We start from the raw sequence: 72,089 nt of genomic DNA on the forward strand, positions 1-72,089 counted from the left end.
TAACATCGTATCACAGGCAAATATATATCCATTGTGGACAAAATAGTCTCCATGCAATTAGTCAGCAGCAATCCCCTGTATTCATTTGTAGTATTAAACCAGTATATATTACTTCAGTCATACAGGGTTCAAAGTCAGGATACAGCGTGTACACTTACAAAACTCAACCAATGCTCTACAGTAGCATACATTTTGAGCATTGCTACAGGAAGGTGGCTTTGGTTTTTGGTTTTTTTTTTCCCTAACCTTTTAAGAAGCCAACCCTTTGATAGTGTAAATGCAGCGTACACTGAAGATACCACTGAACCAAGATGAGAGCTCATTATGCAGCTGACAGGAATGGGAAGAAGAAAAAATCAAAAGCGAATTTAATGGCTGTATGTACTGTGCTCCTCCAGTCTTGCTCTATTTTCACATGCCTCCCTGCAGGTAAGAGTTTAGACATGCAATTCAAGCAAGTGATTGCTTTCAGTTCAAAGACAGGCCATTTACTGCCAAGACGGCCCTCCAGAATTGTGCTGAATTCAATTATACTCCCTTGCCTCAAGTTCAACAACACTTTTTTAAACTCACTGCTTGCCTTCAGCACAATATCTTTGGTTATATCATCCTCCTCTATAGACTTGGTTCCATTTTTGCTACTGAAAGGCATGCCCACAGTTATTTCAAATTTGTACCGATCAAACATTTTCATGTGGCAGTTATGCTTTGTCAAATACTTGAGACGACACAATTCTTCCTCCTCTAGTGTAACATTTTTGGGGTCACAGAGAGGGTACGTTTCACCATACAAGCATCTCATCCAATCACCAATAAAAAGTGGAAGCATATTTATTGCAGATTCTGCACTATTGTCTATTTCTGTCACACGCACATACTTGAACCGCCCAGTCCATGTCACTCTGTGACCTTCCAGGTGACTACATAGAATCTGAGTGCGGGCCATGTTTGTCTCCTTCCACGACCGGGGTCCACAGAGGAAAGAATACTGATTCCACGTCAAGGTGGAGTTGTAAACTTTCATTCCCTCTGATCGATACACATAGAACCAACAGAACAACACTACAGCTGTAATCCACACTAGAATGAGTTTCACAATTGAGCTACGAGTGAGGGATTTAAACATTTCCACTACAGAGAAGTTAACTTTTGTCCACCAGCGGAAGAGCAAAGGAACAGTACACAAAATGAGAGTCACTAAAATTTTCATGAGCTCCAGAGACACAAACCACTTAATGAAATGGATAAGACACATCAGTGCAATGCCTACACCTAGCACTGGGAGTGCAAAGAGAAAGAGAAAATAACCGATTGACGCACGAACGAGCCCAATGCCAGAGGACTCCCGCAGAATGACCACGGAGAGTTCACACCACATAAAGCAGACCAGATATGGGACCAGGTAGCAGTAGGTGCCTTTAAAATTCCGTAGTTGTGCCATTCTAAAGAAAAGGTAGAACAAGTACAAAAACAGAAGGCATGGGATGCTCACGTTTATCACAAAGAAATGGCCTACAGGAACAGTAAAGAATGTTTTACCCAAAAATTGCAAGTAGCCAAAATTCCCAGGTAATACCTGCAATAGGGATAAGCAACCTGCTGCTATCTCAGTCATTAATGCTCTTCGTGTGTAAGGTTCTGCACAAGTGCTTAAACTCATGTAACTTGTCACTGTGAAGAAAACTGAGATGGTAGCTAATTCTGAGCATGGTATGCAGTCTTTGCTTGCTATAGGGAAGGAAAAAATGACAAAGAATACTGAGAGTAAAAAATAGATATATGGCTCTAAGTGATTCCATCCAAAGTTCACCTCAGCTTGCTCAACATCTAGGTTTGGTTCAAAACGAAGCAGTAAGTCAGTCAACGTGCGGAAGTTTTCCCAAGCTTTACTGTCCTGAAAAACTTTCAGTGTGCAAATCACCATAGAAATGAAGGACAAATAGAATATGACTAATGGAATAATGAAGGCAAAAAACTCAATTGTCAGGTTACTGATGATGAAGAAAAATATGAGAGCATTGATATGGTGTGTTGGAACAATGGTAGACAGCCAATGCATTCCTGCCTTTGATGCAATATCTATCAGGTATTCCTTAATTTCCATAATGGCATGAAGTGGATATTTTACAACCTGGAAAGACAGAAAGAAGCATTTTATTTATGGGCAGTCAGTTGTCTAACATCAGCTGACATGAAAAGATTCATATTTCAGATGAAAGTTGAAATTAGATTACTTTGAGATTATTAGCTTTATTTTGATTAATTCAGTCAGATGAAGCTCAGAGGCGATTTTGATTTCTTGAAAGATGTATTTCATTACCTTTGACACACATAATTAAATGGCTTCCTAGTCAAATATTCTGCTCTGCTAACTTCATACTGAAGATAAACTACACGGCTCCAGTTTTGTACTCTTAGCTTATCACCTGAGCTGTGAGTAGTGTAGCTTTAAAGCACTTAACTTTGCCATTGTTCTGCAAGGATCATGCTATATATTGTGATACACATATATACTACAGGAAGTGGTGCATATGATTCATATGCACTTACAGGAAGTCTTTACAGCTGTGGTTTATCTTTAAAACAATTCTTCCCAAGCAGCTAAAGATACAGCTATCAAAGTATCATTTGGAAGCAGCATAAATATTTTTAACTATAATTACTACACGTTTAGGGATTCTTTTAACTCCAGAACAGTAACTGTACAGGATCTTAAAACTACCTATCTGATGTGGTATTTTCCAACACAGTCACCAGAGAACAGAAGAATTGCTGAATTGAATCCTCTCCCTGTGACCAACCACACACTTTACATAGGATCAATAAAAAGGTACACGATTTTTCAAACACATACTCAAATACTGCACCTGCCTGTTAGATGCTACAAACAATCCTCCTTCCTCCATATAAAGATAGTTTTTATGTCTTCTCAGAACTCAGGCTTTTAGATTAATTAGTTCAAGGGAAAGACAAAGAATGTTTCAGCAAAGATCTGTGCGCTGTGACTAACTGGGGCAACCCACAACGACTTCGGCATAAGTTTATTTATTAGCAAAGGTGTCCCATATTCTTCTTTGTAAATGTATCTCTTTCAGAGTATTAGTTATTCAAAATACTGGAAAGACATACCCCTCATCCTTCTTTTTTTCCACCCTACCATATGATAATGGACAACAAAATGACAACAATTACAACAAAACCTCTCACATCAGCAGCTAGAACCCCCCTACCTGGCTTGAAATTTATACCAGTATGAATGCAGGCACTTCAATTTCCCTTTTTACTTTCAATACCTAGTGAAGTATCAGTGTAGAAACTAACAGCAAGTTCTGCTGTTCTTGAATTCCTTCATAATAGAACCTTTTCACACCTCAAGGCTATGGGTGTTTTTTCTGCCTGCTTGCTCCTGTTTAAATAGGTATGATATGAAGCATATCATGACATCTGTAATAAAAATACGACATTTATGATAGGGACAGTCAAATTCTTGCTGAGATGTAATGAAGGCAGATTGCCCTCTTCTAGGGAAAATAACTACTCCCTTCTCTTAAATTTATGACTCTCATGTATGAAACTGCAAACATATATATGAATTCAAGTCCAAAAAGAAATTACAGCAGCAATTTTTGTGCTGACTTATATAGACTAAACATCAGCTCTGAGAGTCAAGTGCAAGTCAATTCTGTCTTGACCGAAATGCCTAAGTTAAGAGCCCTTCAACATAACCTATTCAGTATTGTCTTTTTACCTTCAGTCGCAGGGGTAGCTCTTCAGGAGTCTTCCCTGCCAATTCATCATCTTCCTCTTCGTGCACGATCAGGTTAGATGGGATGATTCCCTTTGCATACTTCTTGGTAATTTCAACAAAGTCATCCAAAGCAATAAATTTTTTAGCTATAAGATAAAACACAGACATTGAATAAATATCATCACTACAACACCTTATGGATTATGTGCTGCCACTTGTTCTGACATCCGTGCTTGTGCCAGCAACATACGACTACTCTAAATCTTATCAGATCAGCAGGTAAGTTTATTATAACACTAAGCAGGAGAACAGAGTGTGTGAACGTATCTTATCTGCAAGTATTGCAAGAAAAAAAAAGACTACTGGATTAGGTCAAACAGTTCTAAGTCATATTATATCTTTTGCAACTGCTTGAGAGCCATCTTTAACCAAAAGCCACACTGAAAGCAAAGAATTGTACAGGAACAGTAATGAATTATCTGTATGTTATTAACTGAAAAACTGACTTCTAATTTGGCATTTAACATATTGTCATTTTTCTGAGTTTAGAAATTGCAGATATATAATTATGGTAAATGCCCAATTATTCACATCTACAAGACTTAAAGGAGATTATTTACAGTGTATTAATTTACTCTGCTGTGTGTCTATACAAATGGCCTTCCCCAAACTGTATCAACAATATCACCTGTGATCTAAACCAAACAGTCAGTAACAAAATGCTTCACTTAGTTGTGCACAGAGGCAAATGTACCACTCTGCCCTGAAGATCCTTATCCACTCTTGTGAGCAGAAGGGAGGCAAGAGGTTACTTCTGAAAACTGTAGGGATGCTGCAAGACAGAAAACGATTTATACACTGCTCCAAACTGCACAGCCAGTTCCTTACATTAGCATGGATTAGCTCATTTCTATAGTAGACAAGTTTGATGTCATTTGTAAAGAAGGATAATTAGCAGCAACTTTGTTCCATACATTAAAGCAAATGACATTGCTGTATATATGAAAGACTTTTGAACGACAAAAATCTGTAACACAACTCCTACACAGTAAATTTAGCTAGTCAGCTGATACACAGGTGTGAAAACTGGCCTGCTTAGTACTAGTTTGAGATTTTAAAGATACAGGAAACTGAACTGCTGCACTAAATTTAGAATCAGAGGAATAGTGGGTTTGAACCCTTTAATAAATTATTTTAAATGCTACATTTATAGAACTTACATAGGAATATATCAGTATTTAGTATTGAAAACACTGTAGATACAGAACAAAATAAAGCATTTGTGGTGAGATACTTGCTACAGGAAAAGGGGTGTTAGAAAGTTCAACAGAAAAACAGCAGCTTGCAATCTATCTATCCTTTGCTTTAATCTTACAACATGAATGTTGCCTTTTGCTTGGACTTTTATTCCCTCCACCATTGCATGAACCTGCATGTTCCACAAAATACCATCTGGCATGCCTTCAAACAACCAAGAAAGGATTTATTCTTGCTAACTATTCTTATAATTCCCAGACTGAAAGGCAATAGCACTTGCACCTGAAATCAGTGAGACATCTTAGCTATCTTGGTGCAGTCAGATCAAGCCTAATGCCAAACCTGTCATCTAAATTTATTGTCTTATCGGGACAATATACAGTGGTAAGATAGTATTTTGGTGTGGAATCAGCATGCAGACAAGGTCAGAACCTCACAAAAATTCCTCAACAGCACTTTTACAGGACCATGGGACATCCTGAGAAGGAAGGAGTTTTAACTTACTATGTACAGACAATCTATCAAGTGTAATGACAAGTATACTCACAGGCACGGAACAACTGTCCACTGACAATGTCAGATCTAATGTTCTGTTTATACCTCCGCTAAGGATAGCCCAGATCAGATATCTGCAAGCATGTATGTGGCTCAAAAATTATCTCCAAATATTGGCAATATATTAAAACTGCAGGAAGAATCTCCTGCTAGCAAGATGACTGGAGAAGCTCAGTGGATCAGAGAAGTAAATGCTGTCTTGTTCATCCATGAAAAGATAAAAGCTCTCCAGAGAAGAGGTAACAGCTTAACTCCTACTTTAAGTGTTTGATGAAAACTTTTCGGTTTTAAATGTTATTAGTATTTTGTCATCCAAGCGTCTCTAAAATTGATATAAAAAGCGTATGCTATAGACCCTACTTTATTATTCAGAGATTTTTTTTTCTTCAATTTGGTTCTTACAAATTCCCCTGTCTCCCCCATTCGCCATAGAAATAAGAAAAATATGCACATCAATTTCTGCCTACACTTACCTGTAGGTTCATTTACTCTCCCATTATTTTACTTGCCACTTAAACCTTCAAAAAAAAAAAAAAAAAAAAAAAAGAAATTGCTAGGTCCTTTCCTGACACTCTCTGAATTACTGAAGAATCCAGAACAAAATGACCTGCTTTGTGCTCGCTCTATCCAGCATGTCCTGTTCAGTTAAGGGATGGAAAGAACATTAGTGTTGTCCACTAAGGACCAATGTAACATAGCTCCAATGAACTCATGATACAGTGACTGGACAATGAAACACAACGGTCTCACCCTTGAAGGACTATTTCTAGCTTTCCGGAAAGTGGCAAACAAGTCACAAGAACAGCTGACCTCCTCTCGCAGAAGTTTTGACAGGACCAGAAGCACAGTCTCCAAAATACTATTTCTCCCATCACCTCCTTCCTTACTTATATAAACCTGTCCATGTGTCTCCTCCTGTTTTACTTTCATGAAAGTTAATGTAAAACTGAAATACACCATTCTTCTTAGGAATGTTATTTCCATAAGTCACCTGCATAGTGAACACAATCCTTGAAGGTGAACGCCAAACTGACCTAATCTAATGAAATGTACATCTGATCTTTCAAGGAATTTAAACTTGCAGACCCCCAGATTCGGTTCACTGATCCACATACAATGCTTTAATTACATGTATTCTCAACTATAGAGGTACTATTAAGTAATATGCTTTGCAATATTTAAAAGTGCTCTTCAAAAACTGATCCAGATTGCACACGAACTATTTCATATGACCTCTGCATTTCAAGGAAGTGAGATTTTCCAAACAATGATTAATCAAACCTTATGTTATATACCATAATTATATGTCTGCAACTTCTTGAAAAAACACATATCCTGCATTGTTTAGAATTCATTTTCTTCATATAAGAACTTGACTTTTCTCCTGAAGTCCCAGCAGCATATCAGCATTTTTTAGGTAAGCAAGGCTTACCTAAAGAGGAGAACTCTATTTCAACTCCAACCCCCACCACAACATACCTTGCAAAACTCACAGATTTGGGTCTACAAGTCTGACTGTGTGTGTTGAGTGGTTTAATTCTCTCCACTACATGAACTATCTGCTCCTATGTTATGAAAGAAATATCTTGGTGCATTGCATCTTTCCTACATAATTTCTTAAACAAATATGAAAATATGAAAAGACAAACATTAATTATAAAGGAATGGCAAACAGAACCAAGGCAAATAGAATGAGGGATCTGTCTGCATTAAATGGTTGCATAATTAGTTTCCATCTTGTAATCAGAAAGGTTACTACAGTTTAAAAGAAAAATGAAAGTGCAAAGAGTTGGGTTTTTTTTGCTGAACAGACTTGTATACAGTGCTGAAAGGTCAAGAAAATAAAAATAACAACTGACATGCAAACTCCTCTTAGAATACTAATCACTGACAAGTTGACTGTAATGGTGATGTCTTCTGTAACATCACATACAGATCAGGTATTTACCATGCACATATAATAAATTGACACTGTTGGTTTACATCAATCCAAACTTCCTATACATTCCTACTCTGGCAGCACAAAATTGCTTAGCAAAACAAAATAGAAACCAAAACCACATGCAAAGACTGAAAGCAGCAGCATGCACTCACATTCACAGCTCACTAACCGCTCCAGCATTCTTCTCTGCTTCTGCACCGACTTTGGGAGTGGGCCAGGTTGCTTCTCACCATCTGGTTCAATAACAGAAGTCAATGGAAAATCAAAGCAGTCAATTAAAGTGATCAAAAAATAACTGGAATGTTCTTCAAACTGTGGTATCTGGAGAATGTTATTTTCTCAAAGTCAGGAAAAAGACAAATGTACATATAAACAGGTAAGGAGTGGCTATATAGCTTTATATACCCCTATTACTGTATTGGAAAAGGGAATAGCATTGATATAGTTAAGATATACTGCTGTAAGAGCAGAGTGAGACAGGTATCTTGAAGACTGGGTTTGTAAATTGAAATTATCTAGTAAGATATTATCAGGATGACTGTTAAGAGATAAATAAGTAAATAATCAAACCGAGTAAAGGCATTAAAATTACTTTTCAAGGACAGCACATGCCAAATGAAGATATTTTTAACACTTGGTCACTTTAATGGGTACTTAATTGAATCACAGCTACAGCAAGAGTTGGCAGGCCTCTGTGAACTAACTATTGGTCCAGAGAGCACAGTTAGTAAGCCAGTTACAAGTTGTTAATGTTACTTTTTCTTAAGTAGCTCATACATTTACTGTTACCTCATATCTGATTTTTTATAAGGCCCTTTAAGTTTTTAGCTGTATTCTGCCTGACAGTCTGTATTGGAGCAATACCACAAATCAGTTCATTCATTGTCAACAAACCTTCATTGTCAACTTGCCCAACATTTTCCAGTAGTTCAGAAACTTCTAATTGCTTCTTCTTTTTTGGGTTTAATTTCCAATACATGACTAAGGCTGCTTTCCTCACAGCTCTCTCCAAGTCAGTCTCAGAAGATAACTTTTTCACTTCTTGCTCATTCTCAGAAGTAATACCTCAAGAAAAGAAAAACACATTACATACTATTATCCCACACCCTTGCAGGAATGACAGATTTGCCCACAATTTATTTTTCCCAGTTTAGACTAGAACTTTTCAAATTTCATCCATATCTTGACCACCTCAGTAAACTGCACAAATGCTCTTTGTGCCCATTGCTTATTTAAATCTAATCACATCGCTTAAGTTTAAAATGTACTCCAAAGACTGTGCAAGACATGCATTATCCTTATGCCTTGCTTCAACTTTTGAAGTACAGCTATTCAAGCAAAAAGGTAGTGTGGATATGCATGGTTGACATGTAACAAGCAGCAACAGCTTAATGAAAGTTGTTTTGTTGAGTTTTCTGGTTTGGTTCCTCCCTCCTCCTCCCCCCCAGAAATAAGAGTTCAGATAGTTCACGGTTAAGAGACCATTCCAAGCATGGGAAGTAGCATAAAGAAAGATATGAACCTTTAAGTGGGAGAAAACAGTGAAAAAGACCAGTTTGGAGAGGGGTTGGACAGGGGCAAAGAATGAAACAACAGCAGATATGTAGGTGGTGTGTGGTTATATATGACCTTCATGGTCAAAGAAAAACAAGCTTCAGTGAAAGGTGGGAAGGGGAAGAACAAGCATGAATTCCGTGAAGGAATTCCAGCAAATAATCAATATACATGGTTTTATGAGTAGCATCAGTAATTAATGCTTTTTAAACCAACTATTTGAACAGACTGTCAACAACTACTCACATAATTTTACCATGAACATTCCCATCTTATTTTAACTCCTCTTTTCAGTGTTACAATAAATATAGTATTACTTCAGATAAAGTGGGAAGCACAGGCAAGAAGTCTCAGATAATCCATACCTCTTCTGTCTGCCAGGCATCTACGCAACAGTTTGACAGCTTCTCTTCGACCCTGCTTAGCAGCAAGGATGAACCAGTCAACTGCACTGCAATTGTTAAGTTCTTCATCTTCCTCTTCTGCTAATCTTAAGAAGTGTTTCCCCATCTACAATAAGTAGGAAACAGAATTCCTTCAGTTACTGAAATATACTCTACTCTCTGTCTCTCTCCTCCTGTTTCCTGGAACTCGGCTAGAATAAATTCTCTCTAAACAAAAGGTCAAAACATTTGCTCCTCCCATTGAAAGATTAATAATTCACATGATTCCCACATAGATTAAACAGACTGGTATAATCAAAAAGATCTTTTCCTTCCAGTAGAGGTTAGGTCTCCAGCCTTTTAGCTCTTTCATACACTGAAGTGACTGCTTCAACAACTTCTACATAGATAGGCATTGGGTAGATATCATAGTGATCACATTCACTGCACATACAGTGAAGCTACTCAAAAACTTATAGAAATAAGAAAAAAAGTTGGATTAAGTAATCCAAAAGTCAGAACAAAACACTGATTACAAAGTCATGCCAGAGCTCAACAGGCAGCACACGGATACAGTGGCAAACCAAGAAGAGATCATGAGATGAAAAAACAAAAAAAAGAACAACAAAAAGGAAATTTCAGCAATTGAGTAATTTATCACCTTTATCACCCAGCTGCAGATATGACTTCAACTATTTATTTCACAAAGAAACTGCCTGAACAAGTTACACGATAAATAACATCCTCTGACAAGAACAGCTTTCTTGAACATGTTTATATTGGTAACTATCGAGACTGAGCAAAGCTTTAAGGACTTTAAGCAGGACTTAATGATGCAGCTTTTAAGTTCTTAAGGATCTCTTGGACATAGAAACTCATCAGTTAGCAGATTTTGGAATTAGTTGCATTGCATAAGGCTACTGCACAAACAAAAGGATAACATAACACCTGTTTTATGACAGATGCAGGTTTATGTTTGTTTTGGTTTTAGTATTTTTTGGGACATTCTGAGGGTTTTGGGAGGTTGTTTCTTAAGTTCAGCATGAAGATTTTCTCATTAAAATTATTCTCTCAGAACCCACCCACAAAATCCGAGCACACAGAAAATATTTTCCCTTTATTTGGATTATAAAGTTATAAAAAGATTATAAAGTTATATAAAGCTTTTGTGTATGTTAAAAGTTTTGGTAGGGAAAGAAAAAACAAACCATCTCCAAGCCCAACAGCAAACATAAAGGCTTTCCATGAAATACTACTGGAAGGTCTATCAGCGCTCTCAATAACAGAGAGCAACAGTTACTTCTCACTGTCACAGCAAAGCCCCTACAGGGAACCACCTGAAGAGAGCTGCAAAGTTCCCTGCAGCAATCAAAGGAGGAAGAACTGATGGGAAAAGGTGTTAACCTCAGATTTATCATTTAAGCAGTCTGGGACAGTCTCTTTCATTTGAGCTAAAACCAAAATGTAGTCATAGCTGATAATGGGCTAACACAGATCTTCATACTGTACTTATTCAAAGGCTGGTCTCACCTGTGTGCCTGAGGTGATTATCTCTAGCAGTTCCCTTATAGAGATCCTCCAGTTAAAGACACAGAGCTGCCTTTTCTCCGTTACAGAATTCCATCTGTGGGTGTCTCATGTACATAACTGCTATACAGTTATTTCTCAATAAACTAACTATATAAAGCTAGGTAATACAGGTTGACAGCCACTCAGAGTGTATGTATCTCCATAGTCACTGCATGGTAATTTCTCAATAAACTCATAGTAATAACTATAAGCCAGTGAACAGAGTGATTTCCTGTGTTTGACTTTGTAATTATTATTGAACAGCACAACAGTACCATCTCAGCTTCTCATTTGTACTCCTACAAAGGTAAGATATAAAAATAGATGCTTCTAATTGATTCTAGAAGTATGTATACAATGAAAGAGAAGAACCATATTTCTTTAGGGTTTTTAAAACTAAAAGTTAATACCCTCTCCACAAGGGAAATGACATTTGATTGCATAGAAAAGAAATGACTGTATTTGGGATTCCTTTTCAGGCAGTCAATTCATCCTGAGTGCATACTGAAGCAGAACAGTATGCTGGATCTCTTATGACAAGAATCCTATTATTGTGTGGGAATAGAAAGTGTATGCAGCAAAAGATCTAAAGGAAGTGAGTGAAGGTGGAATGAATTGAGAAGGAAAAAAACTCCCACTATTTATATACAAACATATGCATACATAACTGACTTAAACAGCTCCATAAATATTCTTTCAGGATTAGCTTCCAGTTAAGAAAATTTGTTATGTAATCTTTCCTTAGTGTGGATGAGTAGATCCAAAATGTGGATTTTACGTCAGTCATCCCTTCAAGGCTAAAGCCTCATTCTCAGAAAAGCCACCGGCTGTTTCAAAGGGAAGAATTTGCTACTCTCAGGTTACAACTCCAAGGACAGTCTGCCCCTCAAACAACTTGAGATGGGAGTCGGAAGCCAGTCTGGCACTGCCCTGTTGGAGCTTTTTTTACCAGTTTTAAAAGGATTTCTTGACAATCCCCACCTTCTATATTTACTTGCAAAACTAGTGGTGATCCTGGGGGAAGAAACCCAAACCATCAATGAGCATGCAGGAGACCATAACCACTCCCTTTTGCCAGGAAAGCTGAGGCTGGAAAAGAATGCTCAAGGAAAACACTAACCAAGTAAAACATGAATTAAAACTGGTTTAAACAATGTTAAGCTGTTTATACTAGACCAATAGAGCAGACAATGGAATGCAGTGGAAAACTGGTAAATTTTGTCTAAAATCTAAAGGACACCTAAAGTGCTAACACATACAGGGACAGAACTACCATTATTAAATAAATTATATCTGCCATTACACAACTAAACATAGCTACTTTAAGGAAATGAGATGGGGCTTCTTTTCTAAAATGTGTTAATTCTACAGAGAAATGCTGTAAGAGCAAAACATCAACCAACCTCTGTTCCTGCTAAAGCACCTCAATGACACTTTCCTCCATAGCGTCCAGCCTAAGAGTTCTGGGATCTCTGTATATAGTGGTTCAGGGCTGAACCAACAGCATCTAACAGTCCCTATCTTCACACCTCCACAAGTAACAATTTGGCATGTGCAGTTCTGTTTCTTCTCCATACTCTCAGCTCACTCTCCCTGTTTCCACATGCGACCTAAAATCTCACTCAAGAGTTGGACCTGAAGCCATTAATGCTCCCAAACAAGCAGCATTTCTCCAGGCAGAGAAACCATCTGGCATCACCTTTCTTTGAATAGTTTAAGAACAAAACAGATACAGTTCAACAAAACAAGAGATAATACTTCTTCAGCAGGCAGTGCTACTTTTGGAATTAAAAGTAAACAAGACAGAAGGCTGTGCTGCCATCCAGCGAGACCTGGACAGGCTGGAGAGTTGGGCAGGGAATAACTTGATGAAATATAACAAGGGAAAGTGTAGAGTCCTGCATCTGGGCAGGAACAACCCCAGGTTCCAGTATAGGTTGGGGAATGACCTGTTAGAGAGCAGTGCAGGGGAGAGGGACCTGGGGGTCCTAGTGGATGGCAGGATGACCATGAGCCAGCACTGTGCCCTTGTGGCCAAGAAGGCCAATGGCATCCTGGAGTGTATTAGAAGGGGGGTGGTCAGTAGGTCGAGAGAGGTCCTCCTTCCCCTCTACTCTGCCCTGGTGAGACCACATCTGGAATATTGTGTCCAGTTCTGGGCCCCTCAGTTCAAGAAGGACAGGGACCTGCTGGAGAGAGTCCAGCGCAGGGCAACTAAGATGATTAAGGGAGTGGAGCATCTCCCTTATGAGGAAAGGCTGAGGGAGCTGGGTCTCTATAGTTTGGAGAAGAGGAGACTGAGGGTGACTTTATTAGTGTATATAAATATATAAAGGGGGAGTGTCACGAGGATGGAGCCAGGCTCTTCTCAGTGGCAAACAATGATAGGACAAGGGGTAGTGGGTACAAACTGGAACACAAGAGGTTCCACTTAAACTTGAGAAGAAACTTCTTCTCAGTGAGGGTGACGGAACACTGGAACAGGCTGCCCAGGGGGGTTGTGGAGTCTCCTTCTCTGGAGACATTCAAAACCCGCCTGGACACATTCCTGTGTAACCTCATCTAGGTGTTCCTGCTCTGGCAGGGGTACTGGACTAGATGGTCTTTTGAGGTCTCTTCCAATCTCTAGCATGCTGTGATACTGTGTGAAGACAGGACAAAAAGCATGCAAAATTACCTCTGTTTGTGCTTTGGGTTCTCCAGCTTTGGCCCTCTCAAGCAGTTCCTCAAAAAGCACTTCAGGTTCTTCCTTCATGCCCTCTATAAATTAATTTGATAAAGAAAAATGTTTACTAGCAATATTTGAAAGTATTTTCTGAATCATTGTTATACGTGGTTAAAGAATTAAAGGAATGTATCTCAAAAATCCAACAGGAGTGTTTTGCAAGAACAGTGGAAATTAACTCGTTACAATATTTATCTCAGTTGTTGTACTTCAGCATATTTTCCATTACGTTATTTGATAGCAGCCACAGAATGACACAAAGTTTACAGTTTCTCATTTACTTCCACAGAATTCATTTCTCAATAGAACATGCATTACAATAAACATAAGCACATGTGGAACATGTAGTACAGAACAGCTTTTGTACTACTGTTACTCTTATTCTTGATGGCACTTCAGTCTTTCACCTGGCAGCCACTTTATTTAGTAGCAGAGCCTTTTCAGGAGTTTTGAAAAACTAACTAGCCTTTAAACCATGCCCAGTATATTTGAAAGCTCAACTCCTCAGCCCCAACAGCATACAGAAACTAACAGTGGTTACACCTTATAAACCTATTTTGCTTCTAGCTCCACAATTGCAGCTAATTGTTTCCTCCTTTCCTATCTACTGTACACATATGAACAATTTTTTCTTCAAAAGCAGCATATTGCTCCACCAATCATAAAGAAAAAAAATTGAGAGCTTTATCATGCCACCTGCTACTTGATGAATGAAGAGCAAGTTTAAAGGAAAAGATGACAAAGGCCAAGACTGCTACTTCTTCATGAGATACTTCTCATAAATTAGTTTGGAAGAATTTTGAAGAGAAAAATCAATTTGTACACTTTAAGTTGATTAAGTGTAAGAAAGGGCAAAATACCACTGATTCAGGGTAACAGCTTTACCAGCCAACCTACAACTGTAGTTAGAAGATACAAAATCAACAGGAAGTGCCAAAGCTTGACCTGTACATGCCACACAACCTCACAAGGTCACCAAACATGCCGTGGATGTGTGATAGTTACATACTGAGGGCACATACAGCATGAGAAAGTGTGGTTGGGAAACAGAATTTCCAGCTGTAGGAGACAGAGCAGTCAGTTACTTCAGACATCCACTCAAAGTTACAGATTTCATCCCTTACCTAATTTCGGCAGCAGTAACCCAGAAAGCAGTTCCCTACTAGCCGAGGTGCCATTCAGTATCTGCTATTTCTCAAAAGGCAGGGGGCAGCAAAGAATAAACCCCATTCCAAATCATCTCCTGAAGAACCAAGCCACTTACATTCTTTAGCATCCCTGCTACTGGGACTATTTCCAAATAAAAACAGGCTGCGAGCCAATGCTTTCATTAAAATGGATGTATTTTAACAAGAGCAAACCATGAAGTAAGTTTTCTGCTTCACCGTCCCACAGTTTTGTCTGCCAAGCTCCCCTTGGAAAAATACTAATGCCAGATTATAACATGTTGTCTGGCAAAACAAGGCACACAATGAAAAATAATTTTCATTTAGGACTTCATCTTTTCAGAAAGCTGTAAAAATATTACTGTAAAATAGGCAAACAGCATCCCACCAAAATTAACCACTTAATCTCCTTGCCCTGATATAGAACCTACAGGACTGAACTTTAAACAAGTCAGAAGCCTGTTTTCCAGATGGCACCACTCACACCAGCAGACATCAGTCAGGGGCTCTCTGATAACAATAAACAGTAAGTTACAAGAAAGAGCAAATTGCTTGAAAGAAACATAATATTCATCCATCTACCCCACCCAAATAAAAAAAGTTGGGCAAGGCAATACTTTATTGTTTCTCCCTGTGCTTTCACATTCATTAACTTATTTTGCATCAAAATTTCAGCAGCGACTGCCTCAGCAATGGATTTTTTTCTGTTCAGGGTTTTCTACACATTAAGAAGAGAACACCACAAATATTTTGGTGATACTCTGGATAAATCAATGTAGGAGATACCATTCAGAAGCTAGTGTTTGCTGATTAGAATGGAATTTACACATACACAAAAGCAAATTATAGAAAACAGTTTGCTAAACAGATATAAGCACCAATAAGAAAAACAACGGCAGCTTATACAGACAAAGGATCTTCGTTTCTCTCCTGGTCCACCTGCCACACATAGAAGCATGGCATGGTTCTGACCCCTTCCATCTCTTACTACTCAGATGAATGCCTTTCAGATAAGAACGCTTATTACAATAGAAAACTGTAAAGCATTCCCATTTTGTTTCTTCAACACCAGGATATAGCCACTTTATTGGAATTACGCTGCAGATTAACATGTAAATAACGTTCTTCACAAAGATGGCAAAAAAAGAAGAAAAAAAAAAGCCAAAATTAAAAATGTGCAGCCTTATGGTCCAACTACCACCTTCACTGGGAAAATAGAATGTGCTGGTACTGCAGCAAATTTGTTGAAATGTTTGTTCTAACAGCACTGATTGCCAGGAGAAGAATGCTTCCTGCTGTTATTTTCAACCTACTGCCCTATCCCTCCCGCTCAGTTACCACTTTTATGTACTCTCACATGTGACCTATAAATATAAATAACAGATAGTTAATTAAAATTATGTGTGTGGGTTTGTTCCATGGTTGAAGGGCAAGGGTGGAAGAGCAGGTTGTGGAGTGTTTTGGAGATCAAATTTAGAATAGCTTAGTATCATAGTGTTCCCATGATTATAATATTTTGCTTGAAGGATGAGCAAAAAGATAAAGCATGAACGACTCAAGCTTCATGGCTGATGTATCAAATCACTGTCTCATAAAGTACTGATGTCAGCGTCAGAAGGTTAAGGTCTACAGTCAAAGTGTGTTACGGAACAAGGATGGACACAAACACTTTCTTTTAATTCAGCTCTATGCTAGAAAAAATACTATACAAGAGTAAACACACCCACCACACAAATACCATAAAAAGCGGTGATCTCAAAACTTATCACCCTTGTTCTTAAGAGTGTTTTTAGTCATAAAATGTCTTGATGTGTATTCCTCCCACATAAGAGTACTGCAGTGCAAATGCTGTCAGGTAGAAGCTTTTATTTTCCAGCTTTGCTAAAAACTCATGTCTTTTTCATGTCAAATTTTACTCTGTCTTGAATATGAAAATTTCCAGAAGAGAGGAACATTCATCTCATAATACTTCATGTATATTTCATGACAATTAAAATAGACTTCACTAGCTGTTGTGTGTCAGGTGCATTTAGATAAGCCAATGAAGTCTATCAGTTATTCAAGGCTCACAAGAACTGCAGTCATTCAAATGAAAGCAGGCAACTGAGAGCACACAAGTTTTAAGTGGTATGGAACATTCATATACGAAACAAACTAAGACAGGAAAAGGACATGGAAGGGTGGTTAGTACATAATATTTGGCTGTAGTTCTTCCTGTGCCACCACAACCCTTTGTAAACCTTAGTTCATCACCAGGCTGCTCTGTGGTTCAGTTCCCAATTAGGTTAATTTTACCTTCTGTCATGGTTTAAACCCAGCCACTCAGCACTCACACTCACTCCCCACCTTCCTCTCCCCACTCCTGGAAGGATGGGAAGGAGAATCAAAAGAAGGTAACTCCCACAGGTTGAGATAAGGACAGTTTAGTAACTAAGGTATAATACAAATCACTACTGCTACCACCAATAATAATAATGATAAAGGAAATAACACAGGAAGAAAATACAACACCTCACGACCCGTTGACTGATACCTCGCCCCCACCCAGCAGTGCACTACCCTTCCGGGTAGCTCTCAGTTACATTCCTGGGCATGACATGCTGTAGTATGGAATACCTCTTTGGCTAGTCTGGGTCAGGTGTCCTGTTTCTGCTTCCTCCCGGCTTCCCCTCCTCCCTGGCAGAGCATGAGGCTCAGGAAGTCCTTGGTCAGGACAAACATTTGAGCAGTAACTAAAACATCAGTGTTATTAGCACTGTTCCCAGGCCGAAAGTCAAAACCACAACACTGCACCAGCTACTAAGGAGAAAAAATGACTGCTACTGCTGAACCCAGGACAGTATCCACCCCTTATTCCATACCATTCACGTCATGCTCAGATCCCACATTTTCAATATACCACCACTCTCATCTCAGTGCACTCTTATTTTAGTGCATGAACCAATCCCTATAAAGCTGCTGAGTCCATTCGGTCCATGATGTTGGGATCCATCTCTTGTAACAGTCTTTCAGAACAGGAGAGGTTGCGTGCAGTGTTCACACTTGTGAATAACCTGGGCAATAGTATCTATTGCTAAGTCCACCCCTCGATCATGAGTCCATCTCTATGTTGCATCTCTGCCCTGATGGTCAGAAGTGTTATGGGCCTACCAGGCTCAAAATAATTCACCCTCTCCTGCAGCAGTTTATGCAACTTGTTGTTGGGGACTCCATACAGCTGCCTTCCATCTCTGACTCTTCCAAAGCACTGGAGGGGCCCAGTGGACTAGATACTTGCCCATACTGTCCCACACACTCTGCCACTCATGACTGTCCAGCCTTGGGGAAAACCTCTTGGTCCTCCTATACAGTCATCTAACCCTAGACAAGACCCAAACCTGACTCTGCTTAACTTTTGAGATCAGACAAAATGGTTGTGGGTAAAACACACCCTGTGTGTGTGCCAGCATGGTGATCCCCATCACAATCAGCAGGCAGGTCCCAAGGGTACCCAAAGGCCATTTAAAACCTTCAGAACTCTCAAATGATGCTGCTGTACTTGTCACTGGGGCTGTAGCTGCTGTGCTTGAAGGCTCTCTCACCACCAGCTCCGCTTTTTCTGAGTCCAGATCTTCCTCCTCTGCCTTGCTGGGAAATGCTGCGGGGTCTCCTGCATCCTTCTGGGGCTTGGGCTCGTGGGGCCCAGCGGGCAGCTGCCGGAGGATGCTCTCGGCCGCCGCGGGGCTGGGCTCGGCCACAGGGCTCAGCCCCTCCGCCGCCTCCTCCTGCTGCTCGGCAGCCGCTTCCTTCCCGGCCTCCGGCCCCGCTCCCACTGCCGCTTGGCAGCTCCCGGGGCCGCTCCCCCTCGGCTCCCCGCAGCCTCACGAAGACGGAGGTGAGGATGAGGGCCAGGACGGTGAAGAGCAGCGGGACGGCCAGGTACAAGTCCACGGCCACGTCCATCCCACCCTGCTGCTGAAGCCTGCCCATATTACAAGCCATTACCATAAAGTACAGTGAAACAAGAACCTTAGCCCAAGGCCCACACTTGATAAACACTAACACAGCAAATACCGGCTCTAAGTAAGGTACAGTGTACTGAAACTGAGAGATCAAAACCAACAACTTTGAGAGCCAATAAATCAGCATTGTGACAAGTGCTTTTCACAAATATGATTAGACACACTCCAGTCAGATCTGTTGTTATTTCAACCCCTCATGCCCCACATTGGGTACCAAAAAGAACTGTCATGGTTTAAACCCAGCCACGCAGCACTCACACTCACTCCCCCCCCTTCCTCCCCCCACTCCTGGAAGGATGGGAAAGAGAATCAAAAGAAGGTAACTCCCACAGGTTGAGATAAGAACAGTCCAGTAACTAAGGTATAACACAAATCACTACTGCTACCACCAATAATAGTAATGATAAAGGAAATAACAAGGGAAGAGAATACAACACCTCACGACCCGTCGACTGGTACCTCACCCCCACCCAGCAGTGCACTACCCTTCCGGGTAGCTCTCAGTTATATCCTGGGCATGACGTGCTGTGGTATGGAATACCTCTTTGGCTAGTCTGGGTCAGGTGTCCTGTTTCTGCTTCCTCCCGGCTTCCCCTCCTCCCTGGCAGAGCATGAGGCTCAGGAAGTCCTTGGTCAGGCCAAACATTTGAGCAGTAACTAAAAACATTGGTGTTATCAGCACTGTTCCCAGGCCGAAAGTCAAAACCACAGCACTGCACCAGCTACTAAGAAGGAGAAAAAATGACTGCTACTGCTGAACCCAGAACACTTCAGAGACAGGTCACTCAACACCAGTTATTCAGTGGATACTGAAACAATGATGTTATTAATAAAATTTAATGTTTTGGTTTTATTATTCTGTGTGATTAAGTCTTGCACTTAAGATATGAAATGCTATGGTATCCTTTCATTTCCTCAGCTCCACTCAAAAAACAGCGGAAAAAGAAAGCAATTATTTGTGATGTAAAAAGGATGAAGCAGATGTATTCCCAAGTCTGCTGCATTTATGTTCTTCTATCGCAGAAAGTATTTAAACCTCTGAGGGGCTACGGAAATACCCACTTCTGATTGAATAATTTAATTTAATAGGGTTTTAATTTAATAGGTCAAAGCTGTCACTTAAAACCTATTTTATTAAAGCACTTACTTAAAAAGACTTTGTACAATGAAACTGACCTGTTTGTTTCACGCTCATATGCAGCATTTAGAATAGTAAGTTAAAACAGCACATTATTAACTGATAGACTTCAAACGTGACATCAAAACATTACCAGAGCCATTTCTGTTTACCAGTTAAAAGTATGTTTTTCAGCTCCAGTAAAAATACTCAGAATACAAAAGTCTAAGCACAGCTGTTTATATAGGTAGATTGTAAACAGGCTGATGAACATTTATGATTACTATTTGCTTTCTGAAACTTCACACATTACTTGGCACATAGACTACATAAAGTAAGATTCCAGCTTTGCTGCTATAGGCTTAAATGGAAATCTAGCATTCATTTCAGCATAGGCAGGCATTTTCATCGTTTCTGTTAAGTTTTGATCAGAAATAGGAAATGCTGCAAAACGAAACATTTCAGTTTTTTAAAGAAGATTATGCAGTACTATGTTAGGATTCAATCATTATCCCTTACCTCTGACTTTAGTAATTAAATTGACAAAAAGGCAGTTCATCCATAGTAGGGGATTAGTTGAAGTGAGATTGCAAGGTATCACTGCTTAAAATTGTTAAGTCATAGAAGGAAGATAGCACCATTGATTAACACATATAAACCTAATTTTTGAACTTCAAGGGATAAAACTGAAAGAACTCTTCAACATTCATACAAGGTTCTGAAGAATGGATTTACAATACCCTTAACATAGAAAACTGAAATACATTGTGTATCACTGAAGTTAGGTTGACTTGTTGCAACGAGTCTGATGACGTATTTACCATTTTACACACACTTTAGACTAGCATTGTTTCAACAAAAAAAAGCATTTTATGACACTTCCATTCACCAAGACCAAAATACTTAAAGGCACATACACAGTAAGCCTTTAATGCAGGGGAAGATTTTTATCTGTATATATACATAGAGAGTAGACCATACACACATATCCATCACTTACAACAACCTCAGTTTTCTAAGTGCTTTTCTAACTGCTAGGAATCACTGCCTTCCTTCAAAAGGAAAACCAAAACCATTAAAGTTATCTCATGCAGAAAGAGTCAATAGAGTGCATGCTGAATAATAAAAGTGATTGTTGATTTACTTTCCTACCAACACAAATATATTAAAGCCCTCAGCAGAGTGGATTTACCCAGAACATGGGAGTTTTAGCACCTTGCCTGCTATTATCATCCCCTGGCCAGGTACACACAGCTCTTTCTTCTTAGGTCACAGCTACAGCACCTGAATTACAGATAAAAGATGATAAAGACCATGAACCAGGAATACCAAAGCAAGAAAATGGTATTTTTAAAGAACACGGTCTCTTATGCGTTTTGAGGCAAGTAATATCTTACTTGTCCATGCAGCTTCTGGGGCCAGCCCCAAGACAGTTATATTATCATGCACAACAGATCATTTTTAGACAAGCATAAGTCAGATGCTTGCAAGTGCTTTGTACAGTGGAAATCTAATGAGAACAGGATAAAAGGAAAACTGAGTTTCTCAGACAGGAAGCAATAATGAAGATAGAGTATTCATTTGAAAAACTTAAGTTTAAAAGAAATTACAGGTTTTATAAGTGAATATTAAAGCTACATGGAAACTACTGAAGAAAAGATTACTGCATTATGCAACACCCACACTAAGTATATGAAGGAAAACCTCTGTGGCATACACACTTTATATGATCACGACTAAAAGCATTCATTTGGGCTCAGAAAAAAAGTGACAGGGACATGCAGCAGGAGGAGGAAAAAACCCATGTAAAACCCATGTGTTGGGAGAATAATGGATCTGAGATGACAAGATAGGAAACAAGATTTCTGGATTGGCCACCCCATTTTAGTAGCATAGCAAGTGATCCTGAAGTGACTGAAAACAGTCAGGAGTGTTAAGACTATGCACATCACATATGATACATTCAGTCTTAGCCAGTGATAACATAGTTCCAAACTCACCAAATACACACCTAGAAAAGTAAATAAGCATTTTTACCATTGCATGAGAAGATCTGACAGTTGCCACAGGTGAAAATTGCTACCAAGGTGATCCAGCAAAGTGACCCAGGCAACAATTAGTTAATCTCACAACTGATATTTTACAATTCTTTAAATACAGGATTTCAAATGTGGTTTCCTTGATCTGTTATTGGAATAAACATGACTAAGACAAACTGAAAAATCAGAGCAGCTGAAAGGCCAGAAAGCAGCAATAATGACCTCAACCACCTAATCATCATATCACATTCACAAATGATATCATGGCATTGCTTCTAACTGAGGAATGCACAAAACCTAGTTTAAGAGGCTAGTGAGCCACTCTTGTAAAAGCAAGTTAGATTTAGCTCCCAGATAGGAGTGTCAGATGCAAAAAAACCCTGCTAGACTTGTATTTAAAAGCAAAGCCAGTTTGGGGAAAAAAAAAAAAAAAAAGAAGAGAAAAAAGTTCTTGGAAATAAGAAAGTGTCATTGTAACGCTACGGTCATGGCAAAACAAAGAAAAATAGAAAAACCCAATGAATTTTAAACATATACTGTGATAGATCAAGAGAAAGAACTCTGGAGAACAACTCGATATAGAACCTTGTTACCATCCACCACCTTTTTATGCCTTTTTCAAGCACACAAGGAAAAGCAAGCTTAGCAGGTAGACCATAGGCCTTACAGACAATTCAGGGGCAATTGACTATTTGAAAAAAAAAAAAAAAAACACCAAAAAAACCCCCAAAAAACCAAAGCAGCAATAATGATCTACTAAAAGACATTTTTTTCCCCCTTCCAGGGAACAGCACTGAGAAGCTCCTGTGCTGGAATCTCAGACTTAAAGAAGCCATGGTTTCTTCTAATGATGTCTAAAACTATAGTTTCTCTTAATTGTTTATCCAAATGAACTATTGAATTAGATACAGCAGCATGTAGCCTCTCACTTAAAACTGAGAAATAGAAAGCAGGAAGTATGATACCAGAGAGATCTACAATAACAGAGACTGTTAAATTGATATCCATGCAAGGCAAATATATAAAAGATAAAAAACCAAAACCTTCGGCCTATTGGAGGGCACATAAAAGATAAGCTGGGTAAAATCAGACCTTGTGTGAAAAGCCTTGACATAAAACATCCCTGAAAGAAAGAGTCAAAAGGTTTGAGGATAGGCAGATCCAGCTCATATTTCTATCTCCAAAGGCAGCAAGTAAGGTTACAAAAGTCCTCTAAACAAATTAGAAAGTAGGCTGTTACATGAATAAGTAAGAGATTAAGAAATAAAAAAACCCCAAAGAATAGAAATACATGGCTCCTATTATCCAAGAGGAAAGAATCAGTTTAGACACAAAGCGATAGACAATAAGGCCTATATTGTTCAATGCATTTATGTGTGAAAGAAAAGAAAAAAAGTAAAGGGGGCTAACAGGAGGGGACAGTCTGTTATAGTCCTGTGTTATTCTGGCCAAAAAAACCCCTCAAACCACCTCAGAAGTGCTTACTGAAAAAAACCCAAATAAAACCTGCTAAAGGATTTCATGACTAAATAAACGGCCAGCTGAAATTTAGTAAATGCCACCAAGATGACACCTTATCATTGTACACACAGTGATAAACTCTGAACTATTACCACGCAGAATAAAACCTTGGAGTTGTGACACTTTTTAAATGAAAAAATACACCCAAACAGCTCACTACTGGTAATAGCGTTAGCTCAAGTAGGAGAGAAGAAAAAGCTGGATGGCATCCACAAGAAAAACTGCACTTCATATTTTCACCAGCTTTATCCAGTAAATGCACTGCTTAATTTAAGTGGGTCTTGTACTTAAAAAGTCACATAATGTCAAGCATTTCCCTTAGCTCCACATTATTAACTGACAAGAGTAATTGACATGTTTGATGAAGAGTAGTATGGGACATGCTTTCTTGCACAGGTCTTTGCACCAGCTAAATCACTGTGGTGGGAGCAGGGAGGGAATAATGTCTTCTTTGACATTAGATCTTCTCCCACACATGAACAAATTCTCTGTCTGAACTGGTCTTTGTCACACTGCACATCACTGTACTTAATTGAAGCTTCAGGCATACATCACATTACTGCTATAGCAAGGAGGCTTCATTGTAATTGAATCTGAAAGGGAGTACTGTCTGAATTACAAAGAAAATTACTTGCTTTTGAGATGTTAGTAGTGTGAGTAACTTACGTTCACTGCTCAACTCCACAGCCCCTCCCCCCCAATAAGATAAGATGAACAAATAAATGTTTAGGAGGAGACAAACATGACACTAAATTAGTTGCTGTATTTGAAAAAGACTCTTCCATGACTTTATGACGAACGTGAAGCTGGATTCCTATTTTATTTTTTATGTCTAGAGATTCCCACCAAATCATGTCTCTGAAGTACAACAGGTAAAGCTTATCCCATACTTAAGATAATAATTAATGCCTAAGTAGTACTTGCAGGGAAAATCTAACTATTCTATTATCTCTAAGTTCAGAGTTATAAATACACTCTGTGCCACCAATTTCATCAGAGAACTTGAGTTTACATTAAGCTGTAGGTATCTAACCCAGCACTGGATTAGCTTGAAAATTAAACAGCCAATAACACCTCAAAAACATGCTATAAATTCTGTCCCAAAGGAAGTTACAGTGGTGCACAGAAAGGATGTGTATCACTTGATTACCATAACCACCCACAGAAATATTCAGCTTGCTGGAAGCCATTTAAGGGCTGTGTTCCGTCCCCTGGATTTCAATTCCTTCTGTAGGATAAAGCTAAAATTAACTACAAGAGAAAAAGCAGTGTTTGGCTTCTTAAAAGCCAGCCACCCAATTGCTAAAGGCAACCCACCTTGCAAAAACCTCTGTATATGTAGATTGCTTTGAGGTACTGGCTTTGGCCCTGGCCAACAGAATAGGATTTTCAAACTATTCCTGTAAGAGAATTGTGTCTCCTGCTCCTCAGCTTTTACCAGTCTTGCTCTCTGTTCCTCTAATATTTACCTTTGCCGGGGACAGTCAGAAGGAGAAACTGTTACAGTTTCTTATGAAGTCAGTAAAGGTCTTACTACACAGTTCAAAGCTATGAAGGGACTGTATTGTCATCATCTGGTCTTATTGGGTTACTAAAAAAACTACAGGAGAAAAGAAGAAACAAAGCATGACTGAAATATCAGAAATAACAGCCTGTCATGAATATGAAGCAGTTAATTTACATTAGAAGACTGAATGAATTTGCTTTAAGAAGTTTAATTTAAATATGCTAGCTACAGAAAATAATTTTCTTGCAGATTCTCAGCAATAACTCATTTGTTAGTATGAAGAATTTTACAATGTTGAAATATGAAGACTTTATAACATTAGATAGGAAGCAAGCAACAAGAATGCATACACACACAAATAATGCAGGCATAGTTATTCAAGCAATAAACAGTCAAAATAGGAAAATGAAAGCTTAAGGTCATGCTTGTCCATGTATATCAACTAAAAGTTATAGCAGAACACTGCTACTGAGGCCTTGGGTGGCATGGTTTAGTGTGGGGTGTCCCTGGCCACGGCAGGGGGGTTGGAACTAGACGATCTTAAGGTCCTTTCCAACCCTAACTATTCTATGATTCTATGAACACAGTTTGTGCAAAATCTCCCTGGAAGTTATTTCTTTTGGAGTCATGTTATGTATAGTACCTACAGTCCCTTTTGGAAGTGTATGGTAGCAACTCTGATATGGAAGGAAATCTTCCTGCAAAAAATCCTGTGAGCACAGGTCTGGCAAGTTAATCAAAAGCCACCTATTTCAAGGTTTTCAGGGAAGAGGACACAGCTTTTTATTACAGCTTCAGTTTTTGCTATGAAACAAGCTTTCTAAAATACCAGACACACTTAGGAGCAAAAGCATACACATCTTAATGACAAAATAAAAATCCTTTCATTTGCTAGAAGATGCCATGTAGGCATTATCTCCGAAATGAAAGGTGTCCGATTTCTTTCTTTAAGGAAAGAGCGATCTGAACTGCTCATCCACAGGGAGACTATTACCGATGTGCTTAAAAAGTTGTTTGTACATTTTGTAACAGAAATGTAGGTTCTAATAGCTTTTGTGTGTCACTGGTGTGTACTGTCGAGCTTTCAATGTTCAGAGGAACCAGTCTGAATCTCTTAGAGAAATCCTTCTACTCACTTTCCACAAGCTCCAGAAGTTTGGTGGTATTGTGTGCAGTACCTATGGTTATAGGTTTCTGGAAAAACTGACATTCCACTTAAAAGTATGCACTAAGCATCATGTCATAAACATGACTTGTACTTATAGAACATAATGACACAGAGGAACTGACTGGAGAAGGATAAATATTTTGTACAACAGTCTTTGTTTTGATACATGGTTTTATTAACTTTAGATGCTTATTTGCTCATCCATGAGTGTTGAATCCTTTCATCCACTTGTAAGCCTCCTGGATACTTACCATAACTGCAAAATAAGGGCTTGGTACAATTAAGAGTACACTGCATATTTTAATTCTATGCACTTCAACTTCCATGGTTAGATCTTAAGATGGTTCTACTTTCCCCAAGAACAACTAAAAATAATTATATTAGCATACACTGATAGGCATTCTATTTTTAAAGGTGGTAACAGGGATGGGAGAGAAAGGAGTAACTTTTATTTACAAAGATGTTGAAGTCTAGAACTCAAATCTGCCTTCTCTGGGAACAGTAATGCATTTGTAGATAGGATAATAGTCTCAGTCACACAAGTTGCAAGTCATTAAACTGAAAAGGGAACAACTTCTCCACCACAAAATTAAGGCAAATTGTCAGTAGAGCAATGAAAAAAATAAAAATGCATGTAGGTGGGAGACCAAGAGTGATAATATTATAGGGACTATAAATTTTAAAAGAGGAAGGAAAACTATTCTTAAAAGGGGTTTCTTTCTAGCACAGCGAATATTGTACAATCATCGTTTAAAGTCACTAAAATAATTTTACACACAATTCATAAGAATTGTACTGCTGCTGTTTCTATGCAGATATCTCTCATTAAATCCTTTATGGATATGCTGGGATAAATCTAACATGTTCCAAAGCTGGAGAGTTAAAAATAAACAGGCTTTTGTCATTGCTTAGTTGGTTATAATCATTATTAAACCTCCCCATCAAAAAAAGATAAAAAAAAGAAAGAAAAATGAGATCATAAACCTCACCAAGCCCACATATTTTTGAAGATGAAGACCTGAAGTTATCATAACTGCACAATGCTCAACGGCACTTCAGCAATTCTGCAGTTTAAGCCCCTTACCACACAGCTACACACAGTTCATTAGCTTACCCTCAGAATAGACTGGCCTGTAAAAAAGACCCATCCCAATTGCTTTGCAAATCCACAGTGCCTTATTGCCTTGCTTAGTAAGCACTTCTAATAGTTGACTGATTTTGCGAAGGATTGGTTTTATTTCCCAGTTTACCATCTCCAGTCTTACCTTCTAACTTTCGCAATGAAATGGACCTTCTGCTGCTGCAAGGGGCCCTTGAGCAGCACCACGGTTTCAAACATCTCCTTGTGTACTGTAGCCTAACAGGGATTTGTTGCAGTTTTATTTGAAGATGACCATACAGGCAGGTTTAGGTACTTCCAAATGTTTTCCTCTAAAGCCACTGCAGAATCTCTCCAGAAGTTAGCAGTTCTTGCTGCTGATGAGTGCAGATGCATTATACTAGAGAACTGGCTCAGATGATGAATGTGCTTTTAATTTTCCACTTGTTCCCATTTTGTTTGCACAGTGGAACACACACACTGGATTCTTTTTGGAGAAACTAAATTGAAAGATTGTATTCCAACCACTAGCTTCAATTTCAAATATGCAATAGGAACCTTGAGTTCTTAGCACCAAACAATTTAGACTCACTCCTACCTCATCACTTCGTTTACTAATGTGAATATAGCTTTTCCCCTTCTACCCTTCAGCTGCTCATTTCTACCCTTATAATACCCAGGAACTATGGTAGAATAAACATTTTGCTATCATAAACTAACACAGATTATAAAATCAATCCACTTGAAAAATAAGAGAATGATTGATCTAGGGCACTTTCGTTAGCTTTGTTCACTGTGTGAACACAAAAATTGTAATTAACAATATCGTTGTTATCAGATGAAGAAAACATTTATGTATTTCAAATGCTGAAAAAGATGAAGAATCTTTCCTCAAATCAATGGGTGTCTGATCTTATTCCCAAGTACAGTGAAAAACATGAGCATGTTTTTAACAATAATAGCAGCAGACCTGAAAAAGCCAATTCCCATCATTCTGCACCAACTATGACAATGTCCCAAAAATTTATCCGAAAAACACAGTCATTAACTTCTGTTTGGATAGAATCCTTTCTCCCCCACAGCAGTGCTTGGCAAATGAGCCTTCCAGAAGCCTGAGTAATTACAGGTAAAGTTTGAAGGGGCATTAATAAACTGACAGGTAAATTGTTAAGTAATTAATACTTCAAAGCATAATCTTCCCCTTCTAACAATCAAAGATTTTTCTGAAATTTCTTCAAGCTTTGCACAAACATTTCTTTCTGCCTCAAGAGTTAGTCTGTACAAGCAAACTGACAGAAAATGAAGACACAGAAGTGCTAAAGCAGAGCTTTGAAGCAAAGGTTCTTTGTAACCTTAAGTGGAAGAGGCTACCACTATGGAAATATTTGTAAATTAGAGAGGTTCCCTATTCATTAGCTATCTTGAGCAATGCGTGCATGATGCACTGTTGCACATTGTTACAATGGGTTGTAAACTGTTTGGAATAATTGTTTTGTACTATTTATAAATTTTGTCATTTAATTTATAAAATAATTCTCTTCCAAAAGACACAAAAAACCCCTCATAACCTTCCTAAGTACAAGCCACACATCTACAAACAAAACCTAAGAAGTTGATTTATGTCTGGAAAGCTGTCAATACAAACATCTTCCCCATAAGTTTTCAGTTCTAGAGCAACAGACTCGTACATATTTCCTTAACAGCAAAAACATGGACAAAAAAAATTCATTCCTTAACCAAAGAGACATTTCTCCAAGCACTGCAACTTAGCTTTACAATGCTTTCAAAGCTTCTCAAACTCTTACCTTTGAATTCCTCCTCTCCAGCTTTACTGGCTAGGAAATATACGTGAACGATGTAAATGATAAAATCTGGTTTTATTTGTTTTATCCACATATAAAAACTTACCACCTTCACACTGCTTCCAAGATTTCTCTGTTATCCTAAGAAGTACTCTTTTACCTGCTGACTGGCAGAAAGTCAATTTTTAGGACAGACACGTAACATACTTGAAAATAGTTAAGTATTAAAAGAAATGGTAACACCTCCAGATAACCTGCAGCTCAATATTTACCTGGGTTGAGAGTCAGTCGCAGTTAAAGTTATATTATGGCTGACTTGAAGAAGTTACTCGAGTCCAGACATCCCAGGAAAGTATCTGATCACTATAGTATTGAGAGAAGTTCCTCTCAGCTCTGCTTTCTTTTCATCTAAATCAAAAGTGAAATATCCACTGGGCCACAGAAAGCTACTTTCCGGCTCAGCAATACAGACCACTTGGATGTTGGATGTTGGACGTGGATTCACGCATCTCTTAAAAAAAAAAATTTACATTAATAGCAGCACCCTTCAGATACTCACATGGTAACTAAGTGAACATGCTGAAGGTGCTTTTCTCCTAGCTTTGTTCTGTGTACATATAGAAAACAGAAAAATGGCTCCACTAGCAAGAATGAAGGTTTCAAGCCTATCTGGAGAATCCAGTGTTGAGGCCTTCAGAGCTCTCGTCTAAGCTATTTCTTTTTGCATTGCTTTAGAGCTGCCTCTAAAGGAAGGAGAATGTAGAGTGGATGAAATACCTATGCCATAAAGGGTTATACAGCAGCTGGACAGAAACTGTGCACCTGGGAGGCATAAAGGTGTCTGAGGAGATTGGAGCCTTAGTCTCTTCAAACAGACTTCACCAGATTTCATTATCAAGCAGTCAGCAGTCTTCCTTACGATATACCATGTTCCTCTTGGCACAGACTACTAAAATAATGGCAGAACATTTTTGTTTAAGCAACTGGCAACTCTCCTGTAATTTGCTTAGATGAATACTGATGACTCAATGGTTTTAAAACTTCAGAAGCCCTAATTAGTACTGTATATGCTTTGCTGCTTAATAAACTTCCTGTCCAGGAACATCCTTGGAAGTATAATGATATTTTTTTATTTTTAATTTATTTTTAAACATAAGAGTTGACATATTGATATTCATTCCATTCCTAACACATACACAAAACCCAGTAACTTCAACAGGCACAAGTTTCCTGAGAATGCAACAGCTTTGGGTAGAAATAAGAATACCTTCCTTCTTTGAAGACAAAAAAAAAAAAAAAGGAGCAAAATCAGTATCTGCAAATCATCTCAAGCTCAACAACTGAATATTGTTTTCTTCATTCAATCCAGATTTGATTTGCACAATAAATTCTCAATGCACTGCTACCTCCCATTCTGAAACGAGTTATACAAGAAATAACAAAACCATTACCTAATACAGAAGCTAGATTGAAAAACTGCAAAGAAAAAAAAATCTATAGTAAGAAGTTTGATCCAAATTAAGTACCTGTGCATCTGATGATATGTGCGTGCTTAAGTGCTCTACTGAGTCAGAGCCAGGATGTTCACTAATTTGCTGGATTATGCTGCAAGATATAGGTAATGCTTCAGGAGTAGAGATAGGTGTTTCCAGGAAATAAGTTACTTATTGTTCACATTGATGCTATAGCCTAAACACAGCACATATAAGTAGAGAACAGAAGAAAAAGCACAGATCAGAAATACATCAACAAGAATATTTCAAGATTGAGATTGGAAGGGATATCTGGAGGTCAACTGCTCCAACCCCCTGCTCTTGCAGGGCTACCTACAGCTGGCTGCCCAGAGCCATGTCCAGATGGCTTTTAAGTATCTCCAGGGACAGAGATTTCACAACCTCCTTGGGCATCTGTGCCAGTGCTCAGTCACACTCACAGCAGTAAAAAAAGCATTTCCTGATGTTTACAGGGAGCCTCTGTGTCTCAGATTGTGTACACTGCCTCTGGTCCTGTCACTGGGCACCACTGGAATGAGCCAGGCTTTATCTTGTTTGCACCCTCCCTTCAGGTATTTATAGACATTGATAAGATAGCCCTGAGCCCTCTCTTCTCCCAGCTGACCAGCTCCAGCTCTTTCAGCATTTCCTCAAAGGAAAGACGCTCCAGCCCCTTCATCATCTTAGTGGCCTTTTGTTACTCTCTCCAGTCTATTCACATCTTTTGTACTGAGAGGCCAGAACTGGACACAGCACTCCATGTGTGGCCTCAAAAGTGCTGAGCAAAGGAAAAGGATTACCTCTCTCCACATGCTGGCAATGCCTTGTTTAATGCAGTCTGGGATACCAGTTTGCATGAAGGGCACATGGGCATGTATTAGACAGTCTGGAGGTAAAACCCCTTTCAAGGTTTGAGACACATGTAGTATGTCTCCCTTTCTCCAAGAGAAAAACACAGCTGATTTATTAAAAATTAAATTACTCCTATTACAAATTTAAGTTTGTGGAATTTTGTGCAAGATACTCAAATCACTAATAAAGAGGATTGTTCTACATATGTAATTTACTGAGATAGCTTTCTGTACAGCAATATGCTGGTCTCTTCTATATTCTTTTACATCATTTAGAGTTACAGTCATCGTCAGAGACATACAGTGACTATTCAAAGTAACTAATTTCTTAATCTGCCAAGAAAAAAAGTTGAAACAGCCACTCCCAGAACATCAGGGGTCTGGTCTAGTGCATACAACCACTGGCACATGATCTAGTGCGTATGTTCTTTCATACAACCAGACCACACTGCGCCATGGCTTGAAGACCAGACCCTTCACTCTTCATGCATCTATCAGCAACTTGAATTTCATTGTTAAAGGCTCTAATGATTCCAAAGAATACCTTCTTTCTCAGTTTAGATACTTTGAGAATTGCTAAAGTGCCAATTTTCTGTTTGAGACATCAAGCTTTTTCATATTGGTTAACACATGCACATACATGACTGAATTTGTACTTCGCTCTATTTGTACTTCTTTCTGAGGTTCCTATTAAAATCACGGTTTTTAAGTTCTGATGACCAATGTTGCCGTGGGTGGAAGAAAAATTCTCTGCTTCCTTTCCTTTAAACAAGTCTTCAGTTCTAGAAACTGTATGTATTATGACAAATTACACATATCTAAAACCACCATAGAAGAAAACACTAGATGAAGAAACATCTAGTGTTTCTTCACTGAAGATGAGCACATTTGCTATCTAAATCCACTAAATTCTTGGTTGTTAGAGACTCCACCATGATGCAATGCTCATTCTGCAGCATTAAATGCTTGTTTATATGAAGATGAGGACGGAAAATGCAATGACAGTGGCACCAGGCACTGAGAAGATTTTCATAGGAAGTGACAAAGTGATCAGGAATGAGTCACAACTGAAACGGAGAAATATATCAATGCTTGGAAGTCTTCTTCTAGGGGCACAAACAAAAGTGTTTGTGTAGGGGTCATTAGGAAATACACAGGCTTGTAAAGAGAACTAAGATAAAACTCAACATAATTTTAGAAGTCTAATAATAATATAGAATTAAGAAAATCTCCAAAGTACTTAAAGAAGAATACCAGATACAATCATATAAAACACCAGTAGATTAATAGCTTGCATTTATTTTCAGAATCTTGCATGAATATGGGCACCAACAACAGAAACCTGTTTTCCTCTTTCAAATCATATTACAACAAAGCCCAAGATAACTCCATACCGCTTCATTTCCTAATACTGTTTCTATTCTTTCCTTGATGAAGCGTAATAAGAAACTGTAGAATGAAGAAAGGAAGAAAACATACCTATTAGCACTGGTACTAAACTAACAATCATGCAATTAATGTTAGAAGTGCGAATTCTCCATCATTTCTGAATTTTTCAACAGGTGGGGGAGATGAAAAAGTTGGTAATGACATACTGAGGCATGTCAGAAATTCAGATATCCAAAAAACTGTCTATCTGGAATGTGCCTTTTAGTAACAAAGAACCCAGAAAATTACAACCGATCAATTCTGAATTAAAGGCAAACAGTAGATGTGCCAACACCGCTAAAATACCGGCCTGAACTATGTGCAGAGCTCAGCTGCATCTGACACATGCCATGTAGATATTCCCACATTTGATAATTCTGAACTCTTGGATAGCCTTGTTACCTTTAATAGAGTTACCCATATCTGTGAATGTAAGGGCATGCGCATACACAGCTTCAGAATCAGAAGTCCGATCTTGAAGAAAGTTAAAGAGCAGTAATTTTGCTAGACCTTAAACACAAGACCTTCTTACCAAAGTGTGAGATTACAAATTGAACTTAAAAACTGGAACTCAGCATCTTAATACGAAAGACAGATATTTTTCTTTCTACCTTTTGCATGAGACATTTCTCTTATCCGAACAGTTTTCACAATCTTTGAAACTCAATAGTTTCACTGGGAGGGTTGAGGGGGGAAGGGAGGGGGTGGAAAACAGGGGAAGTATCATTCTGCCTTTCAAAGTGTATCATGATTCTAATCCAACTTCTTATCTGCCTGCTAATCTTAACCTTATTTCTGTCACTCTGGTTTCATATATCATCTAATTATTCCCTCAGTCTACATTACAGTAGCATCTATTCATCCACACTAGAATTCATATTAAAGCTATGGTTAGCATGAGATCTAGCAAACTAAAGAAATGAAAGGGAAACCTTAGTATTATGCTAAATTACAGTTTATTTATTCTTTCTTCTGTTTTCAAAGTTCTCTCTTGTTGGATGGGAAAACTCAAAAACATGTACAACATAAAACGCAGAAGGAAAGCCTCCTCCACAACAGGTTAAAAGAAATCAGAGATGCTTATTCTCCTATTTTACAGCGTCCCTTTAAATAGAGTTTAGAATACATATAACCACCATAATAATGTTTAACATAAACCAAATTTGCACTAAATTTGCTTTCATACTTACCATTTTTTTCAGCTTTCTCCCTCCTATGGGAATAGCCAGGAACTGAAGAAGAAAAGGTTGCAGTATCTCCTGAAGATGGTCCAGGTTTCTGATTGTTCTCACTACGGTCCACAGCAGCAGCATTTAGCTGGGACCTTCCAGGATGCAGCTGGGGGTGAGAGGGACTTGAAGGGGGATCAGGATCTGAACTCATTTTAGCTGCAAAAGAAGAGACTAATAATTAATTATCAGATAAGATTGAAATGTAAAACCAGTGTAAAAATTTAAAATCTGAACATACTTGCATATATTCAAAAAGCCTAGAAAAGGGCAAGATGGTTGACAGCAACTTCAAGATTTATTTATACATTCTTCAATAATTCCAATCATGAGATTGACCATATATAGCATTGCGTCAGAGAAGCAACTGCCATTTTTCCTAACTAAATAAGAATTGGTTTTCAAGTGTAGATAAATGCCAAAATGAATGAATCAATCCTATAAATACTGCATATAGATAACTTCTTTGAATCTAATATTCTACTTACAAGAAACAAAGGCTAGCCCATAACTTTTTTCAAAATGACATTGATATGTCTGTAATGATAGAAGAATTCACTTTGTATCAAGGGCCTGGTTAACAGCCTGATCAGGCAACAGAGAAAGACAAAAAGATAAGGTGACAGAGGAGGAGATGTCCCTTTCCTCATTTCCTGTGGCAGTTTTACATCACCAAAGATGCTCTTTCTAGATATTTCCAGTTGAAATACACAGGATCCAAAATAAGCTGACTTCATCTACTACAGTATTAAATTTTATTAAAAATAATATTTATACACAAAACCCACTAAGGCAGGGAAGGAAAGGCCTTACAATTTCCTTACAAGAGAGTACCTTTTAACTTTCATCGTAAACCCTCTCCTAAATGAGGAGGCAATCCCTGTTCTACAGTAAAAAGTCCCTTAAATAAGTAAACTTTTATAAAAGTGCTCACTGAAAGCTTAGCTTAGAGGAGACAGGAAGAAGCAAGGCATGCATTTACTACCACAGTGTAACAAACAGTAACTCTTGATGCTTAAGAGCAACTTTGCTCAAGTTAAACAATTTCCAAGGAACACTGTAAACCATGTCTAGCTACAAACTATACTTTTTAATTCCGTCCGTTCACAATACTGACTTAAAAGATCTCATTGTAAAGATGGAAGTGGTATAGCTACTTAACTTAGATAACAACTTCTTCCACTTAAAGCACACTAAAATCACATCAGGATACTGAAAGTACAACGAGTGTTACCACTGTAAAATATATTCCTTGCAATTTAGACAACTTGCATGCCAAAATTAAGCTTCTCTAAACCAGAAAGTATTTTACTGATATAACTAAATGTACTTCTGTATTATGTTTCTACATCAAGTTATAAATAAACCAACACAGTTCAGTCCAACCTTCAAAGAGCCCTTGGAAAACAGATTAAAATACTTTCCCAGTAAACCAGCGTGAGTATTTTTAACCATTAGACAATCACAAAAGTTACTGTACCCCTGCTTTTAAAGCTGACGCTTTGAGATGGACGGGCCGGAGCGGCCGGATCGCGGCTCCACCGCCCGGGATGCGCCGGCACCCAGACACAGGCTCTGCTGGAGTGAACCGCCGCCAGTAAGAGGAACCCCGCCACAGCAGCCACTCTATCTCTAGTACACGTGCGGAAAGCAGGAGTAGAGCTCGGTGTCAGGCAGCTAGCAAAAGCACTCCCGTCCCGAAAATCGCTCTGCACCTGTCCTATAAAGGCCACCACCAACTTTCCCCACTACAGGCGTAAATTTGAACGGAAGCTACCCCTGACTTGCTTTTAGCATCTCTTCTAAAAGTCTTGGCTCCGAAGCCAGCGATGGAAGCCTGGGGCCACCCGCGGCCCAGTCGCCCCGGTTCTCCCTCATGGCCGGCAGCCCCACTCCGCTGCCGGCCGTGACTCCGCAGCTACCGCCGCTGCTGCTGGCCGGCGGGATGGGAGAGACGGAGTTTGCTCGGCCTCAGCCCCCGCGAGGCCGGAGGGTGCCCGGGCGGCGGCTGCCGCCCTACAAGGCCAGGAAGCGCCGGCGCGCACTCGAAGCACGGCGGGGGGCAGGAGAGAAGCCAGCAGCTCGGGCCGTCCTGCCCAGGGTCCCAGCCCCAGACGCTCACCGAGCCCAGCAGCTCGAAGTCACCAGCGCGGACTCTCAGGGACAACTCTTCGCACGGCTCTAGAAGTGCCAAATGGGGCCGCCCAGCGGGATCGTAGATGTACGGGGTGGCCCAGGCCCACCCCCGGCCCGGCCCGGCCCGGCCCCCTCTCCTCCCCGCCGCGCTATGTGAGGGGGCAGCGCCGCTGCCACTCACTGGCCGCCGCACCCACGGAGGCTTCTGCCGCTGGCGGGCGGGGCCGGCGGGAGGAGGAGACAGAGGGGGGGAGGCGGGTAGCGGCAGGGGAAGAGAGTGGTGGTGGGGGTACCGGGTTGCGTGTGTCCTCGTCGCGCTGCAGCGTGTGTGGGAGTCGGCTCCCAGCCGTGGGGACGCCGCAGGGAAGTGTCGAAGGCGGCTGGGGCGGGCTTGGTCAGCTCCAACATGGCAGCGTGGGAGGGCCCGTGGGGCAGCCGCTGTGAGGCGGCTTCTGGCGGGCCGTGAGGTGGGAGCGGCCTGGAGCCGGTGGAGCCGAGCCGCGGGAGGTGCTCCCCCCAACCTCGGCCCTGAGTTGTCCGAGGTGTGGGCAAAGGCTTTCTCCTCAAGTATGGCCGGCCTGGGCCGGGTGTGCTGGGCTGCCTTTTGTTGGCCAGCATGGAGACAGACAGGGGTTGGAGTGAGGGAGGGGAGAAAGCGTGGTTACCGAGTAACTAGTTATTCCTAAATGACATGGAAATTACTACTATATACACGGGTACTTCTGTTGCATAAATGGAAAGCTTCTAGGCTGGTAGCTGTAAACTTACCTGCAAGTGTTGCTATGGTAGTGGTAGTAAACTTCATAAATTACTTTTTTAGCTCTTTTTAAATAACTATCTCAGGGCCTGTGCATGGTACTGTGAATAGCTTCTAATGAAAAATCAAAGCAAAACCCTCACCAACTCAGGAGATTAAATTCAAACTTCAGCCATTCATGTGAATAATTTAGCCATTTAGGTTGTTTTTCACAAGTTCCAAGTTTACAGCAGATCATGGGGAGCTGCATTATGATTAATATTTTAAAATGTGTTAGATCCTACTTGTTGGTTTTGCTGCATGTTGGGTTTTTTTAATCCCCAAACAAAAATCTGGTCCCCAGCATCCTTACTATTTCTTTGCCTTGAAAGTCGTAACAAAGTTCTTCCTTTTACTTAAAATAAGCTTCAACAAACATGAAGTTAAACTTTTGTTTACTTCAAATTAAAATAAAAATTGTAAAAAAACCCCAGTTATTTTAAAGATTATTTACAGACTTAGGGTAACATGGTTTTATGAGGAACATATGATGCCCACCTTGTGTAACCTGTTTAATCTTTTCTTTAGACTGACAGGATGCCTTAACTGAATATGACAAACTCCTGCTGCAATCCGCTCCCCTGCTATCCACATTTGCTTCAAGATATTATTCTATACAATTGATGTGATATTTAGTAGGTGTGCTTAACAAATGTGACTTGCTTAGGGAACAGGTGGAAATGAGGGTGGTAGCTGGAAAAGTAACTGAAAAGGAACCGTAAAATAAAGCCTCCCCTGCTGCTTACGCCACTCCTTTCCAACACAAGGCACAGTCACACATGGCATAAGCCATTCCAGAAGAGCTCAATTCAGGGTTAAAAATGCCACACTGACTGTGTGGTATGCACAACTGCTTAACAGTGGGACTTGTAAAATACATTCCGTGGTCACTTATGGCTATTCTTTCACCAAAGTGCCGTTGCTGAACTTGATCAGGTCCTTCCCTAAGAAAAGACCAACTAAATCATTGCAGTAAATGAATTGTCACACCACCCTTATATACTCATTATATAAATGCGTATTACTAAGAGTAAACTCCAATACTATGGCAGCTTCTATTTTCAACTCCAATAATTTCACTTTGGCCTACATTTCATCACAAATCGTTAGTTCCCATTTGGTATGATTACAGTGGCCAGTTATTACAGCTACAGAGAAGAAGTGCGGAATTACTGTAATAACTTGTTGCAACAGCTTTTTTAATTTTGGTTATAGCTTATAGAATCAACAGGATGGTTGAGGTTGGAAGGGGCCTTTGGAGTTCATCTGCTGCAGACACCCTGCTCATGCAGGGCTGCCTGCAGCTGGTTGCCCAGGACCGTGTTCTTATGGCTTTTGAGCAGCATGGAGGATGGAGATTCCACAACTTATCTGGGCAACCTGTGCCAGTTGTTACCCTCACAGTAAAAAAAGCTTGACCTGACATTTAGATTGGGCCTCCCATGTTTCAGTTTGTGCCCACTGCCTCTGGTCCTCTTGCTGGGCACCATTGGAATGAGCCCGATGCACCCTCCTCTTGCACACTGCCTTCTGGTATATAGACATTGATAAGATCCCCCTGAACCTTCTCTTCTCCAGACTAAACGGCAACAGCTCTCTCAGTCTTTCCTCATAGGAGAGAGGTTCCAGCCCACTGTTCAAGTTCTATCTACATGGCTTTTCATTGGACTATATCCAGTCTGTCCATGTCTCTTGTACTGCGAAGCCTGTATGTAACTGGCCCTAGACTCCATGTGTGGCCTGCACCAGTGCTGAGCAGAGCAGAAGTATCACTGCCCTTCACCTGCTGGTGACACTTCAAATGCCGTTCAAGGATACCAGTACCCTTCTCTGCAATAAGGTCACATTGCTGGCTCATGTTCAACTTTGGGTTCACTGTGATCCCCAGATTTTTTCCTGCCAAGCTGCTTTCCAGCTAAGTGGCCTGCAGCATATGTTGGTGGCTGGGGTCATTCTTCTCCAGGCACAGGACCTTACCCTTTCTTGTTGAACTGCATGAGTTTCCTGTTGGCCCAGATTAAAAAAAAATCCTATTGCAACAGGAAGAAAATAAAGAAGGTTGCAGCTCTAACAGTTTCTTTTTGTATTAGTGAATCAATAATCCTTTTACAAATACTTTGTATGTTTACAGAGTGATACTTTTTGACTGAAGCTGATTTTTGTAAACCTTGTTTACTCAAGAGGTGATAAAAAGTAGTAGAAATGATTGTCTGAACATTTGGGGTGCAGTACTGAGACATAGGTTGAAATTAATCACTTTTCCATACAATCAGCAATGAGTTCTAGAAATTTTCTTGATAATGGACATCTAATGATCTAAGCAACTCATACTTCACCTCTGTTAAACTGCGTGTGATACAAACTGATGTTTTCCCATTCTGTTTGTATTTCCAGTTCAATTTGTATTTCAGCATCTAGACATGCATGCAGTATGGAAATGCTTAAGTCTGTCTCTTAGAAAATTTAATTTGTAACAGCAAAAGACTAGTTCATGCTAAGCAACTTCTAAATAGAACATTTAAATATTAAATTAATCAATTCAAAGTGATTTACCCCTCATATTACTGAAGTTAAATCACATTTGTAGCATTCCTGGCATTCAAGTAGTTTCTCAGAAGTCCAGAGAAAAAACTATTTAATCAATCTGTGGTGAAAGTGAAGAGAGAGAGCAGTGATCATCCAAGAAAATAGACCTGCATGAAGCATGAATCATCCCAACAAATAGCCTTCAACTCTGTATGTTTGTCACAACACTGCTGAGTAAGAGTCCATTTCTTTAGTCCGTGGTGCACTCAGGAACAGATTTGACGTAATTACAGTGGATGTTTCTGGAATACGTTAATCCTAGCAAAAATACTGTCAGCAGTGCTTTTGTAAGATTAAGAAGAGTTGAACAATTCACAGAGAAATGCCATGTGCATTTTCAGTAGTTATGAAAGGAAGTACATTATAGAAATGACAGTATCTGAGTGATGCTAAATAACCTGTACTAAAGGCTGTCTCAAAGATCATCTATTATTTTTTACCCCACCTTACCAATTAAGAGAACAGCTGTTATTTCAAAATTACAGGGCTTGTTGTTTACTCTGCTACGCCCATTTTAGCAGTATAATTTAATTGATGAAAGCATTACATCAGCATAAAATTAGTGCAATAAAAGCTTCAGCATACTTCATGAGCAACTGGGTACTATCTCAGGCTAAGGACCAAGCTGAAAACAGATATTTTTATTTTTTAAAGGCAGTGTGTAAATATAAAGCACAGGTATTTTTTCTTCCACAAAGAGCATAATGCATTAAGCGTGCTGAGAAGATAGACATAAAATCTGGAGAATCGACAATATGATGTCGGTAACTAAGATGTTTGTGCCATTGGGGATGGACGTATGGAAGGAAGAATTAATAAGAGTGGGAGGAAATAGAAAAACACAAGAAAGTGGGCACAAAAAGCAGGTAAAAATAGGAATTCAGTTTTGTGAAGATGGCAATGGAGACTTCTTGTCAGATAATACACTTCTGTCACCTCAGGGTTGGATTCGCTTTTGCGTAAGTGCCTGTTTTCATACGCTAAAGTATGTAGGGTAATGTGAGCATCTTTCCCTGTCCACTGCTCTTTTAACCTCTTTATTCCATTATCCTTATGCCAAATGCTGTTTGGATTATGGCACGCAAGCAATATTAATCATCGTTGCTTTATACAAAAAAGCAACACTGTCATTCTCCCATTAGTTCTCAGCTCGGAGGAAAGGGTCAACATTTTCCTTTTTTTGAATACCTACAATATAGATGATGTGGCATGAGATGTTCAGTTTTGCACTATCTTTTCTAATCACAGACATATGCTGTGAAAGAGGAAAAGATTTTTAAAATGGGCACAGATAAGCCATGTTCGTGCAGGTGATAATTAAATAAGGCTGGGAAGGAAGATCTGACAACAGTTACTGGGAGGTAAATCCTGGGTTGGATGCATTCCCTGGAGCAGGTAAAGGGCACTGTGCTTCCATTTCACTTCCTGGGATGTTCTTAATTTGTTCTTTTCACAACTTCACTTTGAGACAGCTACTGGTTTAATTGCTAATCCACAATCTAAATAGGACTTGGCTCTCTTAACTCCCAAAGCTGCACCTGAATTAAAGGTGTACTTCTGTTCTGCTACAGTCTAAAAAAAACAGGGCAGTTTTCCTAGGGGGAAGGAATATTAAATTTTAGATGAAAAACCAGCAACAAGTATCAATGAAGCTTGGAACTCTTATCTTGAATCAGTTTGGTGTTGCCAGAGAAGAAATTTGGTCTAAAATTGAACTGGGCATACTTAAACCCTGAAGATTTCTTGGTGGGAGTAACTTCACGGTTTGTAATTCATAGAATAGTTCGTAAGTAAATGAGGTTGCATTAAGAAGTACCATGGTACCCCTCAAACAACAGATATAACACACATGAGTTTGCATCAACCTTTCAAAATGGAAAGTATGCCACAAATTTCACCTTGTAAATCAAGTTGATCCTTCAGTGTTCTTTCCTTTGCAAGTGGAGCATAATCTTTTGCTCACAATGACCTCTAGTGTGAATAAATGAATGAAACAATTTTGTGTAATCCAAGGTAGTGCAGGTATTGCATACATTGTCTTTGCCCAAGTATGTTGGAGTGACCATTCCCCTCTTCTCTTTTGCAGAGCAGTTTGAATTAGGAAAGCTAAAAAAAAAAAAAATGTTGTAAAGCTAAGATTTTTCTGTTCAGTTTCTCCCAAATTGCAGGAGAAAAGAAAGTGGAGCAGATCATTATAGATATAGCAAGGAATATTCCTGATGGTTGGCAGTCTTAAATCTGAAATTTGACAGTTAAAGGGAATTTAGCTCTGGAATTACCCAATTCAGATATAAGCGTCTTGACACATTTCAGGAGGAAATAATCTCTCGCTTGCTTTGGAAAAATAGAAGTGAGCATTCCTTTGTCAAATTCACATTGCTTGAAATACAAAGCGTTATTAATTTGCACAGGATACTACCATTTTTTTTCTATATCTGAAGGGGCCCTACAAGAATGCTGGAGGGGGATTCTTCATCAGGGACTGTAGTGATAAGACAAGGGTAATGGGTTCAAACTGAAACAGGGGAAGTTCTGTTTCCATGTAAGTTTTTTCCTTATAACTAATGTATATTAATTGTATAAGGAAGAAGTTCTTTACTGTGAGGGTGGTGAGGCACTGGAACAGGTTGCCCAAAGAAGTGGTAAGTGCTTCATCTCTGGTAGTGTTCAAGGCCAGATTGAACAGAGCCTTGGGCAGCATGTACTAGTGTGAGGTGTCCCTGTCCATGGCGAGGGGTTGGAACTAAATGATCTTAAAGTCCTTTCCAACCCTAACTATTCTATGATTTTCTGATTCTATGATTCCATCCTTTCCAGGATTCCATCTGCTACACAGCAGCAAACACAGACATGTTGTTCTCTATCCACAAAACATTATGTATAAATTGCTGTCTGAAAAACTGAATTGCTACCTCTCAGTTTCAAGCATATTTAATGTAAAGGATTCTGTAATAGAGATGGTGCAGAATTTAATTAAGGTTTTAGAAACATGCAAAACCGTCAAATTGAAAATTTAATTTCTGTCAGGAAATATATGTAATTAGTCCTAAACATATGATATCAAATTCTGTCATATTATGGCTTTCAGTGTTTTAGTTGGGAAGCCTTCTTAGAATTATATTAGTCATTAAACTTCAAAATCATGTTTATGTCAATATTACTGTCTCCAAATTTTATAATTTTCTGCCTAAAAAAAAAATGGCCACTGATTTCAAAAGTTTTGAAATTTTGAACATTGACAGAAATGTGAAAGGAAAGTGACGTTTTAAGAGATTATTAAATAGAGGATTTCAGAATTATTATCGGCAATGTTCACATTATTCATTGTTGGTTATGTAAAATAATCAAGAGAATGGGTTCAGTTAATTTGAAACACAGATTTAAACCTCTGTTCTTTGTCCATTAGGCTCTTATCATCCCAAAACCTTTTACGTGCTTTCTATTATATATTTTACTATTCTTATTCAGATTTTATTTATACCTGTCTATACTCCAATCCTATTGAGTAATGTCAAAAACAGTGAAATTTACTAATTTTAACAGTGACTTTACCTGACATTAAAAGGAGTATAGGGGCAACTTGCAGCTCTTCGAAAACGCTGTTTTGTCATAGCAAATGCAATCATCTAATTATTCTCATGATGCCAAATGTAGTTTGTATTCCCACAGGACAGTGCTGGTCATTTAAGCCATTTCAACATCTTCACAATTCTGTCCGTGATTGGTAAATGATACACAAGACTCCCACCAGGTGGCAATAACACTCTTCATTTTTAAAGCTTTTACTGTATTTTAGATGATAGAAATGTATTTTATGTACTAACTAGAAGGGGAAAAAAAAAAAAAAAAGATTTATGATAATGTGAAGGTGATAGAAAATTATTTTCCTGGCTCTCAAAGTACAAGCATTTATTAAAAGTCATTTGTAAGTGGGAAGAGACTGCAGAGTGCTGGGCGATATCCGTTGTTAGGTTCTACGCATCTATTTCAGTATAAATACAAACAGCATAGTCTGTTTGGTTCCTGAGAAACTTAATTGTTTAAATTTGCCTTTTGATGAACCTGCAGAGAGCAGGCAGTGTGAAATGCTAATTTATGAGTGAGAGCTTAAGTCTCACTGAGGTCTCACAATTTTTGCTCAAATTTAAACTGACCGAATTCACACCTTCAGCTACAAATTGAATGCTCTTTTCAGACTTAATCTAGGTGTATTTTTGTAAGTGCTGTACAGCTGCTATATTCCTAACCTGTATTTCTGGAGCAGAAAATATCTTGCACACATGCTCTGTAAGACTCATTTGCCACAAGTGCTGGATTTGCTGTGCATCATTTTTCAGATGCTCTGCACATGATCAGCAATCTTTGTGCAACACATTACAAAACTTGCTTTACCTGCAGAGCTGTGTACCTGCTTAGACCAGCAGTTCCACATACTCAGGGTTTCCAGATTCATTGCAACTCGTTAAAACTACTGGTCTGACATAGGCATAAAGTCCTCAACCAGTAAAAAAAATCCTTACATTTCTCCTAAAAAAGTTTCCAGGAAGGAAAAAAGGGCAGAGCTGAGGAAACCAAAAGACATAACAGTTGTGGTAGCTCAAAGCAAGTGCACAACAGTTGTCTGACTCTTCAGTGCCTTGTCACATATAAGCATGCAATGTACTTAGTTATTTTCTTGAGTTCCCTGTATGATAGGGAATACGATAATATGTGAGAAGACCTAAGTGCCCCAAATAGTCCTCACAAGCAATGAAGAGAATGTCAACTAACTGGTCAAGTAGAAAGTCCTAAGGAATGAGGTGGAGACAAAACACTACAAACTTTATCACACGGAGGAGACTGTTCAGAACAAATGCCTCCACAGTACAACCTACTGTCGTGTTTAAGAGCTGAAGTAATCTTATGTACTTTACAAGCAGTTCTTCTGCACATTTCAGTCAGCAGAACTCTATGTTCATCAATGCACCTATCATTTAATAATTTCCATGCAAGTGGAATTGTAAGGATTTTAATAAATCCTACACAAGTAACATGATTTTTCCTGCTGCTTCATGTAGAGGTTTACATGCATAAAATTTCATCAATATTTCCAAACCATTTCAAAATAACCTAAGACACCTGAACTGCTCAGAAGCTTTTGTTTTACATTGTCAATTTTTAACCTATTGCAACTTGTCTGATCACATAAACTGCCCATTTTAATTCCACCTCCCCCTCCCCACCAGTGCTTACATTTGGCATAAAGAACAAGCTGCTGTAGGAAAAGATGGTATCAACAGAGGCATTATTTTTTTCTACTATAGTTTTATAGAATTTGAAACTGCAGAGAAAAGTAATAGATAATATTGAGACAATAGATAGATAATATTGATAGTCAGTCTCACCTCTGTGCCTGGCAAAATCTTGGAGCAGATTCTCCTGGAAGGCATGCTAAGGCACATGAAAAACAACAAGGTGGTTGGTGAACAGCCAGCATGGCTTCACTAAGGGGAAATCCTGCCTGACCAATTTGGTGGCCTTCTATGATGGGGCTACGAAACTGATGGACAGGGGCAGAGCAGTTGACATCATCTACCTGGACTTGTGCAAAGCGTTCAACACTGTCCCACATGACATCCTTGTCTCTAAATTGGAGAGACATCAATTTGATGGGTGGACCACTCGGTAGATAAAGAACTGGCTGGATGGCTGCCCGCAAAGGGTTGTGGTCAATGGCTCGATGTCCAGCTGGAGACCGGTAACGAGTGGTGCCCCTCAGTAATCGGTGTTGGGACCGGTCTTGTTCAACATCTTTGTCGGTGACATGGACAGTGGGATTGAGTGCGCCCTCAGCAAGTTTGCCGATGACACCAAGCTGTGTGGTTCGGTTGATACACCGGAGGGAAGGGATGCCATCCAGAGGGATCTCAACACGCTTGTGAGGTGGGCTGATGCCAACCTTATGAAGTTTAACCGTGCCAAGTGCAAGGTCCTACACCTGGGTCGGAGCAATCCAAGGCACAGCTACAGGTTGGGCAGAGAAGAGATTCAGAGCAGCCCTGCAGAGAAGGACTTGGGGGTGTTGGTCGATGAGAAAATGAACATGAGCCGGCTTCAGCGTGCACTCGCAGCCCAGAAAGCCAACTGTATCCTGGGCTGCATCAAGAGGAGCGTGACCAGCAGGTCAAAGGAGGTGATCCTGCCCCTCTACTCTGCTCTCGAGAGACCTTACTTGCAGTATTGTGTGCAGTTCTGGTGTCCTCAACATAAAAAGGACATGGAACAGTTGGAACAAGTCCAGAGGAGGGCCACGAGGACGATCAGGGGACTGGAGCACCTCCTGTATGGAGACAGGCTGAGAAAGTTGGGGCTGTTCAGCCTGGAGAAGAGAAGGCTGCATGGAGACCTCATAGCAGCCTTCCAGTATCTGAAGGGGGCTACAAGGATGCTGGGGAGGGACTCTTCGTCAGGGACTGTAGTGACAGGACAAGGGGTAATGGGTTAAAACTTAAACAGGGGAAGTTTAGATTGGATATAAGGAAGAAATTCTTTACTGTGAGGGTGGTGAGGCACTGGAATGGGTTGCCCAGGGAGGTTGTGAATGCTCCATCCTTGGCAGTGTTCAAGGCCAGGTTGGATGAGGCTTTGGGTGGCATGGTTTAGTGTTAGGCGTCCTTGCCAATGGCAGGGGGTTTGGAACTTGATTATCTTAAGGTCCTTTCCAACCCTAACTATTCTATGATTCTATGATTCTATTGGTTGAAATAGGGATATTGCATTCAGGTCAAGGAAAATGTAAGGTGATTGCACAAGTTACTGTCTTTGATGTAAGTTTTCAAAACAACTGCTGGTTTTATTTGAGCATATCATGAAACACCCATAAATCTGAAAAAATGTATTTAATATCCAGTTTTATGTCTTGTGTGTTTTGAATAGGTTGTTGGATAAAAAGCCTGTGGACACAAATAGCTAAGGCTGCAAAAGTTATTCTTGAAAGAGATCTTGAGTTAGGTTTCCCTTTCTTTTTCAGTTCACTTCAAACAACACAATTCTAAAACATTATTTGAATAGGGAATGTTGTATGCAGAACTAAAAATTTTACTGCCTTCTATATCCTTGAATAGTCCAGTAATGTTAAGATGCATGCTGTTTCAATGGAAGGAATCATTCAAATGTAAGAAAATTCCAGCTGCAGAAGCTCACTGCAGCTGTAAACCATCCTACACAACCACAGTTATCTAAGGCAGATTCTCAACTATGCATAAATATGCTTCACTAGGAATGCCTGACAATGGTGTAATTAATTTACTGAAATGGAGCTTATAGTGACACTAAATAAAAAATATCCCCAAACTATCGAAGTCAGGTGTATATTATCATAGAGGTCACACTGCAGTTCTTTGTTTACTCACAAAATACTTTTTCTTTCTTTTTTCCTCCCCTTTTTTTAGCGGTACCATTTACAGTGCAGAACAATGAAGAATGAAAGTAAAAAAAACATCTTCAGGCAAATTTTGGATCAGAGTCCTTGTAGCCCTCAGGATGCCAGAGCCATTAAAGAACATCTCAAAACCAGCAGCTGCCGTTCCCTTTTAATGACGACCCTGTTATTTGTGACAAAATTGTTACCCACTAATGCTGCACAATTTTATACATTTATACAGAAAGAAAAGGTGAGGAAGAACTGTAAATTACTTTTCACAGTAGAATAAAAAAAACAAACCAAAACCCAGCTGTAAAATAAGGTCTGTGCAACTGCACTCTCAAGACCATGCTATCCTGTACTTTTATATATTCCATATCTATATAGATATATTAATACTTTGTATCTACAAGACACACTCAAATACTAAATACATAGCTGAATTTTACCCTTGCACACTGTTCAGCCACCTATTCCAATGCAAAAAAAGTATTTTTCCTACTACCAGGCTTTGGGAATAGTGCCCAAAAAGCAGGAGGAGGCAGCCTTAGCTGAGTGTCACTAGGGATAAAGTGACAGCAGCAAAAGCTTCATGTAGATGCACTGGTGTTCCTCATACTTTACTCAGTCACTTCTGGCAAGTAACTTTTGCCCCATTCATCCTAATTTCCTGCAAAAATCTATTATGTCTGACTATTTCCTAATGATAATTTATGTATAATTTTCCTAATGACTTTATACTTTCTGTGTAACATCATTCTTCACTTTACCTGACTCATTTCCAACTCATGCATGTAGAAATAATGCCTCAGTGTACATCAGTTCTGGATCCAAGCAGGATGCGATTTGTGCCTGAAATTTTACACACTTTGTGATGCAAATTTCCATTGCATTTTTGGCACAGTTAATCTACAGTGCAGATTAATTACCTTGGTGTGGCAGGTTGACCCTGGCTGGACATCATGTGTCCACCAAGGCTGCTCTATAGCTCCCCTCCTCAGCTGGACAGGGGAGGGGAAATATAACAAAAGGCTCATGGGTTGAGATAACGACAGGGGGAGATCACTCACCAGTTACTGTCATGGGCAAAACAGACCTGACTTGGAGAAAAAGTCAATTTGATTTATTACCGATCAAATGAGAGCAGGATAATGAGAAATACAAACTAAATTGTAAACCACCTTCCCTTTGCCCCTTCCTTCCTCCCAGGCTCAATTTCACTCCTGATTTCTCTCCCTCCTCCCTCCCAGTGGTGCAGGGGAAAAGGCAATGGAGGTTGTGGTCAGTTCATCACATGTTGTCTCTGCTGCTCCTTCCTTCCCAGGAGAGGCCTCCTCACACTCTTCCCCTGCTCCACCATGGGGTCCCTCCCACAGCAGACAGTTCTTCATGAACCTCTCCAGCATGAGCCCTTCCCACAGGCTGCAATTCTCCATGAACTGCTCCAACGGGCCCCTTTGATGGGGTGCATCCTTCAGGAACAGACGGCTCCAGCGTGGGTCCCCAGCAGGGTCACCAGTCCTGCAGCAAACCTGCTCCAGTGCAGGCTCCTCTCTTCATGGGGCCACAGGTCCTGACAGGAGCCTCTCCAGTGCAGGCTTCCCACAGGGTCACAACCTCCTTTGGGCATCCCCCTGCTTTGGTGTGGGGCCCTCCATGAGCTGTACATGGATATCTGCTCTCCATGGACTACCATGGGCTGCAGGGGCACTGCCTGCCTCACCATAGGCCTCATCATGGGCTGCAAGGGAATCTCTGCTCTGGTACCTGGAGCACCTGCTCCCTTCTTTCTGCACTGACCTTGGTGTTTGCAGAGCTGACATATTCTCACTCCTCTCTCTGGCTGCAATTGCTCCTGTGTAGTGACTTTTCCCCTTCTTAAATACATTATCCCAGAGATGCCACCACTGTCACGGATGGGCTTGGCCTTGGCCAGCAGTGGGTCTGCCTTGGAGCCAGCTGGCATTAGCTCTGTTGGATACAGGGGAAGCTTCTAGCAGCTTCTCACAGAAGCCACCCCTGTAGGCCCCCTGCCACCAGAACCTTGCCATGCAAACCCTATATACTCAGGATAAAAGACAGTCAATTTACCACAATTTTTTTAACTCATGTTATTCTAATTTAATTATTTTCTTTTTTCTCTCCCCTGCTCTCCTCTTATTTGTATTCAGTTCTTCATCCATCAGTATTTGGCTCATGAGAATTTTAGGCTGCCCAGTATGAAGTAAATACTCTCACCATTAGTGCTGAGTCAGATACTAACGAATTATTTGGTTTGGCACACTGTACACAGTAAATAATTTTTTATTCTCACTGCATTGTAGTGTCTGCTGTACGCTCTAGGCCATTCTAGGATTGCTGTTTGCCCAGATTCTTATTAAGGATGTATGACTCAGACTGCTTTTTCCCCAGGTAGGTTGGTATTTCTGAGATTAATCTTTTGTCATACCTTTTCATGCCATGCACTCACACTCTTTGAGTTTCATGCACTTCTTTCCTTCCACTGTATTCCTGATATACCCCTAGATTTAACTTGAATGTCTGTTAAATAAAACTTCGATAAGGCTTAGATGAGACTAAGGCAGCTATAGATACTTATGATTTCTTTTTCCTCCATATGTTAGTTCTCTACGTGTTTTGATTAGAAATGAACAACAACATGTGCATTAAAATAATTGGAAATGGAAAATATTGCAAAGCTTTGGGAAAGGGATAAAGTAATGTCATACATCTGCAAAACATTCTGGAACCTGGGAGGTGGCATATTCAGGATGGCAGCGCACCTCTGCTGTATTCATTATAGTGTGCATACAGGGAGTCAGCACGGGATGTGGCTGGCTATGAATCCTGCTGTGTGTGAACGCTTTGTTTCCCGGCCTTGTCAGGGTGTTAAGTTTTTCCAGTATTAATGTGTGGAGCTGCCTTAAGTTAGGGCTGTGTAAAGAAAACAAGGATTCAGCAATAGTTTCAGACCATGAGTCTCATAAACAAACATTGTGAACAAATAAATGACAGGCAGATTTCAGCCTGCAGGCTCAAATAACAACTGTTCTAGCAGTTGGGAATTGTAAAGAACTGGGTAATTTTAGAAGCAGAGACATTTTTAGCTGGTTAAAATGCAGCAACCTTATAAAAGAGCTATGAATATTTTTTAAAAATTACTTCAGAAATGGTACTTCATCAAAATAAATTGCAATATTTGATGGGATGAGAAATCCAGAGAAAGAAGCCTGCAGGAATAATTGGCAGGGAACTAGGCAGACTCTCCTAAAATAGAAGATGGAGAGACAACCGTTAAGGAGAATCTGTGTTTCATTGTTTCAGGACACAGCTTCTTGCAATTTTTTAGGTAACAATGCTCTATGATTAGAAGAATATTTGATAACTGCTTGCCAATTTAATTGCCCCAGAAAAAAAGAAAAGTGTAGATTTGGTGAGGTAAATCATAGCTTATTCACTATAGACTGAAATTATGAAAGCAGAAAAAAGAAATCACCTTGATGGACTTATGCTATTTGAGCCCACAGTCCTGAAAAACTGGACTTTCAGAAACCAACCACCCTGGAAGAAGATTTCTGATACTTGAAGAGGACATAAGCTAACGTTAGATATGTGAAGTCTTTTAGATGACCTCAAGATTCTTTTCTCCTTGTTCTGAACAGCCTGGCATTAATTCACAGGAAGGCTCTCAGCAGTTTTAAAAGGTATTAAGAGCTTTTGTAATCTTACATGTGATTTAATAATAATAAAAGAGACAGCATAGAAAAATGACTTATCATCATTCAGTATTTGCAGAGGAAACCGAAAGAGCACAGAATCATGTATGAATTTTCAACTCCTTAAAAAGAATTTCTAAGTAACTCAAGAGCCACAAAATCTGTTTCCAGCTCAAAATGTTAATTTCTAAAACTGAATAAAAACTGCTTAGCTTGAGAGAATAGATGATTGTGCAAAAACACCCCAACCCCAAACTTTAATTGTTGGCTCCTAAATGTGTTACCATCATAACTGGGTAACTTCTTCAGAACAACAGTGAATTCTGGGTAATGTTAGCAGAAGTTAAAGGGAATTGAATTTTAAATTAGTTAATGACTTAAATGTATAAACAGAGAATCATCGAGATCAACATGCAAACAGAAGCAGTATGACTAGCAATAGCAAGAATGTGAGGTTCAGAACAGCAAAGACTGATCTGTAAGTTAAACAGTTACAGTCCTACTTTTGCCATTACATTTAGCTATTACTACCTGTGCCAGAGCTGAGGTTGACAGGACTGGAGGATTATCTGCAACATGAAATGAAAAAAGAACTGCACAGCTGTATAGACCAGTTAGCTATCAACAGGACATCTGCACAGTCCAATTTTTCTCCTTTGTGAGGACTGAGGAAGCAATATTCCCTGCATTTTCATGTGAAGCACAGTATCAGCAGAATGATTCTGCAGCCACAGAATGCTCTCTAGACCTGCTGCTGTGGGACAGAGGAAGTATTTTACTCTTTTTCCTAATAAATTAATGTATTTAGTTGTTCTCAAAATGCGTGTTCCCCTGGATGCTACTTTCCAGAGAGCACCTTTTTCAGTCCTCAGAAAGCTCTTCGTAAAATTGCCTCCAGGCTAAACACAAAAAGTAAGTTTTTTTGTGGTTTTAAGTTTTCCATGCCAGAGATCTGTGCATGAATGTTCCTCTTCTGGCACAGGGCTTCAAATGGCCACTGAAGATACAGAAAAAGCTATTGCCTAATGAATTAGTAAGCTTCCCTAGATCTGTACTATGGATGTTCTTTAATCCATACCCCTCATTTCTAATCCTTTGTTTTCTTTCCCTCTCAAATAGGAGTGCTATGTTCAGTCAACCTACCTCTAATATATCCAATAAAAACACCAAATGCATCTTCATACTCACAAATTCCTCTCTACAGCTAAAAATATTCACAATTACACATTCTGTTTTATAAGCTATAAATTGCCTTTTACATAGTTTTTAATATGCATGTCCAACAGCTTTCTAGTCATACTTTCCAGATAGATTTAGCACTGGAATAGAAAGTTACACAGCAGGTTCGAGAGCCTATGTTCTAAAGTTGCAAAAAACATTTGCAAAACCGCTTATCTACACATAGGTAGCCTGAACCCTAGAAAAGACATGCATTACCATTTTAATTCTTTTTTCATGTCAAGTTTTAAAATCCTTTAATAATTTTTTTGTTAAATTTCTCCTCATACAGTTCTGGCTTTGAAGAGATAAAGACCAATGCTGAAGACTTGATATGTATCCAGCAGCGATGGAGAAGAATCAGCATTGTAGTACTATAATTTAATATTGTAATACAGTAATAAATCAATATTGTACTACCATGAATCCTATCAGTGTACCTAGGCATATTTATAAAGATGCCAGCATTAAAATAAATTGTGATGATAATAAGCAAAGCTTAAAAACCTCAAGTGATACAAAAGAAGAGTCAAGTCTTGCACTTAAGGAGTAATAATCACATTAACCAGTACAGGTTGGGGGCCAAAAACCCACAGTAACTGGTACAGGCTGAAGTCAGCCAGCTGATAAGCAGCTTTGCAGAATAAGCTTTGGTGGATAACAAGACCATGAGCCAGCGATGGGCCATTGCGGCAAAGAGGGTTAGTGGTATCCTGGACTGCATTAAGAAGAGCGTTGTCAGCAGGTGGAGGCAGATGATCCTTCCCTTGTACTCAGCACGGGTGAGGCCACATCTGAATTGTGTGTCGAACTCTAGGCTCTCCAGTGAATGGCCATGAAGATGGTATCGGAGAATCATTCCTATGAGGAGAGACTGAGAGGCCTGGAGCTATTTAGTCTTGAGAAAAGAAGGTTCAGGAGGATCTTATCAATGTTTGCAAATATCTGCTGGAGGGAAGTAAAGAAACCAGACTCTTCTCAGTGGTGTCCAAGGCGCAGTGGGCACAAACCGAAACACAGGAGGTTCTGCCTTGAAATTTCTCAGCTGTTATTTTACGTTACTGAATTTAGCTGGTGAATATTCATTGATTCTCCTGAAAGCAGTGGGGTCTAAATGCTAGCTATTTGATGTACCTGATAGATACGATCTACAGGATTGATATAATGTATGTGATTGCATGAAACACACTGCCAAGTTAAGTTTCTTAGCCTGCATAAGGTAAAAACAAAAATCACTTAAGATGTTATCAGAGAAGTTCTGTAAAGTACTGCTTTTCTATAAGGTGCTCTTTCACTATGAAGAGACCTGAAAAAAACTCCAACCAAACCACCAAATCACCCCCCATTTATGTGTCTATCAAAATAGGTCATTGTTTCATTCCCCTGCTTAGATGAAAAAAACCCAGTACAGAATGGTGAAGACCAAAAGTATTTAGTAAAGCTAGAAGCTAGTATCCACTAAATAACAAATAATTCAGACCCATTATTTGCTAAAAGAGGAAAATTGCCACCAATGGTTACAGAGCCTTAAAAGCCTTACTTTTAAGGCTTTCAGCAAATCCTGATTCTACAGATAAGAAGGATATTTTATGTGATGGGATTCTGCAAATGCATTTAATACAGATGCATATACTCGGTAAGCCTCATTGCTACTGCAAGCCCATTTGCCCGTTTCATAGATATGCATACGCAGAGCTCCCTTCTTCTCTTACTTTCCAGCCTCCATCAGTTTCAGGGAATGAGAGAAGACAAGCTATGTTTGACTTCAAGCCCCCCATAGCTCTGTTATAAAGGAACTTTGTTTCTGAAGATACACCATTCATCCCCTGTTTTCTCTCTGGAGTTCCCCATGTCAATATTTAAGGGAGTAATTCGAGAATTTCAGTCTGAGCAGCTTTTCTCTGTAGTGATGTCTCTTTATCACAAGAGGACTAGGGCTGTCTTCTTATCTACCACGAGTTGCATGTAACACCTCTAAACTGAACACAGACACACTCTAGTGCTGGCATTAGCAAAGAACAGAATGTGGGCCATCAGAAGACATACAGATCTCGAGTGAAATGCTTTCTGACCCATGCAGGAAACCCGGACAGTTACTTGAATGTGCGGTGCAGATTTATAGCTGAGACACATAAACAGAGAACAATGCAAGTGAAAAATAAATCTACCACAGTGAAGAAGAGCAGCCAGGAAATCCATATTCCCCTTAAGCAATGAGCTCAGTAAGCCACATTAGCTGCATCTCATCCATGAAAAGGCACGGAGCTTCTTGGGAGTGACTGGTATTAGGGCCAAATTGATGCCTTGCCTTAGGCCTTACATTTGCCATTTTCTATAGCTGTCTACAAGATGTGCTTAAGTACCCTTCTGAAGGACCTTACAAATTGTTAGATAAAGATTTGAAAAGAGTTACTATTGTTCATTAGATGAAGTGATATACCTGGAGAACAGCTTGTGGACACATGAACAGTCCAGGTACTATGAAACATTACAAAACTTGTAAGATATTAAACACTAGCAAAAACCCATCTAAAATTTAACCTAATGTTTTCAGTTAAACACTTACTTGTACTTGTATCTGTACTCATATAAGTTGTTCATAGAATACAGAATTTAACATTAAAGGCTATAGTAGTGACTTCAGATTTTTTTGTACCACTCCCCCAAAAAACCCCAAACAAACCCAAACAATTACACAGAACAATGATTCCTTCACAAAGAGCTCAATAATATGAAAACACCAAAGACAAATAAATTAGGATGTAGGTAAGGAAAAAAACACAGTAAATATACCAAAAAGGACAGGAGTAGGTTGCAAAGGCAAGTGTAATTGTGTTCTCTCCTAATATTGGGCCTCTTATCTTTATATTCCTAATATCCTTTATCTTAGGCCCATGTATATTTAAGCCAATGCTTGCAAAACCCCATCAAAGTAATATCATCTGTCTGGCTTTTAATGTGTGCCATCTATTCCTCTCCACTGCTAAAATGCAGTTATAATGTATTTACATCAGTCATAGGTGTAGCAAAAGATACAGTTAGAAGATACACTTCCTAGAAATACTGCTCCTGATGAACAAATAAATAATGTAATTCTGACTTTCATAAAAAGGAAATGAATGCACATTTTCAACATATGACAGAGGCTGCAGTTCCCTGTGTGCTTTTCCCTGGCTTTACCCAATATATTAATCAGAAGATACCATTCTATTCTGTATTGAATGCAGAATTTAGATGTACTTTTCATTGAAGGAGATTACCTAGCTTCCTCAATGGAATTAGTATTCATCAACATAGTTTAAAACAAACAAAGTACAGCATTTCACAAAGCTCACTGCTGAGGCTTGTCTTCAGTCATTCTCCTGCTGACTTGGTTAATTGCAAAGGAAACCACTAAAAAAGTCTCTATATGACCACAAAAACACAGGACTGGAAGAGATTCAAAACCAATCTTCTACTACTTCTCTTTCTATCCTAATGTAGGATTCACTTTTCCTCTGGATTTCATCCAGGAAAGAATAGACAAAATGACTCCCCACTTTTAAAGATAATCTGCTACAGTTTTTCACTTATTTTACCATTTGTAATGGAATTTATTAGGAACAAATACAGGATGTTGGATTTTATACAACTAATCTATGATCTAGGATAAGTCAATAGCAGGATGTATCAAGAAGCCAACACAGGATGAAGAATAACTGACTAGGTAGCAGTATGTTGGGGATTACATTAGATTAAAAAATGATAAATAAGAAATGTCATTCTATTTCTGATAAAGGCAAGTGCTATCATGGCATATAAGGCATACAGGAGGTAATCCTTTCACTGCTCAGGATTGTAAGGTCACAGCTGCCACACTTGAAAACCCAGGTCGATACTTTTGAAAGAGACAAATCATGTGGACAAAGTCTAGAGGAAAGCAGTGAGTGATCAAAACCAGAGATGGAATTTAGGAAAAAGGTGGAAAAATTGGTCTTTCAGCCTTAGTGTTGTGGTTTAAGCCCAGGCCGTAAATCAGAACCACGCAGCCTACTTCCCCCCCCACCTTTCTTCCCTCCGCTCCTGGAGGGACGGGGAGGAGAATTGAAAGAATGCAACTCCCATGGGTTGAGATAAGAACAGTTTAATAACTAAGGTATAACACAAATCACTACTGCTACCACCAATAATAATAATGATAAAGGAAATAACAAGGAAGAGAATACAACCGCTCACCAATCGGTACCTCACCCCCACCCCGCAGTGATCCAGCCTTTCCGGGGACTCTCAGTTCTACATCCTGGGCATGACGTGCTATGGTATGGAATACCTCTTTGGCTAGTTTGGGTCAGGTGTCCTGTCCCTGCTTCCTCCCAGCTTCTCCTCCTCCCTGGCAGAGCATGAGACTCACAAAGTCCTTGGTCAGTCTAAACATCGGTGTTATCAGCTCTGTTCCCAGGCTGAAAGTCAAAAACACAGTGCTGCAACAGCTACTAAGAAGGAGGAAAAATGACTGCTACTGCTGAACCCAGGACACTTAGCAAAGAAGATACGTCACAATAAGAAAAGTCTTCTTCAAAAAGAATGCTTTTAGTGCTCAAGGAGTATAGAACAGTTAGTAATAACTTGCAGCAAAGGAGATTTAGGTAAGATGTTAAAACTTCGCAGAACACTAAACCAGACAACCACCATCAGAGTTTTTTGTTTTTAAGAGGAGGTGATACAAACTTCTGTAAGGATTATCCAGATATTAGGAATAATGCCTTGGAGAACAAAATAGTTCAGATAATCTACCAAAATTTCACCCAGCTCTGAGATTTTTATCAGCATTCCTTTGTTCTTCCAATGTAAATAGTTTCTCAGTTTACCACAAAGGGTATTCACTTTGTGAACCTCTCTTCTTTTAAAGAAGGTTTGAGAGGCTTTACAATGCTGTTATGTGTTCAATTCCATTTGAATTTTGCAATAGAGCACTTTAAAAAGGTGCGATATTTAGAATATTCCCTTACTATTTACTAACTCTGTTAATCTCACTACATTAACCTAAAAAGGTTTTTGTGCTGGACACAGCTGAGACCATGGATCAGCCAGAGTCTTGTTTACTTTAGGAAGAGCCAGATTTGGATATCTGGTCATCAGGCTGCTTTGCATGCTCAAAACATTGCTTAGCTAACTCAATTATTGACAATATTCACAGGTAGCAATTTAAAGGCGACCAATACATTTGCCTTTTATTTTTTGTGCTTTTGTTGCCATGCATATGTGAATTATTGCATTAATTAATCTTTGTACAATAGAAGATCTGCTGTTTACACGTGTTCATGGCGACATCTGGTTTTAAGATAAAACTTTCAATAACTGAGTGGGAAGAAGAAACAAATCTTCAAGAAACTCTTGGGGCATAGGATAGAAAAAGAAAGGACCAATTAATTCTTAATTTAGACTCTCTTTAGGTATCTTAAGCTCATCCTGAACTTCCTTGGTGGACTGAGAAGGGGCAGGGAAGGGTGTAGCCATTTAAATTATAATTTTTTAATCTATCTGTCAAGACTAAAAAGATTATTTCATTAAAATGCAATCGGAAGTTCACAAAATTTTCTAGGCTATAAATTTTTAACTCACCAAATCTTTCCTCTGGGCCAGTCTCAAAGTCTTTAGAATATGCTAAGATTTTTTATGGTTAGGGCCCAAGTCACTTGAAATGATTCATAAAAGAACACAGTCTAATAGGGCAAGTTACCTAAATAATTCAATACTGTCATACTCTTTGATAGGTATGCAAGGACCTGAAAATTCCTTTGGAGGTTTCGTTTCATTTTCCCTTTAGGCCAGAAACCCTTTCTTTTCTGAAGCAGGGAAATATTTTACATTACATAGCTTCTCGTCTGGCTCCGGAGTGTTTTATACACACACTGTCTGACCCATTCCATTTGAGCAAGAGGGGCTTCTGTAGAGCACAGGCAAGCTAAATTCCAAATGCAGTGATACAGACATCTTAAATAAATAAAAAATAAGCTAGGGAAGTGATGCAGGAATTCTGAGCTCCTTCTGGGAGCTTTGCCAGATTTACCTGGCTTTACCGGATTAAACCAGTTTTGTACACTGTGCTCTGGACAAACAGTGTTCTGTTTGCTTATTTTTTTTCCCTGCAACCTCCTTAGATGGATCTTGGGAAATTGGAAAGTCTGCACGGAGAGTGAATCAGTCTGCATGCAATACCTGCAGCATGAATTTGTCTTCTCAGCAGCCTTCTCTTTTTGAGGTAAATAATGAAACTTAAACAAAGAAAAAGCCACTAAGGAAAAAGCCCATATTACAAAGCACTGTGGCTGGAGCCAGCCCTCAGGTGCCTGAATGGGGCCTAACCAAGCTGCTTTCAGAAGCAGCATAGGCATTAGCCCATCAGGCTGTGAACTAACCAGCCCATGAACAGTGCTAGCTTAGGGATCTTAGCCATTCACTCACCTCTGCCACTGAGTACTCTTTCCTCAATTATATATCCTTTGTATCTTCTCATAGCCTAATTTACATCTACCTTCTACTATCATGTTCCTGCTTGATCTGTTTGACCCCACTACTACATTACCATGGCTAGAAAACAGCTAACAACCTTTTTCAAACAGTTTTACATATAGTAGCATCTTACGGGACTCTTCACCATAACATTTTCATACTATTACTCTTTAACTGGGTCTGCAATTACACAGTTTAATTAAATTTTGTTTGACATGCATTCATACTGTTTCTTATTCTTTATTTGAAATGTCATTCCCTCCTCCACAATAAAATGATAGTGTCAATCTCTACCAGCATTTGTTGTAGTTGGACTAAATGATCATTGTAGGTCCCTTCCAACTGAACTAAGCTATTCTACTCTGTTCTATATTATTCAGTTGCATATACTATAACCATTCTTCTTTTGTCATAACAAGTACATACCTTTTGGTCAGTCTTATTTTTCTCAATTCTGGTTGTGCTGCTAATGCAATATGTTGATGTGCCCAGGGCAGCAAACTACTGGGATAGCTGTCAAATATCCGAGTTCTGGAAGGGATTTTTTCTGATGCCACCTAAAAAAAAAGAGGGGAAAAAAAGACTTAAAGAAAAAGCTCACTAAAACCCAGCTGAGGCCATAGGAAAATATAAAAGCACCCCATGTTATTTGGACAGAACTCCATGTTTACACAATCTTAATTACTCAGGTTGCAACTGAACTCTTGAACTCTGGGCAGTGTACTTTAAGTCATTAATTGATTTTGTACCTTTGCCTAAGGACAAACATTGTAAAGACAGAGTTAATGTCATTGACCTGTCTAAACTTTCTACTTATTGTAGTCTACTTTATTGAATCTGGGTGAAATTGCCTTTAAAGTGGTATAAGGAGAGCAGAACTATATGGACAATTAGTAAGGCCTTGCAGGAGTCTGAACAACAGCAGTAAATATTTAGTATACTGACTGAAGATTTATACCAGTGTGCATAACAGAAGCTGTGGTACTCCTTAATGAGCATTTCCAACTAGCTGCTGTCTTTTGAAATGATGCATAACCTTGTATTATATTCTGAGCCTGCAGTTTTGAATACATGGATACAAGGAAAGTACATCTACTTTCTAAACACATAAGCTGCCGTGGAAGTACTAAAAACTTGGATATGATTAAATTCTGATATTAATTGGGTGATGGTGATTAATAAAGCGTATTTTCCTTTCTTTTTTCCTTTGCACTTAGTGTTTCTATTACAAGAATGTTACAACTTGAGTTGCCAAACAAATATAATATTATCAATATATACCATATGTAATATTATCTCTATATATCTAATATACAATATTATAAGATCTTGTCTTTAGAAAGCTGAGGTGGCCATTAAGCAACTTATCCTTAAAAAGAAAGAAAAAGAGTCATGGAAGGAACAAAAATGTCCACCAGAATTTCATATTTTTAACAAACAAGCATGTTTAGCAGCCTTTTTCCAAAAAAGCTCTGGATATCTCAGTGCATTATGTACTAAAGCAGCATGAGTGAACCACAGGTACACATCCTCAGAGGATTCCTTCTAAGAAGTATAATGGCTGTTATTTTTACCCTTTTAATCCCTAGCCTCTCCTTATTGCAGCTAATAATCTCAACATATGCATTAAAGAGAGCTATGCAGGTAGCACTAGAAATCAACTGCCATCCAAAGACCTAATGCTTACTTCTATAGCAGCATCTTTGACCAAACATGGGTTAATATGTTGTAAATCTTCAGTTTTCCCCTTTATTTTAATGCAAGTCGAATGCTTTATTCGCAGATTCCACAGCATAGTCATTAACTTCATCTATTTATATTGTAATTTTTAATTTGATATGTGACTGCACAGCAAGGCAGCTTTTAACCAAGTCAGCTGCACATAAAGCCTATAATAAATCTTAATTTCAGGGTGTATATTCCCACAAGACTCTTCCCCGTCTATTAAGGGAAATGTGACTTCTCAAAAACAGGTGCAAGAAAATATTAAAAGTGCATACATATCTGCTCTGACACATGCTCACACACAAAAGCAATATTGTAAGCTCTATTCAAGTGTGATTCAGTAATGTAACTTAACGATTGTTAAACCTACATACTTCAACTCTTAATTGCAGTCTGATTCCTTTGGCTGCTATTGCTATCCATACATGATAAGTATTCCCTATTAGAAGCACATGTTTGTAACATATGCTTTTTCTGGGTATTCTACCAACACCAACCTATGACAGAAGCCGTCAATAGGGTGAGAGAGGGAAGAACATCTCCAAGATTATATACTATAACTTGTCATATCAGTGTTTCTACCATTTCTAAAAGATTTGATTCTAAGAAAATATGTGTTATAGGGAGAATTTGGTAGGCAGGTGTAGGCAGTTTTTGCCCTTGGCCAAACTGATCGGTGTCCCCAGCCATACCACCTTATGAGCTGCAGCCACCAGCACTAGTTTCCCTTTTGGTTCAGCAGATAAAAATTCTCTGTTTGGAAACTCGGCAGCATGGTTGTTGGTTTCTTTGTGCGTGTTAATGCCACTATCAATTTTATACATGACTGCACAGCAAGACAGATTCTCCAGGGGTGTATGTAGCACCCCTGCTCTGGGGCCAAGGTAGCCTTGACAGAGATTCACCCATGATGTGGAGAGGAAGCCCAGGCATCCCACATGCAGACACTTAGCAGTGTCTGTGCAAAACACATCTCAACTACTACAGAAAATCAGGTCAGCTCTTCTCAGCGATCTTGACTGAATAAATAGTATTAAAAAAAAAAAACCTGAACATGAAAATGTTACTGTTTTAAATGAAAATCCACCACAAGTTTCACAATGCTGCAATAACTTGAAAGAATAAACCTCATTCTGTTTCAATTACTCTGAATCTTCCAAGCTTTCTGAAATGGATGTGTTGTATCCATCTTTCCTAGAAAAATCATTCCCATGAAAGAACGCACCCAAATCCTTCAAAGTGGATGATTACAGTCAGTCTACCTAAAGTTGCCCCAAAGAGTAGTTCATTTTTTCGTTTCCTGTCCTGAGCAATATTAACATTAATAACTATCAGTGCTGAGCTGTGAGAATGTCATGGTTTAAGCCCAGGCGGTAAATCAGAACCATGCAGTCTACTTCCCCCCCCACCTTTCTTCCCTCCACTCCTGGAGGGATGGGGAGAAGAATCGAAAGAATGCAACTCCCATGGGTTGAGATAAAAACAGTTTAATAACTAAGGTATAACACAAATCACTACTGCTACCACCAATAATAATAATGATAAAGGAAATAACAAGGGAAGAGAATACAACCGCTCACCAACCGGTACCTCAACCCCACCACGCAATGATCCAGCCCTTCTGGGTAACTCCCAGTTACATCCCCCGGCATGACGTGCTGTGGTATGGAATACCTCTTTGGCTAGTTTGGATCAGGTGTCCTGTTCCTGCTTCCTCCTGGCTTCCCCTCCTCCCTGGCAGAGCATGAGACTCACAAAGTCCTTGGTCAGGGTAAACATTCTGACCAACAACTGAAAACATCGGTTTTATCAGTATTATCCCCAGGCTGAAAGTCAAAACCACAGCGCTGCACCAGCTACTAAGAAGGAGAAAAAGTGACTGCTGCTGCTGAACCCAGGACAGAGAAGTTTTAAACATAGCCATAATTGTAGTGGTGTTGCTATGCACTATTATATAGTTGCCTGCAGATGGCTGCATTTCAGTGGCAAAAAACATACTGTGTAAAAACCATTCTCCCTCTCCCCCCCCAAAAAAAAAAATCCACCCCAAAACCTGTCCTTAGATGTGTATTTCTGATTTCTAAATAATGATATTAATAATATTAACAATAACAATGACAACAGTAATAATAACAACAGCAATAACAAAAAAGAATCAGTGCAGTCCTTTTACATTTACAGCAGCGCATAATCTGGTCTGCTGTGTGTAAATCTGTTTCAAAAGTGCTCTAGGATTTTTTATTTCTTTTCCATAAAAGAATGTAAGAGCTTAAAGCATTACAGTTATTCAGAGCTGAAGTTTTAAAAACTTTTCACACTTTTGAGTCTTAACTGAGCAGTAGGACCACCACTGTTTACAGGGATTGTTATTATGATTAAACTGTTAGGGCAAATGTAGAGCAAGGATTCTGATATCCTTCTGCTAGGCTGGAGGCTTAAAGCTCTTTACAATGAGTATATCAATATTAAAAATGGAGTAACTTTTCAATTATGGAAATTTTATTTTGCTCTCTACTTAATATAGTTACTTCAGAATGAGTACAATAAAGCCAAAGTGCCTCTAATTCTAAACTGCACTGCCATAAAGTTACCAAAAGGTTTTTAATGCATTTTTAAAGTGTTACTTCTCAGTTGGAGTTCCATTTCTCCTGGACTAGATGAAGAATTTGCATTGGTTTTGAGGGATTCAGAACAGAACAGAATATTTTCTTGCTGATGTCTCACATAGCACTTTTCAGATTCAGTATTTCAATCTGCTCTACCAAGCACTAAAAGCAGCCTTAGAAAGCTGGTAACACCAATAGCCAAACAAGCAGTAATGTATCAGCCACTCACTGGGCAAAATGTTGCTTTTCCTTTGCAGATGTCTTCTGTATTTCACAACTGCACACTCTTGTGTGTTTTTCAGAAGCCCCCCACATTATCAGGGACACCACATAAGTTCCCAGGATATATCAGGATTAATTTCTGGCTGACCCACAGAACTCCCATGCTGAGTTGGGCAGAACCCAATTGTTTCCTTCCAGCAAGGTACAACACTGGTGTAAACAAACACAAGTAAACAAGTAATTTCAAATCTTTACTTTCATTCAGTATTCCAGTCTCTTGGATATTCCATGTCCAAGAATAGCATTAGTTCTTTGGGAATAGGAACATCTTATGGAATGTGTACAGTGCACATGGTGCAATGGGTTCCTCAGGTTGCAAACACACACTCTCAAAAGGATGCTTGATGGTTCATGAAGTGGCAATTACTCTCTGAAGTAACTGTCTGAAGGGAACATCAGGTTATAGAGCCGTGCCTGACAGACAGAAGTCCTTTTGACTTTGTGAAGACAAGAAGGTGATCACTTGACCTTACTTTTAAATTAAGCCAAATTTATGTAAATTTTAAAAAGCTCAAACACTCTTATTAATGACAAATACTGCGAAACAAAGTGCTAACCAAGTTATACATTTCATCTTTTTTAAAGTACTTTCAAGCAGAAATTATTTAATAAGACAATAATTTGCATGTAACAACTCTATGCACCAGCTCATTATAAGCAAATCCTATACAGAACATCCTGCCTTTCTTCAGAACACAATACTGCATGCTTGCACAAGACACCACACTAGCATATATTATATAAGAGCTTCAATTTCCTCTCTCCCTCACCATGGGCAGAACTAAGGCCCAGAAGCCTATTCCTATAAAGACCGGTTAGATGGCAGTTAAAGCATAAAAATCTGCTTATCATGCTTTCATTAATCCAGACTTTGAACATAGTCACTAATAAATGAGTTGACATATTTTAAGAGCACATATATAAAATATTTATACCTGGAATTGTCTGGGAAAATGGACACATTAGCTATATGAAGCAATTAATGCCAGCTGGGACATTAAATTGGTACTGATTTTGAAACCAAAACCAGCATTTTTTCTATAGAGGAGAAAATGTTGATGTTGTTCTGGCTACAGAATTCCTTTAGCTCCTATCTGAAAATCGCTTTGAAGAGATTCGTTTCCACATTGCCTCACAGTGCCCAGCAGTGCACGTTCCCTTTTGGTCGCTAAAGGTAGTTCTGACTGTTTAGTTGCCTAAGTGTTAACCTGTGCATTCCACTTCAAATTAATATTTGAAACATTGGGTTTGGCAATCAATAGTGTTATGGCCACACTGCTAGACTGAAGTGTCCTTTTGTCAGCTTTCTGTGTTGCAGCCCAGAGGTGCCTTTCTGATGAACCACATCAACCTCCTCATGTGTCAAGACTGATGCATGTTTCTTGTTTTTGCAGTTCTTCTTTCAAATCTAGCTATTTTCCCGTATCCATCAGGTCTTGTTAAGCTAAGACCTACCGCCCCAGCAGGAACAACACAAAAAAACCCTAAATAGAATGGCAAAACTGTTTATCATCTCCTCGATACTACGCAGCATTTTAGTAAAGACATGTTCAAAGCCAAGTATGGCAGTGCAGAAGAGGCACTTTGGTATGAAACCCAGAAGCAAAGCCTGGGCCTGGGAACCTCAAGCAGCTATTCTGTTCCATTCTAACAAAATAATGAGGTTTTAAGTGGTATTGGGGTTTATGGTCGTCTGACAGGGATAGCGAGTGCTAGCAGTTGAGTTACTCTGACAACCCCGTGTCTAATTGTGTGCTACCGCAGGGCGTAACATAGAAATTCAAACAGGTAAATCTTTCTCAGCACACTATTCTCCATGTGCAGGAGTCCCCACCTACGGGAATGGCAAGCCCGACAAGGGGCTGTCACACTGAGCCCACCGGGCCGCGGTGACTTCGCTTGATTCGGAGTGGGGGGAAGTTTCCTGGAGCAGGAGCGGGTCCCGAGGCACCGGCCGAGGCCGAGAGAGCCCCGACCCGCGGCGGCGGCGGCAGCGCTATCGGGGCTCCCCCAGCCGCTCGGGGCGGGGCTGCCGCCTCCCGGGGGCGGGCCGCCGATGACAGCCGGGGAGGGAGCGCGGCGCCGGCAACGAGGTGCGGCTGCCGGGAGGAGGTTCGCCGCCTGCTTCGCCGCTCCGGCCGCATCGCGCCAGCGGGTCCCCCCGGGGCAGCAGCGGGTCAGGGGCTTGGCGGGGCCCTGCCGCCGTTCCCGGCCGCGGCGTGGGTGAGTAGCGGCGGCGGGAGGCACGAGTGGGTGATGCGGCGACTGCACGGGGGACGGGGTGGGGAAGGGAAGGAGGATGGATGGGAGGATGGGTGGATGGATGGAGGATGCTGCTGAGCTCGGGGACTTTGATCGTGTGATGTGCCCGAAGGGGGAAAAGTGCATCCCGGGGTGGGGGGAGGCCGTGGCCGGCTCCGTTCATTCCTCCCTGCTGGTGACCCGACGGGCGAGGAAGCCCCGGGAAGGGCGCCCGGTCCTTGGCGGGGCTGGGCGCTGCCGGTCCTCAGGCGGGGAGAAGCAGCTCCTAACAGGGCTCCTCGCCTGCTCCTGCTTTCCCGCAACCCCCTCGCAGCCATCAGCCAGCCGGGGCGCGGCCGCGGAGGGGAGAGACCCGGTCGCCCCGAGGGGATGCCCCTGTTCGCGCATCCCTGCCGGCAGCCGCCGGTACCTGCGGGAGGGCTGGATAACGTTGCTGCCTGTCCCGGCCCGGCCGGGGCTGTGCTCCCCCGCTACCCCGGGCTTTACCTGGGCTCAGGCGGGCGGCCCGAGGCCGCGGCGGGGGGTTAAAGCAGCTTTTGCCAGCCGAGCCCTGCTGACATGGGTTGTCTTAAGAGCAAACCTGAGGCCTGCCCTTGGAGAACTGTCAGGATGAGGCCTTTCTTTTTGCAGGGTGCTGGCTGCCTGATATTTACATAATACCCCTGCGTAAGGGTGACCTCTTCCCTAATTGGAGGCTTCCTTTCCATTTTCTATGGCAACACTACAGAACAGATCACTCCAGGGGGTTGGATGAGAGGAGTATCTGCACAGGATAATTTTTCTTTATTGGTTGCCCATTATGCCTCGTTTGTCCTAATGAATGGGTGAGATTTTGGGAAAAGTTCTTTCCCTCAGACATTAAACCAGCTGTCAGGCCTGTGAATCACTGTGGGTTTGTGGGGTCTCCATTTAGAGAGGGGATGGTGTGGACACAGGTTTGACAAACAAGCAAGAATCATTTTTGATAGGTATTTACAGATTATCAGTCATATATTACTAGACTGGCTGATGACTTCCCTGTACACTGTCTAATCAAACCATCCTAGAAAATAGGTAAATTCAGACAGATGGTATTTAGTTTTATTATTTAATTTAAAAATTCATAGAATTATTAGAAAGAAATCCTAGCAAATTTTGTAAGGGGAAAGAAAATGAGTTCCTACTTTGTTTCAAAATTGCTTTTGCTCCCTCTCAGTAAAGAATTTCTTCCTTATATCCAATCTAAACTTCCCCTGTTTAAATTTGAACCCGTTACCCCTTGTCCTATCACTACAGTCCCTAATGAAGAGTCCATCCCCAGCATCCTTGTAGGCCCCCTTCAGATACTGGAAGGCTGCTATGAGGTCTCCACACAGCCTTCTCTCCTCCAGGCTGAACAGTGCCAACTTTCTCAGCCTATCTTCGTACGGGAGGTGCTCCAGTCCCCTGATCATCCTCGTGGCCCTCCTCTGGACTTGTTCCAACAGTTCCATGTCCTTTTTATGTTGAGGACACCAATGCTCTCTGATTGTAAGACACAGTAATTCATGGTGCATTTAGGCAGGAAGGGTTTTATGAAGACTTAAATTCTGCTTAATTATCTTTTGAGATGGTGCTTTTGTTCTGCATTGAAAATCTGCATGCCTTACTATTAATAATGCTAAAATTAGTTCTTCTAATACAGGAGCTGTGATAGTAGGGCTTAGAACATTTTTTTTCTGTCTCTTCTCTGTATATATTTCTTGGTCTGTTGAGATAACTTCGTTTCTTGCATCTGAGGTAGCGTGGGATCTTTTTGGGTTTGGGATTTTTGTTTCTGGATGGGTACAGATAGTGAGGATGTTAATACAATATGAATAGATATGTTGGAGTTTTAAACAGAAGGGCCAAGAATCTTGGACCTTCCAAAAGAGATGATTTTCTTCATGGCTGCAGAGACCACCGTTGGGAGAGATGTGCTCCACAAGTTTAAGGAGGCCACCCCCCTAGGACTCCTTCACTGAGGCACTGGGGCTTAAGTGTGCTATGGACTGAGACAACAGTAGTGTAAGAGGCCATTGGTGTGCCTTTGCACAACAGGTATGAGTATTCCATCACGCAGATAAAGGCTTTTTTCTTTTTGTTTTTGGAAATGCTCTGAACAATGCTCACTCTCCACTTAAATGTATGTTCCTTTGGTGTCTTAGATTGTTGTTATGGGAACACAAGTGTTGGAAATATCCTCAAAAGAGGACATGGGTTGAACCTGAGATAAAAATGAGTCTTGAATTGGAGGAGATGTACTCTGTTAAATATTCACCTTAGTACACAGTGATAGAATACAGGTTCCTCATGATTTTTCTCTTAGAGGTCCGTCTCATTCAAACACACTTTTTTCCATAGTGTCCCCAGCACCATCTTTGTTATGGTTTATCCCAGCTCTGCTGTCATTTTCTGCTTTTAAATATGATTTGTCAACATTTAAATGTTTATAGTTATTTTATATTTATATATATATTTATTTATATTTATATATATTTATATATATTTATTTATATTTTTATATATATTTATTTTTATATATATATTTATATAGTATATATATATTAGTATAGTTTTGGGTTTTTTTTCTGTTGAAAATCAGATTATGCTAGAAAATAGAAGATGTAGGAGTAGCAAGTATATTAAGGGTGTAAATGGGCCTAGGCCAGCTTTCTGGACAGTGTAAGGCCAGCTGGAGCTGGCATAAATAGATGCCAGGGAACAGAAAATAATGAAGAATGTGAGATTGGATTGCCTCTTTGTATAGAAGCAAGGTTGGTTGCATGCTGTCTCCCTCTAAAAGGATATATGGACATGTACCACTGATTACTGCATCTCAACTTATCTATTTATTTATTAATTTTGATCTAAGGTTGCTCTGTCATCAAGGAAATTATTAAATCCCTCCTCATGTTCTTTTCTGTAATCCTGACTTTTTTTCTTCTCCATGTTCATTAACTCTATTCTGCTTCATTTTGAAGGGGCAATATGCAGCCTTAATTGCAGCTTTGTGTACTGATATGCTCAAACACATTACATCTCTTCTGTTTTTCATTAAAAAAATTCCATTCTTAGAACAGTTGCTGATTTATGGTACTTATTTCAATGTACTCTGTATCCTTCAGGAAAATCAGTTTCATAGTCATTGTTTCATGGTTTATTCACATTACAGTAAGATATCACAAGTTCATGATCCAAGAAAGTGCTTTTTTACCATCTTGGGAAGGCTTTCCTTTGTATAGAAATTTTGTAACCCTATGTTTAACTTTTCCTAATATTGTTTTAAATATAAAACTTTATCAGCCCTAACTTCAGTAATATGAGAATATGTATTGTAGTTCAATAAAAATGGCACAGATTCATCCTTAGTGGGGCAAAATGGAACCACAGTAGTACTTTAATTTTTAACTCATTCTTTTTCAGTGAATCTTCCATCCTTTGCACATTATTATGACTCATATAATTTTTTTTAGCATATGGTATGCTTTCATAGGCCTTTCTTTGAAATCACTAAAACTTTAAGTTGGTTACTCCCTTACTTGCAATATTGCATCATCTAATAAGAATGGCAGCTTAAGAGAAACTTCTATGTGCTGTGATAGGTGAGTTCTTCCCCTCTTCCTTGTTCAACTTAATGCCAGGCTCGTAGACCTGATATTTCATTCCACAGCTGCCTTTGAATCTGGCACATTCTTTCTTTACCATACAGTCCCTCAAACACAAGCATAAATGCAAATAAAGAGGTATTTGGGAAGCTCCCACCTGCAGCTGTTGGGAGTGAATAAGGTGCTTGATGTAATGACAAATACAGTTCAAAAATCATGGTTTTGGTCCACCTGAACAGTATTTTGCCTGTTCTGTAGCACCCTACCTGTAAGGAAAGTGGAAGCTGTTTGAGAAAGTGTATTTCTCATCCTTTTCAGTGCCATTTTGACTTAGCTTTTGTCCTCTTGGATAACTGACAGTTGTCCTCCATTTCAGCTGTCTTTGACAAGACATTGGTATTGAACATTTTTAGTTGCTCTTCTGATAGCCGTTACCTTTCCATTCAGTACGGAAGCGTTACTGATGTCACCCGGCTGTGTTTACCAGTTTCACTTTTGCTTTAGCACTGCTGTTCAGCATGTGCTGCAGATGAAATGCGTGGCTTCCTGGGTGTAACCTCAGAAAACGGTGTCCCTTTAGCTACAGTCAGCGTGATTGTCAGCCTTCATTATGGGCACCATCTGCATATCTGGTTGCTTTGACTTCATTATGCAGGTGAGGAGGTGGTTTTTCCCCCTGTGAGTATAATGCACTCAAGTTTAATCCTAACATTATCTATTTGTTTTAAGATGAAGTAAGCCAAGTGGCGCATTGGTAGAATTGAAACTGAAGCATTATTATTGTTATGATTTGTGTTGTGAGAATAAGAGTGAGCTACTGCAGAGCAATCTTCCTTGGGTTCTTCCAAAATTACCTGATTTCTCTTCTTAATGATTAGAATGAGGAACTTCTTATCTGTCTAAAGTAGACCTATTTTGGGAAGACTTTCCAATATGTCAGTGATCACAAGGCTAAGATTTCATCTTTTTTTTTTTCTGTTTTCTCTCTAGAGCAGTATCCAGCATATGGTAACTGTTTATTTACTGAACCATAGTGCTTCTATTTATGCTAAGAAAGTGTCCAATATTTTGCATTTCTTCTCACTAGCTTACATTTGAGCTGCCATCCAAAGGTACAAGCTGTTTTTACTACTGAACACCTAATTCTCTGAATAAGCTTTTTCTCCATGTTTATAAATACCTGTGAAGATGTGATGCATATTTATTCTGAGTCTAATTGGGCACATTTATGAGGTAAAGGTTTTACTTTGTGAGACAGTGATTCCTGTTCTGTTTCAGTCTCTAAGCTGCAAGTACTTTCATGACTTTGGAGTAACTCCTTCATGTAGTTCTTTCTTCACTATGTGAATGCAAATGCACTGTGGTCCCTATCAGAATGAAGAGAGTGAATTGTGATGTGTTGCTTCTCTAAATTTCTTAGAAATGAAAGATGAAACCCCAAGAACACAGGTTTTTCCCTATCAAAGTTCTAAACCACCACTTTCACAATGTTTTTACCTTATGCTGAACTACCTTGAGTCACATTTTGGTATTTCTTGTAGAACAGATCGTGTCTTAATCATTCCTTGCTAAATTTGTTAGGTATAGACTATGTTATAATTATACTCTTGCAAATTTAGTGTAGCAGAACCTTATTTTTTGAAGAAGAATTCAGTCATATTTCCTCTCATATTCTTCCCTGAACTCCCTATTTCTTAAACCAAAAAGAATGATCTGCAATTGCATTTTATCCCAGCTTTGTGTATCGATGTTCTTTGATACTAGCTCATTTTAAGAAAGATCAGAGTGAGAATCTAGCTGCACTATGGCAAAAGAAAATAATTCAGCTCACCAATAAGGACTTAATTCTCACAAAGACAGACTTCAGCTTCTCTGTGCAGCATAGTCTTTCTAGAAGATAATCATCCTATTAGCTTTTGCATGTGGCTTTGGCCACTACCATGTAGGATGGGGAGGGGGGTTGGGATGCTGTGCCCCGACAGCATCTGTTCTGGTAATTATGAGTCTTTTAGTAAAATGGCAAACACTTACTAAAAACTTTAACTACATTTGCTGTAGCCTGGCTATAGCAAATATATACTACGGAAATGAGGCTTAAATGCTCCTCCTGTCTTTTAGGTCGCTATGACTATTTTGTGCATTTGTTGGCCAATTTCAAACTGCATTTGTAAAAGAAGGGTTGAAGTCTCAAAGATGTGTCTTCTGCTCCAGAACTCAAGATGCATATACTTGAGAAGGTTAGATGAGCCTTTCTGTGGTTTTAATCCAGTTTCGCTGTTACGTGGCACTAACTTGTATTCTCTGTAGTGAGCTACCTCAAATAGCGAATGTTTTGGGGCTATTTTTTTTATTCCTGACATCTTATTCCATTATTATTCCATTATTAATGTTTTCTGGTTTGCCTTTTTGTTTGTTTCTTCTGTTTGTGTTTAAGGGATTACCCTAATGTTACAATTCCACAAGATTTTTAAGATTCTAAATTTTACCAGCCAGGAAGTTGGGGCTATTAATACCTCTTTCAGTAAACCCCAAGCTTTCCTGCATTCAGGCTAATTGTACAAACACTGCCTTTACATTAATAACAAATATTCTGTGTATATATTTTTTTTCTGATTTATTTATTTTATTTTTTTGTTTTCCATTGCATAAGAAAGCCTGAAATATTTTGGATTTTCTTCTTCTTTTTCCCATCTTTCCACCTTAGCTTTTCCTAGGTGTTTTTCTAGTCTAGAAGATAGATGGCTATTTCTTCACCACTGTGGGGGATCATGACCACAGCCATGCTTATATATATATATGATTAGATTTAGTCTACCTCTTTGGCTAGTTATTAGGGATCTGGTTATTGGGCAAAAAGCAGTGGTTTCTAAGAGAAAAACAATAAATGCAGAGAACTTTTGTATGCATTCACAAATGTGCACCCAGAAAACACTTCAAGGATTAACGGAGATAAGTATGTTTGTGGAGACAGTATATCTGACCAACTGGATGAAATAGAAGATTCCTGTATCCTAGCACATAATTTCATAATAATGCCAGATTATGCTTTATGAGGGGCTGTATTGGAGATGTGCCTGCTTTAAGCAGTATTTAAGCTTTAATCAGAGTA

General features: G+C 39.6%; 1 protein-coding gene across 1 annotated transcript; it reads right to left on the bottom strand.

Moving 5' to 3' along the window:
• Window positions 1-322: 322 nt before the first annotated feature.
• Window positions 323-34,308, bottom strand: WFS1 (wolframin ER transmembrane glycoprotein; the record flags this gene model as incomplete). Its single annotated transcript, XM_080626011.1, has 7 exons — window positions 323-2,131; window positions 3,749-3,894; window positions 7,655-7,735; window positions 8,397-8,567; window positions 9,422-9,566; window positions 13,686-13,768; window positions 34,116-34,308. 7 exons carry the CDS (start codon window positions 34,306-34,308, stop codon window positions 323-325), a joined length of 2,628 nt encoding a protein of 875 aa, XP_080482137.1.
• Window positions 34,309-72,089: the final 37,781 nt, after the last annotated feature.

The sequence above is a fragment of the Psittacula echo genome, assembly GCF_963264785.1.
Source record: "Psittacula echo genome assembly, chromosome: 1".
In the NCBI taxonomy this organism is placed as follows: domain Eukaryota; kingdom Metazoa; phylum Chordata; class Aves; order Psittaciformes; family Psittacidae; genus Psittacula; species Psittacula echo.